The 72089-nt window shown below is 48.5% G+C and overlaps 1 long non-coding RNA gene across 1 annotated transcript; it reads left to right on the top strand.

The window, feature by feature from the left end:
- The first annotated feature begins 48085 nt into the window (after positions 1–48085).
- LOC138580692 (uncharacterized) lies at positions 48086–50940 on the top strand. The gene is made up of 3 exons (XR_011304324.1): positions 48086–48764; positions 49613–49758; positions 50639–50940. It is a non-coding gene; the product is annotated as an uncharacterized lncRNA (long non-coding RNA).
- Positions 50941–72089: the final 21149 nt, after the last annotated feature.

Raw genomic sequence — 72089 nt, 5'->3', positions numbered from 1 at the left:
TGATGAATCAGGCTCTGATGAAAGTATGGAGAATTACCGCATCAACCCCCGGTAAACCATGGAGAACCACACTCTGCTCCACACTCCGTGCAGCGCTTCTGCACTGTAATGTTGTTTTTGAAGTCTTTGTGAGGTAAGGTGCTCTGCCTCCAGTAGCAGTCAGATAGGAAAGACTATGGCAGAAATTGGCCAGCAGGTCCACAGACAACCACACTCTTCTCCACACAGTGCTTCCGCACTGTGATGCTGTTTTTACAGTCTTTGTGAGGTAAGGTGCTCCGCCTCCAATAGCAGTCAGTGAGAAAAGACTATGGCAAAAACTGGCCAGCAGGACCACGGACAACCACACTCTGTGCCACTGTCTGTGCAGTGCTTTCGCACTGTGATGCTGTTTTTACATTATTTGTGAGGTAAAGTGCTTCACCTCCAGTAGCAGTCAGGGAGGAAAGACTATAGCAAAAATTGGCCAGCAGGCCCATGAACAACCACACTCTGCTTCACACTGTGTGGATCCGCTGATTAAATTGCAGAAGCTAATTTAATCCATCCTGATTTCCAGTCCAAGCCAAACAAATTGTCCCTCTAAATCAAATCAAAGGATATTTTTAGATTGCCACAATTGATTCTGCATCAAATATGTCTCTGCAGCAGTAATGTGAACAGGATTGCCATAACATGATGCCACTGAACAATTATGGTATAAATGTGTACAGCAATACATGTAATATTGCAAGTTAATCTCCATTAGCTTAATAGTCCTTTAGCTATTTCCTTATAGTTGTTATTTTGTTATTTGCAGTTACTGTGGAATATTGGCCTACCCAGATTTTGTGTCGAAGGTCATCAGTATATTTGTTTCTAATTTGTTTCTTACAATGTTTGATGTTTTTTTCCTTTTGTTAATTATTCTTTGCCTTTATTATAAAATGTACTCTGAACAACTAAATACTTAATGCATGAATTATGGATATAGTTGTTTATTATCAGTTTAAAGGGTGCCTACATTGTGGGTCTGACAGGTAGTACTGCTCAGTGTATTTTATTCTTCTATGTATAGCTTTTTACATTTTTTTGGTATTGCCATTAATCCTTAATTTATTAGCAGTCACCTCTCGACAAGCTTTGTTCGACATTCTTGTACTTCCTACTGGACCTACTGACAATGACAGCAATTGAATTTCTCAATATTGGCTAGCTATGGAGCGATTTGAACGAACATGTATGGTTTTGTTGTGTAGTGAACATTATCCTCCAGTGACAGGAGGACATCAATGGTAATTGGAAGACATTGAACTGCATGCCTGAGAGGTCCCAACAGCTCGATTCGAATGAATCTTTGTGGAACAGGCATTATCATCAGGGCACAGGAGGACATCTTTGGTAAGACACAGAGGGCTATGTGGTGAATTGAGGTGAATACATCCATGGGAGAGCAGAGTATTAATGGCCATGTAAGAGCATCATTGTAAAGGGATGTCATCCACGAAACATGGGACCCACCCCACACCACACCTTCCCTTTCAGTGACTTCTACAAACCTTTCTAAAGTCCAGTAACACGCATACGTTTTAACTAGAAAGAGGACTGAGTCTATTCTCTTAAGCAAATTTTCAAGCCAGGCTCTACCAATCAAAGCATGACATTCTAAACTGGTTGCATCCTATGATTGCCACTGCCCACAAATTAAATTATTTTGCCATGCAGCCTTACACTGGTATGGCCTTTTCTAGCCTTGCATGCACTGTTTTGGTCATTGGTCATTAGTGGCCGTTTAACTACTGTTTCTGGTTATTAGTAGTTGCCTTAAGTCTTAAGTGGCACTGCATGCACCGTTTTTGTAGGATCTGCAATGTTCTAACACACAGGATATTTCATCACAATTTTATTTTGCATTCTAGGGGGGCAGCCCCATAACACCCATACCTGCTAACCCTGCATTCACTGACGTCCTATTCCTCTCCTCTCTTCCCCTGCACTCCTATAAAAATGCTGCAACAAAATGCAGTGAAATGACCTCTGGTGTAAAGGATGTGAACAAATTGAGGATAGCGTTTTGTTCATTAGTGAATATGGTTTTACTGTTTTTGATTTAACTGTCTTCTGGATGCTAGAAGTGTCCTTTCATTAACTGTTCTTTTGTGTCAGTGGCCTTCACACTGGTCTGGTCTTTAGTTCCCCTGCATACATTTTTTGGTCCTGCATATTGTGATGAATCAGAGGTGATCACCTGGACCCCTTCTCATGTGGCCAGGGAAAGGCAGCCGTTACCTGATCCTTAAATACAACAGATACAACAGATTCACAACTATGCTGGGCATAGACGTTAAGTTTAGATTAATGGAATATTATAATGAAAGTGAAAACAGCCGACACCTGTTTCGACCACAAGGTCTTCTTCCAGGCTTGTCTGTGTTCTGTTCTCCCACATGTGAGAACTTAAAGTGTACTGTTTTCCGTAAATTATATTAGCCGCAATTGCATAGCTCTCAACTCTGACATCGCTGACAGCTTGCGGGTGGTATTATATGGGAGGATCAAACGAGAGGCTGGTCAGGTCAGGCCAAAGCGAAGAATACTCTGAATTTTTTCCCTAATGATCATGCCATTTTAATGGCTTATTGTGAAGTTGAAGAGTCTGAGGTTAAAATGAATAAGAACATTATGGATTTTAAGTCCCATAATGCCCTGTGTAGTGTGACAAGGAAGAGGGGTTCAGAGTTGCAAAACTGAAGTGTACAGTGTAGTGGTTATAATGACCTACACCTGAGTGGGTCCTTTAAACATTTAAAGGCCTTTCAGGTGCGGTCCATTAAGGAGAAGCAGTGTGAGCAGCAGAGGCAGGAGGAAGAAGTAGAAGACGGCATCCCGGCTGTGTTGCAAGCAGGACGCTGTGTTGAGAGAGTGGGACTCCTGTAGAAGGCAGAGAACACGCAGCAGGAAGCGGTACTGAGACTAGCTGTCCCGAAGGAGAGAAAAGCTCTCCTGGTCCTGCATCCTGCTCTGGTGGGTGGCATTCACTGGAGTTTGTGTAGAGCAGAGAAAGCTCCCTTTTCAGGAGTCGTGAGCAGCAGGAGTGTTACCAGAGCTGTCAGGCACCAGGACAATCCTGACGAATGAAGAAACCGAAGCAGCAGGTCCAAAAGAGATGCAAGGAAAGAACGGCGAGTTAGTCTTTGCTAAGTAACCCCGGGGCACTCCAAAATAGACAGCTGGCTTAAAGTAAAGGTTTTGAATACCAAACTGTTGAATTAAAGCAATTTGGGTGCAACTCTAATGTTAAGATTGACGGAGAAGATGAATAGCGTGACCACCATTGCCAAACTAAAAAGGGAACAATATTCAAACAAAGTTAATGTAATCTACAAAAAGAGTGATTACCTGTAAGAGAAGGCTATAACCAGAATTGCCAAAGCCAAATAAAGGCAATCACAAATTAAAGGGGATACCATTTTCCTAATGAGGGATACCTGCAAAGGAGACATTGTAGACTACATTACCAGCAGCTAATTGGTGGTGTAGAAGAAAACCAAAGATTACAGGATAAAAGCCCTCTTTGTAGAAATCATCAATGGGAAAGAAATGTAACTTGCATTTCGTGGGGCAAACAAATCAGTCGGAGAGACGTCGTCAATGTGTACTGTATCCTTGTGGAAGAAGTTTTAAACCCCTTGTTGTTGTTGAAAGTCAAAAGATTTATCCAAGAAACAGTTTTTGATTTACTTTCCCCATTGATGATTTAAGAGTAGAAAGTTTGAAGCAAACCTCACCACAGAGAACTAGTAAGAGTAGTAGGAGGCGAGTACCCCAGGAAACTGACAAATAGTGGTTTGTCATGGCAGGCGAGTGGACCAAGAAGAAGATCATTTGAAGTACTGCAGTGTGGTAGAAGGTTATGGTAAAAGAAAGTGGCAGGTACACTTATGTTGTAAAACCATCATGACAAAATTGTGATGCTTATGAAGACGAAATGTGATTTAGTTTAGTTTACTTATTTATAAAGTGCACTTAACCCTGGGGTAACTGGGCGCATGAACTTGATACATGGTTACAAAAAACAGAGCAAGAATGATAAACATGTAAATTCAGAAACAAGCAAACTCAGAATTACAGCCTAGTCGGCGTACATGAGCTACAGATGCAGTTGAGTGCTGTGGGTTGAAGGAGGTTACAGTTGTTTGATAAGGCCGGCCGATGTACTGTTGTTGATGCAAAAGGTTGTTAATAAGCCTTGTCTATAAGCCAGTTCTTTACTTTGGTTTTGAAAGGCCAGAAAGATTGTTCAGTTCTGATCGAGAGAGGGAGATAGTCCACTTTTGGCAGCTTGAACAGGGAAGCTGGCTTCTCCAGCGGTTTTTAAGTTAAACCTGGGGATGCTAAGGCAATGGGCATACATGGATCTGGTGAGGCTGGCTGGTTGATTTCTAGTGAATTTGTCTGAAATGTATTTTGATGCAGTATTGGAGAAACATTTGTGTGTGATGGCAAGTGTGCGGAACAGAATCCTATCACCAATAGGGAGCCAGTGGGTGTCCCGTCTGAGGCTAGATATGTAGTGGGATCTGGTTATGTTTAATGCAGACCTCAGGACATTATTCTGAAGGACCTGTAGTCTATTAAGGTTGTGTTCTAAGGAGCCTAAGAATAGAGGGTTAAAAAAAGTTTAGATAGTACTCGCGCCCTAGCCAGCGTGATACAGCTGTGAGGGGACAGGTATGATTTGCAAGCATTGATGAGCTTATTTGTGTAAGCAGTCGTGGAGGCAGAAGCGCTTACTGGTCTCTTGAGTGAGAGTGTGGAATCTAGATTTACTCCAAGGGTCTTAACCGTCAATGTCAAAAGACGTGTAGTGAGAATCAAGTTTATTTAGGCGAACTTGGGTCCCAATGATCAAGAGCTCTGTCTTGTCATCATTGAGACACAAGCTGTGGGAGGTGTGATGCTGGAAATGCATCGGAGGGACAGGGCCTCCGTATCCTTGTCCTTTACTGCTTTTTATCGTGTGTTCTGTCGTGTTTTCCACGCTGGAGTTCATGTGGGACTCCTGGTGGTGCAGCTCTCTCTCTTTTGGTTTGGTGAACAGACCCGTGGGATACCCTTATGGCACCCATGGGTAGGGGTACAACCCAGTGCCCCTAGTGTATGTTTTTGGGCACCTATGTGTGACCCACAGAGCAGGGTACGGCTGGTGGCAGCTCCGTGCTGAAATGACTGGTGCCCTGAGCATCCTCCATTTTGGGATGCGCAGGCCCTGTCATTGGAATTGGTAGATTCCTGATGGAGACAAAATGGCCCCCATGGCCTCTTGCCTTCCATCACCTGTTACCTTGATCTTCCCAAAGTCCTGGGAAGCCCTGCCTCTGTCCCTTCCCCTGACTGGCTGTTGGGTTGAAGTTCTGTATATGGTAGTGTGGGGAAGTGCCGACCAGACTGGCTGGAGCCTTCTCAACGACTGTATGTTGTGGGTGGGACCTGGTTGAATAGAGTGTGTGACGAATATGCATTCTATGTTGTGGGTGTCTAGGATCTGGTGTTTGACACAATGGTTGAGACAGCCCTGCCTGAAACCGGTATGAATGCAGTTTGGAGTGTTGAATGGCTTGGTACTTGTCCCAATACACATAACTTCTTGTGAGCACCTGGAGGGAAGTGAATGGCCTGAATGCACCGTGTGCCTGATTGGCTGCCTGCCTGCATGAATGACCTTAGTCGTGATTGGATGCTTGAGTGTGACCCAGCGGAATGAATGGGAGATCAACAGTATATCTGGGGACCTTTCACTGCTAGGAATCGTGTTCAGAAGCTGAAGTCCACTACAACGAGTAACTAGAGGAACTGAAGCTTAATCTTGAACCCTGCTGGACGAGAAGAATTGCTGTTGCTCTCCTTTGGAATCTGAAAGCGGCTGTGCCTCAAGGACTGACCCAGAGAGGACCTGGTAAGGCGCCCTCTTCCCGAGCTATGAGGGACCATCATGCACAGCTGATCTTTGCCTAAGCTCCCTGGTAGACAGACCTTTGACAGGCTGCTGACCCGATACAGGGATTGCTGCGGAACTCCAAGGAGAAGCGCCCGGACTGTTGTCCGTCACTGTCGACAACCGCTGTCACCGACTGGAGCCGCCGTACTCCCGTTGCCCAAGAACTTCATTGATCCAAGGACGCTCTCATCCGCATCGTCGCCACTGCATCCTGCTGGAGAAGGCCTGACCATCGACACGCTGAGGAGCATCCACCGGTGGGTTTCCCGCCACCCAAAGACCACAGAGACGCCAATGACGTGACGCCCTTGCTGGGCCACAGTTCTTCAACTCTTTGCAGTCCAGAACTATTGACATTGTGGTGCCCCGAATGCCTCTTCCTTGCAGGACATTTACGCTTCCCCGTCAACGAGCACCGCTAGGAACGACGCGGCCACTTCACCGTCATAGCTCAACCTGTTCTTCGTCGGACGTTCGATGACCCGAGACTCCTGCCTGAAAGGGAAGACACTCAAGGAGGGCCGTCAATTCCCTACCGCGGAACTCTACAACGCCAGGTACTTTGGGGTTGCAGAACTATTGAAAAGTCTAGTGTGAACAATATATGGACTGGGCTTGTATCTTTCCTCTACAGGTTGCCCAGGTGGGGGGATCTCCACACAGAACTGTGTCTAGTGATACGGGGCAAGTATTCTGCCAATTGCTCAACCATCTTGCTTTCTGTCCTCTCTCTACTGCTGGTTTCCTCTTTATTTTGATCTGTGTGTCATTCTGACCGTATGCACTTTAATGAGATCTGATAACGTTAGTGGTACCACTGTAGAAACTGTATATATTTACCATTGTTGATTTCGGAGTACAAAGTGAATTATCGTGATCGAGTATATGACCTTGAATATTAATTATATAAAGACTGTGTTTTAACTGATACAGTGTGTGGACATTCCTTTGTGGGTGCTTGGGGACTACACTGTACTTAAGAACCAGCTTGCATCACCTCCTGAGAAGCTAGGCCTTTATTGCTCGACCACAACTACCAATACTAGAGAATCTTGGCAGGGGTCTCTGTGTCTCTCCTCTACCAAATAGAGAGCGGAAGTACAGACCCCCCATCCAGGCTTGTATTTCCTGGTAGATTTCTTTTATCCAGCTGAAATCATTCTCATAGCAACCAGTGAGCCTAATGAGGACCTGGGTGTCATCGGTGTAATTTGTATAGGTGACACCCAGGTTGTCAAGACAGTCAAAGAGAAGCTTGGTGAATATGTTATCAAGCTTTGTGGAGACACAGGAATCCTTTGGGTACTCCACAGGTGATAGGGATTGGCGTGGCTGAGGGTGTGAAGACTCTAGTGGTTCGGTTTGATAGGAAGGATTGAATCCAATTTCTTGCTTTTGTTGAGAAGGCAGCAGCTGTGGTTAGGTGTTTTGTTAGGATCTGGTGATCAACAAGATCAAATGCTGCAAAGGGATCCAGCAGCAAGAGTATGGCCAGCTTGCTTTTATCTTTGGACTCGTCCTTTTGGACATTTGAGTCCAGGTGTGCCGTTTCTGTCCTGTGTCTCGGTCTGAAGCCAGATTGACAGAGATCGAGAAGGTTATTGTCCTCCAGGTGTTTTTGAATTTGTAAATAGGCCACTCTGTCCAGAATTATTAGGAGGAACAGGACAGTAGTGATGGGCCTATAATTGGTTGTGGTGTTAGGGTTTAGAGTGGGTTTTTTTGAGGAGGGGCATGACCCACGCTTCCTTAAGGCTGGTAGGGACTGAGCCAGAATTGAAGGATGCATTGATCATGGTGGCAATTAATGTAGCCAAGTCTTTCATGCTTTCCTTAATAACTGGGGCCGGGCAGATGTCCCCCTAACATCTTGATGGATTTAAGTTCTGAATAATGTTTTCTACTTCTACTACCTTAGGAGTGACTGAGGAGAAGGAGAAAAGAGGGCAGGTAGGGGGAGGAGGATTGAGCGGGGTGTTTGAATTAGAGCTGTTGGGTAGACTAAACTTTGTTTTGCTCTATTTTGGCTTGGAGCATAGAAATTTTGTCAGAGAGGGCCTTCTGTATGTTGTCGCACCAGATTGCATCCTTGATGCGCGCTTCTGTTGGTGGATCTGGAGACTATAGCTCTCTTAGGATAGTGAAGAGTTCCTTGGTACTGGATTTGCCATTTTGGATTCTACTATTGCAGGTCTCCTTTTTAGTGTTGAGTTTGTAGGTGGCAGCATCAGAGGTGAAGTTAGTCTTATTAACATCTGTAGAGTGTTTTCAGTTCATCTGTAAAGCATTTGTTAAGATGAGCTACTGGTTGAGCTTTTTGTAATTTGATAGGAGCAACTTCGTTCATGGCAGATTTTAAGGTGACATTGTAGAGGTCAACAGGTTGTCTGAGTCTAGGTCCTTGTACTTAGGTGGGTCAAGGATAGCGTGGAGAAGCGGACGTAAGTTTTGTAGGGTAATGTTTTGGTTATTTCTGGCTAACAATGGTGGGGAGAGTATGTGGCTGATGTTGGTGGGGGCTGACTGATGTTAATGTTAAACAACATTTGTACCAAGCACTATCACCATCGGAGTGGTCGCCTGGCGCTCTGGCGGCTCTGAAACAAAGAGGGGAGAGGGAGGGTAAGTTAGCGGGAAGAAGCTGGACAAGTGCAAGAGAGCAATGATGTACTGTTGGCAGCCTCAGCCCGGTGGGTCCGTTGGCTGGGCCTGGGGTGTTTGCGACCGGTAGTCATTGTGTACTGTTGTGTGGGTCTATGTGTGTTTTTGTTTTGTTGTTGCAATGTAGTGAAGTTTGTGTGGTTTATGGTGCTGTAGGTTTGTGGTTGTGTTTGGTTTGGAGTTTGAGAGGTGTATGCAGAGGGGGAAGTTGTTAGTGGATTGGTTAGTTGTCATTTCTATCTTGAAGTGAGGCGATGGGTTAGCATACTCTTACCAGAAGGGGTGTGGGGAAATTTCAGCCCCTCTGTCTTGATCTGGGCTTGTCCGGTATTCAGTCCCTTTCCCTATTGTCCTCCACTTCCATCAACTACCTTCATAAACTTACCTGGCTTCCTTTTCCACTCATAGGGCCAGTGTACCTGCTAAGGTCCACAGCTCAGTTCGAATGTGGTGATTGCTAACATATAGAAATTCTCTAACAGTGTGGTAACTGGTAGCACTTATGGGCAGAGTGAGGATGTTGGCTGGAATTGGCTGAGACAGTTGATTCTGTCTTAATGGGTGTTGCTTGTGTTCTATTTGTCTTGGTGTTACCTGTCTAGTCGTGGTGGGAGTTTCTTGGTCAGTTCTGGGTGTTGTCAGTGTCCTCCTAAGTTAATTCATTCTTTCCTTTCTGTTGTTTCGGTTTTCAGTTTGAGTCTGTGGTGTTGAAGAGCCAGGTTTTTGGTAATTTCCTGAATTTTAGGTGATCTTTGGTGTTTCGTATTTCTTTTGGAATGTTGTTCCAGGTTTTTGCGGCTAGGTGGTAGACGGAGGTGCCTCCACGTTTTTTCTTAAGGTATGGTTTGAGTTCCAGCCGGTTATCGTTGCTTGATCTGAGGAGAGATTGTTATTTTTTTTTAAAGAATTCTGCTCCTTGACCACTGAATGCCCTGTGCGTTATGGACATTGTTTTGAATGTGATGCAATGTTTTACTGGGAGCCAGTGTCATGTTTTAGGGCAGGAGAGATGTGGGCTCTTCTGGATAATTTAAGGAGTAGTCTGGCTGCTGTATTTTGGATCTGTTGTAGTTTCTTCAGGAGGTATTCTGGTATTCCGAGGTAGAGGCTTTTTGCATAGTCGATTCTTGCCATGATGAGGGCGACGATTGTGAGTGTTTTGTGCGTAAAGGAGAGGAACGGTAGGATTCTTCTTGCCATGTGGAGGAGGAAAAGGCATTTGTTGGCTGTTGCATTTATTTGTGGTTCTAAGGTTAGGGTGTTGTCCATCAGGACTTCCAGATTTTTTACTACCTTAGATGGTGCTTGTGTGGTTCCTATTTCCGTTGACCATGGGATGGCGGTTTTGTTCTCGTTGGATATGATCATGATTTCTGTCTTTCCTGGGTGGATTTTCAGGTTGTTGGCATTTATCCAGTTGAAGACCTCTTTTAGACACTCAATTAGGGTTGAGTGATCGGCTTGGGTGTCTTCGATTTTGTAGATGATTTGAGTATCATCTTCGTAGTTGTAGCATGTAATGTTGTATTTTTTTTAATTCTGTTAATTGGGGTCTGGTAGATGTTGAAGTACAGTGGTGATAGTGAGGATCCTTGTGGCACTCCGCAGTCGTTAACTCGGGGGGTGGATTTGAAGGGTTTAACCACACGGTTTCTGTTCTGTCTGCTAGGAATGGTTTGGTCCATAGTAGTGCTGTGTCTGTTCTGCCTATGTCTTCTAGTCTTTCGGTTAGGGTGCCATGGCTAGCTGTGTCCAAGGCTGTGGTGAGGTCGAGCGGGATGAGGGCTGAGGTTGTGTTTGAGTCTGCGTTAGTTTTTAGGTCATCCCAGATGGATAGTAGTGCTGTTTCTGTTCCTCTTGCGGGTCTGAAGCCGACTTGAGCTTGGTCTAGCAGGTGGCATTTTTCTATGTGTTCTTGGGTAGTTTGTATACGTAGGTTTCTGGGAGTTTTGCTGGGTAGGGAATGTTTGAGATCAGCCTGTAGTTGGAGAGGTCTTCTACGTCGCCACTTGTGTTTTTTAAAGTGGTTTGATATATGCTGATTTGAAGGTCCGTGGTACAGTTGCTGTTGCTAGAGATAGATTTAGAATGTTTCTTTAATATTCTGCTGGCATTCCTTGTGCGAGGATTGATTTGTAGATGTCCGGGAGACAGGGATCCATGAGTGATCCTGCTTTCTTGTTGTGTTTTACCAACAAGGCGAATGTCTCTGCTGATATTTCAGGAAAGTTTTGGAGTTTGTGTTGTGCTTCTGTGTTGGGTTCGTTTGGTTGTGTGTTGTGGTTGGTTGGTCTATTTTGTATGGTTTGTCGGATGTCGCTGATTTTTTTCTTGAAGTGGTCTCCCAGGTCATTGCATAGTTTCTCTGATGGAGTTGGGATGTTGTCGCAGCCTGGTGGGTTTCTCATCTCTTTAATGATGTTGAACATTTCTTTTTGTGTGTTGGTGGCATTGGTGATTCTGTCATTATAATGCCTTCTCTTCGCCTTTAGAATTTCCTTCTTGTATGTTTTTTTTTTTCTGGGTTGTATTCTTTCCTCCAATCCAGTTCCATCTTTCTGCTTTCTTTTTTCATGGAGCTTAGTAGTGGGGTGAACCATTTTGCCATTGCTCTTTTGTTTGATGGGGTGAACAGTTTTTCCGGGGTGCTCTTGTCAATTGTATCTGCAATCCATTTGTGTAGTAGCTCTGCTTTCCCGTCTAGGTCAACTAGCTCTAGTTCTGCAGTTGAGGGTTTGGTCATCTCCAGTTCTTCGAATAGGTTGCTTTCTTTGACGTGTTTCCAGTTTCTTTTTGTGATGGCTGTGAGTTTAGGGGGTTGGATGTAGACTTGAGTTGGCAGAGTGATCACGAATGGGATGATGAGATGGTCGCTCCACAGTATTTGTATTGGGGGCGCCGTGGTGATGAGTTTTGCCTTGGTGAAGATTGCGTCGAGGGTGTGTCCTGCCGAGTGTGTTGCCCCTTTGACTAGTTGTCTTAGTTTCATGGTTGAGAGTTGTCCAATCAGTGAGTTTAGGGAGTTGGCGTGACTGTCTTCAAACCAGATGCTGAAGTCCCTGAGGATGATTAGATGCTCATGGTTGATTGCTATGTTGGTGAAGGCTTCTATGAAGTTGTCGATCGTATGTTGGGGGTCTGTATACCAGAATGAATGTGATGTTGGTTTATGGGCTCACTGTTAGGTGTATGACCATAGTTTCACAGTTGATGATGTTGAGCGGTTTGTCTGTTTTTATTTTCAAGTGTTCTTTGAATGCTATTGCAATGCCTCCTCCTTTTTTGTTTTTCCTGTTTATTTGAAGGTATTTGAAGTTGGTTGGAAGGCAGTTTTGGAGTGTGATTTTGTAGTTGTCGTCCAGCCATGTTTCTGTGATGAATAGGATATCAATGCCATTGTCGTTAAGTAGGTTGAAGATCTCTGTTGAGTGTTTTGACATGCATCTTGTGTTTATTAGATTGCGGTGGAGTTTGAGGGTGTAGTTTGGTTTGGATTTTCTTGTTGGCGTCATCTTCTGGTCGGCTTTGAGGTTTCCTTTCTGGACGATCCCTTGTTGAGGTCTTGGGGCCACAGTGTCAGTGTTATCGAAGAGTTCTTCTAGGTTCTGTCTTGGATTTTTGTTTTCATTGGGTTCGCCTTCCAGGAATTGTGGGTGTCGATTAGAAGTTCTTCTTGATTTGGTGATGTATGGTGTTCTTGCATAGATTGTGTTATTGTTGTTTCTAGTGTTGTTCATCCTTCTTCTGCGTGGTTGCGTTTGGTTGTTTGATGTTGCTGGTTCTATCGTTGGGTTGGTTTGTTCTGATGACCAGTTGTCGGTGAGGTATGGAGTTAAGCAGAGTGATTTTTCACTTCCCTCATTGTTGGTTCGATTTGTCTTCATGTCTGTGGGGGTGTGTTCTGTAGTTGTTGTTCTTTCTTGCTGTTACAGAGTGTTTGTTCTTTTCTCTTTTTATTTCCCTCGGTATGGGTCGTTTGCGCAACATTTTAAGATTGAGAGTTTTTTTTAATTATTTTTATTTGTTTGTTGATGCCGAGTTGATTTTGCTTTGGTGTGGTTGTCTTGTCGTGTAGTATTGGATGTGGGGAGTTGTCCTCTAGCAGTTTGGGCTCTATCTGTAGTTGGTCTTTTCGGCCGGTGTTGCCTACTCGCTCAGTTGCTGTCTTGAGAGGGGTAGTGGAGGTGGTTAGGGGTTATATAGTTGGGTGTTATCGGTAGCTGTCCTTACTGCCCGTCTTCCTGGACACGGTTCTCTGCGGTGAGCTATCTATGTGGGTTTAAGGATATCAACTATTTTAAGTGATTTTTTTAAGGGTGCAGCTAGGACTCACTGTGTTAGTTTTGAGGCATGCGCCCCTAATCGTAGTGTCACTCCACAGTAATACTTACAATTTAATTTGGGAACACTTAAATTTGAGAGACCTCTATAGTGGGAGAGCGGCCTATCAATGCAATCTCAATATCATAGAATGCAATTTGGGAACAGAGACCCTGCTAAATTTGAGAGACCTGTATAGTGGGAGAGAGGCCTATCAATGCAATCTCAATATCATACAATGCAGTTTGGGAACAGAACACCTGCTAAATTTGAGAGACCTGTATAGTGGGAGAGAGGCCTATCAATGCAATCTGAATATCATACAATGCAGTTTGGGAACAGAGACCCTGCTAAATTTGAGAGACCTGTATAGTGGGAGAGAGGCCTATCAATGCAATCTGAATATCAAACAATGCAGTTTGGGAACAGAACCCCTGCTAAATTTGGGAGATCTGTATAGAGGGGGAGGGCTATGCCTAGCATGTCAGGTGAGTACTGTATTAAGCAATGCTTAAATTTAATTGAGGGTGAGCGAGAGAGATGCAATGGGGGGTAATCGCCTTGTTTAATGTGGGTTTGCTAAGTGGCTAGGATTCAGGGTTGAGTGGTTGCTCTACTCCTAACCCAGGCCACTCCTACCTTACTGGTCCTTGTAGTCGATGGTTGACGGCTGGCCACTGGCTTCCCCTGCAGACACCTGCTGACACTTATTGGAGCTGCCTCTGTTGGAGCCGCCCTTGGCCTTAGCCGCAAGGGCTGCCCGAGCAGATAGCTGCCCTGGTAGGACCAATGATGAAGGCCGAGAGGACCAATGGGAGCAGGGCGGGATGGGAGGCGGGAGGGAAGGAGAAGTAGGAATAGGGCGCGGGTAGAAAGGGCTGGAGTGGGGTTTACAAGGAGCCTCAATACTCAAAATCAGCAGCAGCAGACAGGGGAAACACTCACTGTGCTCCGATGGAAATGGAAATGGAGCCAGTGATTTTAGTTCTGTTGCTACACTAGGAGCAACACAGTCCATGGACCAATGAGAGCAGGGTGGGCTGGACGGGAAGCGGGGAGGGATCGAGAAGCAGGAAGAGGGCGCGGGTGGGAGCGGGCTGGAGTGAGGTTTACAAGGGGCCTCAATACACAAAATCAGCAGCAGCAGACGGGGCAACACTCACCGTGCTCCGATGGAAATGGAGCCGATGATTTTAGTTCTGTTGCCACACTAGGAGAAACATGGTTCACAGGCCAATGAGAGCAGGGGGGGGCAGGATGGGAGGTGCAAGGGAAGGAAAAGCAGGAAGAGGGTGGGGGTGGGAGCGAGCTGGAGCAGGGTTTACAAGGGACCTCAATACACAAAATGAGCAGCAGCAGACAGGGGCAACACTCAACGTGCTCCCATGGAAAAGGACCAGTGATTTTAGTTCTGTTGCTACACTAGGAGCAACACAGTCCACTGACCAATGAGAGCAGGGGGTGTGGGACGGGAGGCGGGAGGGAAGGAGAAGCATGAAGAGGGTGCGGATAGGAGGACAGAAGGAGATACAGTGATGGTCTGACCAGGCAGTAGGTTCATTCTGTAGGATGGTGGTTGAACAGTTGACATCAGCCAGCCAATCCAGCATTCTGCCTTTGTTGGGAGTGGGCCCCATGATGCAATGTTTAAAGCCCAGCTGGGAGATGGCGTTTTCAAGTGAGGTGGCGTTTGAGTCATTAGGGTAGTTCAGTCCTAAATTGAAATCACTGAGCAAGATTATTTGGGACACTTGCTTTGTATTGTGTGTAAGCAGATCTGTGATATCTTCCTCGAAGGATAAGATTGGGCCAGGTGGGTGATAGATGAGGTGGAGTAGGAGTATTTGGGTTGCTGAGATAGGGACTTTAAGTGACAGTAGTTTGGCTGAGTGAAAGTTTACAGGGGAGACTGCTCTGAAGCCCAAGTGGGCTTTGACTATGAAGGCTAGTCCTCCACCTTTGCCTGAGTCCCTGTCTGATCTGATGATGGTGAAGTCCTCAGGGAGAGCCAGGGACAAGGCTGGTCCATCTGCTTGATGTAGCCAAGTTTCGGTAATGTTTAGGAAGTCAAGGCAGTTGGTGGTAATTAAGTCTGAGATGTCGAGAGCATGAGCGGCCAACAAGAGTGCATTGATGAGTGCTCCTTTGAGGGTAGGTGGCAGTACACTGGTGTTTTTAGTGTTAGTAATCACCATGACAATGCTAGCAGTTAACCCCAGTTTACTGCCTGGTTGAACTGTGTTCCACTGGGACATAGATCTTCCTCTGGCTCAACTGCGAGACTGGTGACTTTAAAGAAACGGTTGGTATCCTTGTAAAAATACAGGGACCTTGCCCTAGTCTTCAGAAATGTGGGATTGTCCATTTGGTACATAGAGCATTATCATCTGTCAGGGACAATTGCTCCAACAGCTTGTAGAGCAAGTTTTTATTGAAAATTACTTGGCCAGGTTGGTTTGTTTATGGAAAAGTGCACAAATGTTGCTGGCCACACAGACTGCTTGTAGAACCAATTCCACACAGTCCTCATCCTTTAGAAGCTGTCATGTGTTTTTCAGTGTTTAGCAGAGAGTGCACTACTACTACTAGAGGTTTTACACTATGGGCAAAATATATTGGAAAAATAGAGTAAGGACGTCATACCCATAGTGGTATGTTTGTGAGATAGTTGCACACCATACATTAGGTCACCCCATCCGTTACACATTTCGACATTTTAGGAGGATACTACCAGGTGCCAGACTTCAAACTGACTATTGGGGATGCTCAACTCTTGTCTGGTCATCACAAACACCCATTAAGTGCAATCTTGCATATTTCAACAGTGTCCTGTTAATGTGTGATCCTTTTCTTCACAGTCTGGAACAAAGCCACTTTCACCTTACTTTGGGGTCCAGGAAATATGGCAACACATTTTCAATCATAGATTGTCATGAATATTTGACTGAAGTGCTCTCATCAGCTGCACTGTATCTGCTGCATTAGTTGTTTCATGATTTATTTCATTTTGGACAGATTATGTATGTATTTCAATTAAAGTATCTCTCTAAGACACAGAGCTGGCTACCATGATGTGTGACAACCTTAATTGGCCATAGCACAGAACATATATTGCTCATGAGCCACCACAATGCCAGTGTAAAGACGGTCCTGATCAATGCTAGACAGTTACTGTAGTTGTACTCACTAAGAACATTGTTTTGTTCACACAGGTGGTAGAGCATAGGTAAGGGTGAATTCCAGTGGTTTGGCATAGAGATGTTCAGCTCGTAGTGTGGAGGTTTGTGTTGCATCTGCTACACATGCAAAGCGTTTTTTGCTACTGTATGAGTGGCTGAAATTAGAGCAGAGCTTGTGTGCCACTTTAAGCATTTCACAGACAAGGGCGCAATCACTCACAAAATGTGTCACAACATGTTGAACAATATGTGCAAATCATGGCTGTGAATTGTGTCCCTCAGCCTCCAGATAGACATGACATAGGGTACATTGCCATATGCCACAACGCCCAAGGATATCTGCAAGTGGCCTAGGCACTTTGCCACGGCATGCTTCACTTTATCCCAGATGTCTGTGCCTGTGTGGCTCCTGCTTTCCAAGTCTTGCATGCATTCATTTTGCTTTGGTGGATGGTATACCTCTGCTGTGATGACCCCTCTTACTCATCTCACATGTTTTCAGTATAGCAAAAGGTCACCCACATTTCCATTACTTCCATGTAGTATGTTTTCAGGCCACTTGTCCACGTTTCCTTAGCAAAGTGGAATTTCCTAACTCCTAAAATGCCCAGTGTCTTTCTCAATGCAAGAATTACCACAGTATACAACACGGCTATAGCAGCACCAGCCTTCATCTCCCTAAACCTCTTGTTCTCAAAAAGGCATATGGCAGAAAGTCTACCACTAATACTGGCATTCAGAAGCCATACTCTTGGATGGTTATGATGATTCTTGTAACTGTTCTCAAATGAATCAGTGGTGCCGGGCTAACACATGCTCATTGTTCCTCTGCCACCATTATACATTTGCCTGCTTCTACAAGCACTTTTTCTGTCAGCTTAACACATCCCACCTATGGAGTGACAGTGTGGAGCAGGGCCAGAGTGATGCCGAGTAACTGCTGATTCCCGGTTGGCAGATGCTGTAGAGGAGGAGCCAAGTACCCCCACCTCAACCACTTCACCTATATCGCCTATGTTGCCTATAGACTTTATACCGAAATATGAGACATACACAGAGCAGTTGAATTGACAAAGGGCAGAGTATGGACTCTGTGCAGGGCCAGTGAGATTACCAATACCAAAGAGAATCTGGGAGACAAGGTTCCCATTAAGAAAGCCATTCCTGCACACAGAGAAGTATGACAACGTACTAAATAGGATTCCTGAAGAAACCGAGCAGATAAAATGCAAAGATGAATGGTGACGTCCCACAGAGTCGAGCTGACGTGTATAGAAGAGATGCAGAGACCAGAGAATGTAGATATTCTACAAGGCATCAAGAAAGTATCGAGGATAAGGGACATCTTGGGATAAAGGTGCAGAAGCTTATGCCACAGAAACGTTGAAGACATCAAGTCATTTTACACGTGTTTAGAAGCAAGAAACGTAAGCAGCAAAGTAATCATGAAGCTAGCCTTATGCTTTATAGTGCATCGATTGTGATAAGCGCCAATATATACTTATATGTAATCGATCAAGTAAAGGATGGATGTTTCCACTACACATTATAGCAGTGCTGAACAGTAAAAAGAAGGCCTCATTCTATTGTGTCGCAGTTAAAAAGGAGTTGAATTAACACAATTAATCTCAGCAGACAGATTGGATGAGCCAAGAAGCCAAGGATTTATCAAACCGCAGCAGACTGGCACTGGATACAAATCATGTGAAAGAACAGAACAACGGTTCTGTAGGCATGGACAAAAATAAAATATGTCAGAGGTATATTAAGAATTAGTATTTTAAATGCACAAGAAGCTCGATTTCATGGTTTCTAGTCACTTGGAATGATGAAGTTGGACGAATGAGGTGGTCACACCTACGCACAAGGGCAGACTGTGCCTTCACTCCCTAAATTTCTCAAAGCTAAGAACACACTCAAGGACGAATTTGAAAGCCCTAATTGACACTTGACCATTGAGGTGATGATGGATTGATATGCTAATTGGTGGGAAGCTGGTGCTAAGGCGAGCTCACCAGCACCTGGATGTTCAGCCTGCCTACAACTAGATGTAAGTGGAAGGTACTGACGGAGGTTAGAAGCGAACCAATTGTAGAGGACCGCGTAATTAAGGGTCCTATAGTTTTTGTAGCCGACGTTGTACATTTAGTGACGTTCATAGTGGCCTTTTTAAGGGGAGGGCTTGGTTGCCCCACCTGATGTTAAGTACCCTATCACTTTCATTCACTGACTCATGCTATTATAGAAAATATACTTAGATACTAACTGAGAGCCTATCATTACTGTGCATAGGTTTTGTAGTTTACCACGTAGGATGACGTTGGTAGTAACACAGGTTAAACGGCATTGATGACTAATCCTGGGTACAAGAACCCAGCATTTTTAAGATGCTTTGAGTGAGAGGATCGAGCAAGTGCACTGATATTCATTGTACTCCCTGTTTTACATAATTGAAAATGAAACATTGCCAAACTACCTGAGTTGTATTGATTATTTATATGAATGAAATCTGCATCGCCATACATCTCCAAGGTATTGCTACTCGCCTAAAGGCCTGGAAGGATTATCCAGTTCACTGCTATTTGTGGTTTCCCAATTCCTGTGCATGATGTTACTTCATAGTGCCATTAACCACTGAGATTCCAACATGGGTCTTTTGTATCCCACAGAACACCATTGTTTGGCACAGTGGGGAAGGTGGTGTTGATGCTGACCAAAATAATTACACACAGACCCGGAGTAACAGTAGTAGGTGTCATTGCCTGTAAAGCAAAGGCAGGAGAAAAGGAAACATGGTGCTTAGCAATGCAAGAATCTGTCACTGGCTGTTATGATAGGCTGATACGATAGTTGCTTCTGCCATCGTTAGGCAGAATTATATGCAGTACCCTTTGGGAACACCACACATAATTAAGACTACAAGTGACAGTACAAATTCACCTTTGGTACAAGCCTGTACTACACAGTAAAATGGTAGCGATGGCTGAGCAGACAGACTTATCTCAAGAGTCAGTGAGCAGTATAAATAGTTACACAAATGACAGTAATTACTATGATTCAAACAAACACTGACTCAAGGTTTCTAAGTAAAAGAATATATATTTATTTACACATCAGTTTAAACATTTCACTATTATCAAGAAGTTGAAAAATCATGATACTAATACACTATACCGCACCCAATAGATTCTGGACAAGTTAAGCTCAAAATTAAGTGTGAGCAAAATGGCACTCCAGCAATTTTAAAGGCAGGGAAAGACAAAGTCAGACAGAAATTGAGCTGCACCAACAAGTACGTTAGCAAGGCAATCTATGAAAAAGGAACTACAGTGAGGAAATCAAATTAAAGGGGCCTGGCCCAAAGTCAGTGGACCAAAGTCTTTGCAGAGGATCACACAGTTCAGAGTAGTTCGCGGTTAAGACTTTGCCAAGAGTTCAGAATGAAGTTGGTCGGACAAAAAGTTACTTTAAAGAATAGAGAAGGACAAGCCTCGGATTGGCAAAAGATTTCACACACTGTCATCGCAGCTGGACGAAACGAACAACCGGGTTAGCACAGTACCTTTAGAGCAGAAGAATGCTGTAGCTGAGGCAGACGTTACTGGCAGGTCCTGCAGGATCACGGTTCCTGAAGCGACTTTCGGAATGACAAGAAGGAGGAAGACTGGAGGGTCCTGCACTGACCAGGGAAGAAACCAGCAGCAGAGCAAAGTGGCAAATAAAAGGTGCGCTCTTTAAAACCCAAGCAGGGTCCGATCCTCCTGGCTATCCGGTTCACTGTAGTTCTGTACAACAAATTTGACCAGAGGAGGGAGGCCTGGCTTGTGGTTTGGCAAACTGGTTGTTCCCACCACCTCAAGGGGAGGAGATTCCTTGCAGATCTTCACTGTCGTCGAAGTTTGAAGATTCGGACCCGCAGTAGGGCTTCACCAGGAGGTTCAGTCATGGTAGAGGTCCTCTTCTGTTAGATTCTCTTCAGTTCTCTCGATCCAGTGGCGACTCTGCCTTTCCAGCCCCAGAGACCTGCTTTTTATGCAGTTTTCCCCCATTCACACAGCCTGGCTGTCAATCAAACAGCAGGGTGGCTGTCCCGCTGGGACAGTCACCATAGCCAATCAAACCAGAGTGCGACATGGGTCTCCAAGGAGACCCTGTGCAGGGAGTCTCAAACCCCTCACTCACATCCTGTCCCCCTCAGACATTCAGGCACCTAAGGAGGGCTTCTGTGCAGAAGCCTGCCAAAGGTCTGCAAACAAAGGAATCAAACCTGGTTTGGCGCGCAGAGAAAAACACGACAAAGACTTTTACAAAAAGAAATGGCGAATAAACCCAGCCAGAACCATATAAAAACATATATGGTCAAGCGGCTTTAAGTTCGAGGCTACCAAGATAGCCTAAAATAATACCAAGTCTATATAAAATAACCGCGTTAGGAAAAATAGGGTAGTTACCACTGCCACCAGCCAAATCTTAATGAAAAGGGAACGATACAATGAGAACAAGGGCGACTTTACATGTTCTGGGAAACAGTAGTCAGTCCCAGAAAATGGAGTCAGAGTTGGGAAGTCTGAAAAAGACAACCCTGTGTCACTGCACTGAAGGTGCTGTGTAACACAAAGTAAAACGATGATTCCTATGGAGTAGGTGAGGCTCCACAGTCTATGAACCCAAAAATGTTAAACACACACAGCAAACCACATGTAAGAGTGGGGAAAAAAGGCTCACACTCTTACCAGGTGAAAAGAAAAATCCTAGAAATCCAGCAAAGCTGCTGAGGGACTCAGTGGGTAAGGGAAATTCGCCATTCTGGAGAATTCTCCCTAACACTCACCCCCTTCCCCCCCCAAACTAAGGGACAGGAGGATTTAATTCACTCCTGGATGAATCTCTTCACTCTAGTCTGTTAAAAACATCCTAGAGAGACCATCAGCATTTTGGTGGTGACATCCTGCTCTGTGCTCAATGGTAAAATCAAACCCTGGCAGGCAGATTGAACATCTTAGAAGTTTTGGGTTCTCCCCTTTCATTTGCATTAACCATCTCAAGGGTTGATGGTCAGTTTGATCACAAAAGTAGATCCATACAAGTATGTTCTAAACTTCTTCAAAGACCACACAATGGCAAAGCATTCATGCTCTATTGTTGCCCACCTTGTTTCTGGTTCCTTCGATTTCCTACTGATAAAGCAAATGGGGTGCTCCCTACCTTTCTCATCCAGTTGACTAAAGACTGCACCTATACCTTTATTGGATGCATCTGTTTGCACAATGAGGGGCTGGTGATAATTAGGAGCTCTTAGGACTGGAGCTTGATAAAGGGTTTTCTCCAGGCTTTCAAAGTCTTCAGTGCACTCCTCATTCCATCTAACCTTTTTATGGAATTTTGGAGAGGAGATCACATGCATGGGAAAAGCTATGGTCCCATAGTTCTCTATGAAATTCATGCAGTACCCAGTGAGACCTAGGAAGTCTCTCACTTGCGTTTGAGTAGGGGTGGCCCAGTTTTGTACAGCTTGTACTTTGCTGGGCAATGGCCTTATTTCACCTGCTCCTACCTTATGACCAAGGTAGACCACTTTGCTCTGGCCAATTCGACATTTGCATTCCTTTATGGTCAGAGGGGCCTGCTCAAGAGCCTGCAAAACATATCCTAAGTGATCAACATGTTCTTTCCAAGTAGGGCTGAACACTGCAATGTCATCCAAGTATGCCATGAAGAAATCCTCCATCCCATTCAGAACTTGATTGACCATCCTTTGGAATGTAGCAGGTGCATTCTTTAATCCAAAAGGCATAACCTTAAACTGGTAGAGGCCTGCTGGGGTTGCGAATGCAGTTTTCTCCTTGGCATGGTCTGCAGGGCTATTTGCCAAATGCCTGACGTCGGATAAAATGTACTGAGGTATTTGGCAGAACCAAGTCTATCTACCAGTTCATCTGTCCTTGGCAAAGGATGGGCATCAGTTTTAGTGACTGCATTTAGAGTTCTATAGTCCACACAGAGTCTCAACTCCTTGGATCCTGCCTTTGGTGCTAGAACAACTGGACTAGACCATGGACTTGTAGAGGGCTCTATAACCCCGAGATCAAGCATCTTGTCGACCTCTCCTTTGATATGGGATTTCACATGTTCTGACAAACTGTAACCTTTGTTTTTCACAGGTAGACAGTCACCAGTGAGAATATCATGCTGGCCCCAAGGGGTCAAGCCTGGTGAAGGTGAAAACTGGGAGGCAAACTGATTTAACAGAACTTTGCACTCCTCCTGTTGTTCAGAAGTCAGTTGAGAAGAGAGATTGATTCCGTCTATGTTCTCATCCAAAGGTTGGCCTCTGGGAAGGTCGGGTAGAGGTTCACTATCCTACTCCTTTTGAGCTGAAGCTAAAGCAAAGCTCCCACTTCTGGTCTCGAGACATATGCCTTTAAAAGGTTGGTGCGAAGGACTCTGGGAGCCTCCTTAGGTCTGCCTAAGTCCACCAAATATTTCACCTCTCCAAGTTTGCCCACAACCTTGAAGGGTTCTATCCATTTGTACTGCAAGGCCCTTTGCCTTGTTGCCACCATAACTAATACAAGCTGGTCTTGAGTAAACTCAACCATGCTGGCCTTCTGGTCATGCCAATGTTTGACCAGAGCCTGACCTGCTTTTAAGTTATCACTAGGTTCTGCCATCATGTTTGACATTCTCCTTTCGGAGACCAATCACATAGTCAGTCACTCTGACTGGCTTGGGGGAAGGAGCACTCTCCAACCCCTCCTTAATCAGGACCAAGGGGCCTCTGACTGAATGGCCATAGAGAAGTTCAAAGGGACTCTAACCAACTCCCACCTGAGGGACTTCTCTATAAGCAAAGAAAAGGCATGGCAGGAGAAGGTCCCACTTTCTCTTAAGGGGTTCCTTTAAAGCACTCATCATGCTCTTCATTGTACAATTAAACCTCTCTAACAGTCCATTTGTCTGTGGATGGTAGGCTGTAGAGAACGTGTAAGTGTCACCACAGTTATTCCACATGGCTTGCATGAAGTGGGCCATAAAATTGCATCCCCTGTCGGATATCACTTCCTTAGGAAACCCTACTCTGGTGAAAATACCAACTAGAGCCTTACCCACAGCCTGAGCAGTAACAGTCCTCATAGGTATTGTGTCAGGATACCTAGTAGCATGGTCTACTACAACCAGGACAAACCTGTTTCCTGAAGATGTGGGAGAGTCAAGGGGACCAACAATGTTGATGCCCACCCTCTCAAAAGGAACTCCCACCACTGGGAGAGGCACCAGGGGTGCAACATTCTTGGCTCCACTCTTGCCAGAGGTTTGGCAAGTGTGGCAGCTCCTACATAATTTGTCAACTTCTGAACCCATCTTAGTTAGGCCAGTAAAAGTATAAGGAAAGCCTTTCCTTGGTCTTTTTGAAACTCAAATGACCAGCCAAAGGTATCTCATGGACCAACTGTAGGAACTGGAGTCTGTTTTCTAGGGGCACTACAAGTCTTGTGCGGTCCCCAGGGATAGGATGTGTCAGTTCACTGTAAAAGAGGCCATCTTCCCAGCTCAACCTATGCTTTCCAACTTCTTGCACATCAAGTTGAGAAGCAGCCTGTTGTCGAAGACGTTCAAGAATAGGACACTCTCTTTATCCTCTGCTGAAGTCTGCCCTGTTGGGCCCACCTTCTGCCAGTAAAGACTGCAGCTCAGGATGGTCAAGATCTACAACTAAAACAATTTCTTCCTCCAGATCTGACTCTTCAGAAACTGTATCAACCACACAGGGTATGCCCAGACGTGGGTCCCTTGCTCGCTGCGCCATAGGGAACCAAGCTTCACCTCACTGAGGAGGCCCAACAAGGCCGAAACATATCTGGGGTTGCTTGTGTTTCCGTGCAGAGGGGACCTGGCCTAGCAGTTCAGGCTGGGCTGATACCATTGGTGGCAGTACCTGACTGATTTGCATATGGCTGGATCCCTTTTGCAATGGCGCAGATGGTCTAGAAAACAGTGGTGTGGAAGGTTGCCCAGAGCAATGGCAGTGGTTCAGATTCATTCAAAACCTTCCACCCATCACTTTTGTGCTTACTTAAAGTGTGACAGCTCCTACAGAATTTGTCAACTTCTGAACCCGTCTTAGGCCAGTAGAAGTATAAGGAGAGCCTTTCCTTGGTCTTTTTGAAACTCAAATGACTAGCCAAAGGTATCTCATGATCCAACTGTAGGAACTGGAGTCTTTTTGCTAGGGGCACTACAATTCTTTTGCAGTCCCCAGGGATAGACTCAGTCGGTTTATGTAGAAGAGGCCATCTTCCCAGCTCAACCTATGCTTTCCAACTTCTTGCCCATCAAGTTGAGAAGCAGCCTCTTGTCGAAGACCTTCGAGAATAGGACACTCCCTTTGTCCTCTGCTGAAGTCTGCCCTATTCGGTCCACCTTCTGCCAGTAAAGACTGCAGCTCAGGATGGTCAACAGGGTCAAGATCTCCAACCAAAACAGTGTTTTCCTCCAGATCTGACTCTTCAGAAACTGGATCAACCACACAGGGTTGTACCTCACACTCTGCCTCCGCAGGTGGAGGAATCACAGGTGTGACCTTGGACAATCTTGGGGATGTCGTCGTTGTTAGCACAGGGGTGCCATCTGTCTTTTTCTTTGAGGTCTTGGGTTTCCCCTTTGCCTCTTTCTTTCCAGAAATAGCAGTGAACAACTCCTGTGGATTGGGAGTGATAGTTTCCTCTATCAACTCCTCTGGAGAGCATCTTAAGGTCCTCTCCCTTGAAGGCCTAGTGAGCTCCTGTTTCCTCTTACTTGGAGGCCTGGGGGTACTAGACACAACTCCAAGAGTTTTCAGGTCATTACCCAACAGGACTCTCCCAGGCACTTCACTCTGCACACTAGCAGGTATATTGACAGTAATATAATTACACTGGATGAGAGCTGGTAAATGGGAAGCATTTGAACAGAGCCTCTAGCTAACTTGGTGAGGCGTTTGGGTGCCTTAGCAACATCCTCTACCTTGAAAAATGATTCATCCACCAATTATGCTGGCTCTAGTGTCTCTGATGGCAGGAGTCTCCTGGCCATTCACAAGAACACTATCTTTATAATACTCTTTAGTATTATCTGGGATGGAATTATAGACATCTAAATTATGTTGTTCCCACAAGCCCAGGGACACCAAAGAAACACTATCTGAGACTCTCATGGGTTCATCAGCCAGTAGGTGAAAGTTTCCACTTGCCATAGATACTTCTTCCTCTGGGGAGAAGGCTAAGGAGACAGTGTGGACCCCTGAAGGTTTACCCTTACATCTGGGATCCCCTTTCACATGGAAAGACAAAAATGTTAGACAGAAATTGAGCAGCACCAACAAGTAAGTAAGCAGGGTAATCTAGAAAAAGGAACTACAGTGAGGAAATCAAATTAAAAAGGCCTGGCCAAAGTCAATTGACCAAAGTCTTTGCAGAGGATCACACAGTTCAGAGTAGTTTGCGGTTAAGTCTTTGCCAAGAGTTCAGAACGAAGTTGGTCGGACAAAAAAGTTACTTTAAAGAACAGAGAAGGACAAGCCCTCGGATTGGCGAAAGATTTCACACACTTTCATCGCGGCTGGACGAAACAAACCACCGGGTTAGCACAGTACCTTTAAAGCAGAAGAATGCTGTAGCTGAGGCAGATGTCCCTGGCAGGTCCTGCAGACTCACGGTTCCTGAATCGACTGTCGGACTGACAAGAAGGAGGAAGACCGGAGGGTCCTGCACTGCCCGGGGAAGAAACCTGCAGCAGAGCAAAGCAACAAACAAAAGGTGCGCTCCTTAAACCCCTAGCAGGGTCCAATCCTCCTGGCTATCCCGCTCGCTGTAGTTCTGTACAGCAAATTCGACCAGAGGAGGGAGGCCTGGCCTGCAGTTTTGCGAACAGGTTGTTCCCACCAGCTCCGATCTTCCCTGTCGTCGAAGTTTGAAGATTCAGACCCCACAGCAGGGCTTCACCGGGAGGTTCAATCATGGTGGAAGTCCTCTTCTGTTAGCATCCCTTCGGTTCTGTTCATCCAATGGCGACTCTGCATAAAAAGCAGGTCTCTACTGCTGGAAAGGCAGTTTTCCCCCATTCACGCAGCCTGGCTTTCAATCACACAGCAGGGTGGCTGTCCCGCCGGGACAGTCACCACAGCCAATCATACCAGAGTGCTACATGGTTCTCCAAGGAGACCCTGTGCAGGGAGTCTCAAACCCCTCCCTCACATCCTGTCCCCCTCAGACATTCAGGCGCCTAAGGAGGGCTTCTGTGCATAAACCCACCAAAAGTTGGCGAACAAAGGAATCAAACCTGGTTTGGCGCGCAGAGAAAAACACGAGAAAGACTTTTACAAAAAGAAATGGCGAATAAACCCAGCTGGAACCGTATAAAAACATAGATGGTTATAAAAACATATATGGTCTAGCTGGTTTAAGTTCAAGGCTACCAAGATAGCCTAAAACAATACCAAGGCTATACAAAATAACCGCGGTAGGAAAAATAGGGTAGTTACCACTGCCACCAGACAATTCTTAATGATAAGGGAATGAAACAATGTTCCATGAGAAAAAGTCAAAAAGGGACAACTATTAACCCTTCCCAGAACTCTATGAAAGATAGTTTGTAGTGGGTCTGTGAGTTTAAAAAGAATAATAAAGTCAATGGCAAATTTACATGTTCTGGGAGACAGTGGTCAGTCCCAGAAAATGGAATCGGATTTGGGAAGTCTGAAAATGACAACCCTGTGTCACTGCCCTGAAGGTGCTGTGTGACACACAGTAAAAGGATTATGCCTATGGAGTAGATGAGGCTCCACAATCTTTGAACACAAATATGTTAAACACACACAGCAAAACACATGTAAGAGTGGGAATAAAAGGCTCACACTGTTACCAGGTGAAAAAATAAATCCTAGAAATCCAGCAAAGCTGATGAGGGACTTAGTAGGTATGGGAAATGCGCCATTCTGGGTAATTCTCCCTAACAGCCATTGCTGGACAATGATATCTAACCCACTTACACTTATAGGTCTCCTACCAGGTACAGCAAAAGAGTGAGTTTTGTGGAATATCTGCTATTAGAACTCATGTGGGTGTTTCACTGGACATTGCCAATTATGTGTTTGCTTGCTCCTCCATCAATACCGCTATACCTCTGCTGGAGCTGTGGTAGGCCTAACTGCTAGTGTTCTCAGATATATCGCTCGACTTTCTTGAGTAAGTAGGTGAGCTATTGTCAATGTTGTGGTCATCACCCAAACCAGATTCATCCCTATCATTATTTACATAATTGGATTAATTGACCAAATGAGAGGAAGGGTAGTGGAATGTGCATTGAGTGTGCCAGGCATAGAACCATTCGGCACTTCTAACATGGGAGATTGCCCATGGGTCTGCTGACACTAGCCTACTGTTGAGACATGTAACTCGAAACACTCTTCAATCAGAAGTTGATTAGACTCAGTGGGCAGTTCCTCTGCTGACACATGTGCAGCCTAATGCTAAAGCTTTTCTGTTTCAGCATACAGGTCTGTTCTACATTATTATTAATGCCAGACTCATATATTTGGTAAGGTTAGCTGGGGGCGTAAGTACTAATGTGTCAGACAAAGCCAAGCCAGTGATGACATTGAAACAACTAATTCACTGCTTCAATGCCTCAATTACTTGTAGCTGTGTAATTGTTACATTTCTGGTTGCTACCTGCTACTTTATTATGCTGACACCCATGAATCATACAAACCTAACCATTTCAATATCAGTGGTTTCAGCTGTAAATCATGTGTTCCACTTCCTCCCATTATTTGTCTGCTAGCCTTGAGGATATCTTCTTTGTTTTTGATTATTACCGCAAAAAACCTACAGTTCAGATAGCTTTTTTAAAACTTGTTAGAGCTGTGTTTTATAATCTTGTGCCTCACCTCAACTGCAAGACCCTGTAAACACAGAGGCCGATTCATGGAATAATTAGCGCGGCGCAAGTGGGCAAAAACGTGCGATTCGCAGTGGAATAGCGAAAATCGCAGTGCAATCGCGAAAATCGCACGAAAAGCAGCGCACGTCGATTCATGGAAGGCCGTGCGCGAGAAAACCAGCGGATGTGCGATAAAAAAGTGCGCGGCGCACGTTGGCGCACAGGCCATCTAACAGCGTGCGCCAGGTCACAGCGAAAATCGCACAGGCCACAGCGAAATTCGCACATAGCGCGGCGCACGCAACAAAAGTAGGCGGAACACGGGCGTAACACTCGGAATGGGGAACAACTTGCCAAAACGTGGGCGTCACGGGGGAAGTACAGGGCACAAGTGCGCGGAACGCCCACACGCTCGCCTACAACACGTATTCATGGAATAGAATAGGGGAAAAAAGCGCACGCTCAAACCAGCGCACAGGCACAAACACGATCGCCACAAGAAAGCAGGCGGTAGCGTCTCTGCGGCTGTAAGAAATGTGCGCCAAAAGGTGCGCCAACAAATAGCACCTATATACTGCCATGATGAATGTCCCATACTGTGGCCCTCCAGGAAAAATGACGTGCAAAGGGGTACCCACAAACACGGACACCCGCTGACAAAAAATACGTGTGCGTGTATACCAGGGTGCGCGGGAAGTCTAACACGCGATTTCAGCAGGGTACGTGCATCACAGGGGTTCGCGTGAAGTTTCACACGCGATCGGGCCTGGGGGAGCGGGCTACGTGTATATCAGGGGTTCGCGTGAAGTTTCACACGCGATCGGGCCTGGGGGAGCGGGCTACGTGTATATCAGGGGTGCGCGGGAAGTTCCACACGCGAATAGCCTGGGCGCGTGTATTTCAGGGGTGCGCGGGAAGTTCCACACGCGAATAGCCTGGGGGCGCGTGTATTTCAGGGGTGCGCGGGAAGTTCCACACGCGAATAGCCTGGGGGCGCGTGTATTACAGGGGTGCGCGGGAAGTTCCACACGCGAATAGCCTGTGCGCGTGTATTTCAGGGGTGCGCGGGAAGTTCCACACGCGAATAGCCTGGGCGCGTGTATTTCAGGGGTGCGCGGGAAGTTCCACACGCGAATAGCCTGGGCGCGTGTATTTCAGGGGTGCGCGGGAAGTTCCACACGCGAATAGCCTGGGCGCGTGTATTTCAGGGGTGCGCGGGAAGTTCCACACGCGAATAGCCTGGGCGCGTGTATTTCAGGGGTGCGCGGGAAGTTCCACACGCGAATAGCCTGGGCGCGTGTATTTCAGGGGTGCGCGGGAAGTTCCACACGCGAATAGCCTGGGGGCGCGTGTATTTCAGGGGTGCGCGGGAAGTTCCACACGCGAATAGCCTGGGGGCGCGTGTATTACAGGGGTGCGCGGGAAGTTCCACACGCGAATAGCCTGGGCGCGTGTATTTCAGGGGTGCGCGGGAAGTTCCACACGCGAATAGCCTGGGCGCGTGTATTTCAGGGGTGCGCGGGAAGTTCCACACGCGAATAGCCTGGGCGCGTGTATTTCAGGGGTGCGCGGGAAGTTCCACACGCGAATAGCCTGGGCGCGTGTATTTCAGGGGTGCGCGGGAAGTTCCACACGCGAATAGCCTGGGCGCGTGTATATCAGGGGTGCGCGGGAAGTTCCACATGTGATTTGACAGTGTGGGTCCTCCCAGGTGTACCCTGTACACCCTCCACGGCCCCTGCAGGCAGCCCACACCACAGGGGACTACCCTGCATCCCTGGTCATGTCCCGCAGGCAGCCCACCCACCATGGGCATGCCCCCCAGCAAAGGCACATGTCTCCTTGAACTAATGAACACCAACTCATGTCCCCTTGCACCCCCACCCCCCAGCACTGTGGGGCACCTGCCAGCAGGCCCCCACCCATGTCCAACTCATGTCCCGCACCACCCCCACCCCCCAGCCACCAGGGTCATCCTCCACCAGGCCCCCACTCATGTCTCCCACCACCCCCACCCCCCAGCCACCAGGGGCACCCTCCACCAGGCCCCCACTCATGTCTCCCATCACCCCCACACCCCAGCAGTGCAGGGTCACCCTCCACCAGGCCCCCACTCATGTCACCCACCACCCCCACACCCCAGCAGTGCAGGGTCACCCTCCACCAGGCCCCGACTCATGTCACCCGCCACCCCCACCCCCACCCCCCAGCCACCAGGGGCACCCTCCACCAGGCCCCCACTCATGTCTCCCACCACCCCCAAACCCCAGCAGTGCAGGGTCACCCTCCACCAGGCCCCCACTCATGTCTCCCACCACCCCCACCCCCCAGCCACCAGGAGCACCCTCCACCAGGCCCCCACTCATGTCTCCCACCACCCCCAAACCCCAGCCACCAGGGGCACCCTCCACCAGGCCCCCACTCATGTCACCCACCACCCCCACACCCCAGCAGTGCAGGGTCACCCTCCACCAGGCCCCGACTCATGTCACCCACCACCCCCACCCCCCAGCCACCAGGGGCACCCTCCACCAGGCCCCCACTCATGTCTCCCACCACCCCCACACCCCAGCAGTGCAGGGTCACCCTCCACCAGGCCCCCACTCATGTCACCCACCACCCCCACCCCCCAGCCACCAGGGGCACCCTCCACCAGGCCCCCACTCATGTCTCCCACCACCCCCACCCCCCAGCCACCAGGGGCACCCTCCACCAGGCCCCCACTCATGTCTCCCACCACCCCCAAACCCCAGCCACCAGGGGCACCCTCCACCAGGCCCCCACTCATGTCACCCACCACCCCCACACCCCAGCAGTGCAGGGTCACCCTCCACCAGGCCCCCACTCATGTCACCCACCACCCCCACCCCCCAGCCACCAGGGGCACCCTCCACCAGGCCCCCACTCATGTCTACCACCACCCCCACCCCCCAGCCACCAGGGTCAGCCTCCACCAGGCCCCCACTCATGTCTCCCACCACCCCCACCCCCCAGCCACCAGGGGCACCCTCCACCAGGCCCCCACTCATGTCTACCACCACCCCCAACCCTCAGCCACCAGGGTCAGCCTCCACCAGGCCCCCACTCATGTCTCCCACCACCCCCACACCCCAGCAGTGCAGGGTCACCCTCCACCAGGCCCCCACTCATGTCACCCACCACCCCCACACCCCAGCAGTGCAGGGTCACCCTCCACCAGGCCCCCACTCATGTCTCCCACCACCCCCACCCCCCCAGCACTGTGGGGCACCTGCCAGCAGGCCCCCACCCATGTCCAATCCATGCCCCCCTGCACCTGGGTCCCAACATTCCCCAATCATGTCCGTAATGCCCATCCTCCCCTGCCAAAAGGCCCAACCAACTATCACACCCACCCACATATCAAAGGCAATTACATGTTACACCCCCAATTTAAATAATGCAATAGAACACATGTCTGTCACACACAATGGCTGCAAGTGAATGACAAAACACCCAACATGACATGCCTGAAAGCAATGAGATGATACGACACATTGAAGATTAAAAAAATAATATGTATTTAACAGCAAGTAGAATGGAAATGAAATAAGAAAAAACACAAAGCAAATCAAACAAAACAAGATGAATGTCCAAGAAAATAACCTGAAAAATTAAAATAAGCCAATGAAGAAGATCATCCTGGGTCCATGAGCCCTACCAAATTAAACCTAACTATGACTACTAACTAAAAAGTGAACTATATACAAAAAAGTGGTGCATTGTCCAATCGCAACCAAAAAATAATCAAAAAAACAAAGGAAACCTAACCCTAACTATACAACTATATACAAAGGCAGCGGGCTATTCGGACGGCTCACTGGTTGTTGTCATGGGCCAGGGCATCATCGAACTCCTGGTCAATGGCTTGGAGGCGGGCATGTTCCCTGGCCCCGAGGTCCCGCAGGGATAACGCAGTGTCAAGCTCAAACTCCCTGCGAAGACCGTCGAGGCACTCAGCCCGCCTTAGCGCCCTCCGCATGGAGTCCTCCGCCCTGACCATCGTGAGCCGTTCCTCCTCTGCCCGCTGCCGCTCCGCACCTATCCGCTGGCACAACCGCTCCCACACGGAAGCCACTCCCATTCCAGGGTTCTCCTGCCCTCCGGCCGATGCCTGCACCCCTGATGTTGATGGCCCCGAGCCATGATGCCTCCCACGTTGAGCCTGCTGCTGCCTCCGACGCAACTGCCTGTGCCAGCATGACGGCATCCAGGCTGATGGAAACCATCGACGCCGTCGTGCACGTGCCCTGCCCGATGATGCCGTCACATCCTCCATCTGCTGGGGTCCAGTTGCTCTGGTGTCCACCCCTGCTGGATCTCTGACTCCCGACTGTGGCAGGGATGGGATCCCCACTGAGCTGGCTGCATTGGTCGGGGCTGGTGGCATCTGGGCTGGAAGACGGCAAGGAGAACGACTGGTGGATAGCCTGCACAGAGGAGGAGAGGGCCGCCACATTGGCCAACACATGCAGGAAACCCCCGAACATGGCCGATCCCAATTGGGCCACGTCGGCACGGTGCACTTCGTGATGACGTGCGTGCTCCTCCCGGGAAGCACGCACGGCATCACGAATCACAGCCGTGCGCATCGCGACCCCAATCAGGACCTTCTCCGCACGGCCAGGGGTTCCCACGTCCGCAGGTGGAGGGGAGTCAGGTGACATGGACATCCCCTCTACCTGCGGACAGGCCTGGGACGGGGCATCCCTGCTGGTGCATGGTGGTGCACTCACAGGGTCAGGGACAGCGACATGCACAGGCCCCTCCACGGTGACCTGTGCTGCCTCCTGCCCCTGGCCCTGGACTGCACCACTTGCACCAGCAGGGATGCCCCCACCAGGCCCCATGTGTGCCCCAGTGGCGGCCTCCTCCTCCTCTGTGCAAACCACCAACCTGGATGGCTCCTCACCGTCTCCCACCGTAGCAGGCCCCTGTGGGGGCTCACCCACCCCTTCCGCTGCAGCCGTGGGGGCATCCCCGCCGCCTTGCTCCACAGCGCCGTCTCCGCCCTCTTCTTCACTAGCCGCTGCATAGAGGGAGACAAAGAACACAAGCATCAGGGCACTGTACAATGGTCCCCTAGACAGGAAGCAATAGCAGATGAGCACCACTGTCAAAGTACACTTCCATCATGTCCCTCCACAACACATGGGTCAGTCCAGGCAAAACACACACAGTAACAGGCATGGTGCATGCCATGGACATTTCAATGCATGTCCAATGGACTCTTGAAACATTCAATGATATGTAACTCACATGCATCATGGCTCATGCCCATCACATGCACACACTTCACCTCAGTCACATCCATCTGGCCCCAAACACACCAAACACAGCGGATACAAGGGTAATTTGGCTGCTTTACTGAATCTCTGCATTGTCACACACATGTGTCATGCATCCATGGCATGCACAAGTCACAGACACGCAGGTCAGGCACACAGACATGGCTACCATATATGTACCTGGCATCAGCACCCATCCCTCACCCCCACCCATGTCCAGGTTCAGAGACTGGCATGCTCTCATGTTCAAAATCTGAATAGGGCTCCCCATGCGGCATTTCAACACATGCAACAACCATGTGCATCACACATCACTGGTCGCACATGCATTACCATGATGTCCCTGCACACATACATGCATACATGGCCTATGGCACACATACAGGCAAGTAACATAGAACCAGCACACCGCAACATGCCCTGTCTCACACAGTAATGCATGGACACTTACCGCTCAACTCCAGACGGGCCTCCCTCTCAAGGATCTGGGCGTGGAGCGCTGGGCGTACGCGTTCCAGGACCCTCATCTGGATGGAACTCATGCGGCCCCGGCCCCCCTCCACGAGGCGCCGGGCCTTCACAAGGGTCCTGGACCTCAAGTCCTCCCAGCGCTTCTTGATCTTCAGGACGTCGCGGGTAGCCACCCCCTCCGCGTTGATGGCAACCACACAGTCGGCCCAGATCCTCTGCCGTCCTTCCTTGCTGTCGCGGGACGATCCAAAGAGGGCATCATACTGCCCCAGGACATGCTCCACCAGGACACCAACTTCGGTGACAGTGAAGCTGGTGCCCCTCTGCCCCTCTGGCCTGGGGTTGCCACTGGTGCCAGATGTGGAAGTGCCCGACATGGCAACCCCAGAGGCAGGTGTGGGTGGGCAACTTGGTCCTGGGGCTGGGCTGTGGAGCGATGTAATCCCAGTCGGGAGTCTTCAGTTCCAGCAGGGGTGGACACAGCAACTGGACCCCTGCAGATGGCTGATGTGCAGGCACCAAATGGCAGGGCACGGTGGCAGCAGGCAGGCAGGCAGGCAGCAGCAGATGGCACGTGGGAGGCTGCTCGGGGCACTGGGGGGCAGTAACTCGGCCTTCTGGGCAGGAGCGTGGTCTTCCGTGTGTTTTCGCGTGGCCAGCTTGATACGGAGTGATTTGGCACGTGAAAATCCTGCACGTCAGCGTGAAATCCGAGGAAAGGCCCTTAGCGCGTAAGCGCGTCTGTGACGTGACCCGCACGGGTGTTCCCCACTCAGCACGTGATGACGGGGCACACGTGGAGATACTGCACGTCAGAGTGTCATCGCGTGTAATTGGACAAAAGTGCGCGTACACGCGATTGGCCTATGTACGTGTATTTAATGGGTGCGCGGCCACTTACACACGCAAGTACGTCAGCGAACCTGTATCCCGTGGTGCGTGTGAATTTCCACACGCTATTGGACTGGGAACTGGATTCCAGGGGTGCGCGGGTCACACGCTGTATCCCGTGGTGCGTGTGAATTTCCACACGCTATTGGACTGGGAACTGGATTCCAGGGGTGCGCGGGTCACACGCTGTATCCCGTGGTGCGTGTGAATTTCCACACGCTATTGGACTGGGAACTGGATTCCAGGGGTGCGCGGGTCACACGCTGTATCCCGTGGTGCGTGTGAATTTCCACACGCTATTGGACTGGGAACTGGATTCCAGGGGTGCGCGGGTCACACGCTGTATCCCGTGGTGCGTGTGAATTTCCACACGCTATTGGACTGGGAACTGGATTCCAGGGGTGCGCGGGTCACACGCTCGCCTAGAACACGCGCAAAGCATAAAATTGCGGACTTTAACAATAACAAGCTCAGACGCCAGGATGAACATACCGTTCCTAGCAGCAGTGGCAGTGGGCTACCAAAGGAGGAGGAGGAGGATAGTCAGGGCCAGAATATTCACACCCAGAACCAGCCTTTTCGGGATGCCTGATGACCAGGTGTATGGGAGGTACAGGTTTCCACCACACATCATACTGGACCTGGTGAGTGAGTGGGAGGATGATCTCACATCACCCACCCTGTGCTCCCAAGCACTCAGCCCCCTGGAGAAGGTCCTCAATGTACTGCACTTCTTAGCCACTGGATCATTTCAGCGGACAAGTGCCATAGTGGGTGGGGTGTCACAGGCCACCCAGTCACGCTGCCTACACCAGGTCTTGAACATCATGACTGCACGCCCATCAGTCCGCAGGCACATATACCTGCCCAGAACACCTGCAGAAAGGCATGCTGCCGCCCTGGATTTTTACGCTGTGGCACGATTCCCCAAAGTGCTAGGTGCCATCGACTGCACCCATGTGGCTCTACGTCCCCCCAGGGCATCTGAGCACATCTATAGGAACCGCAAGCACTGGCATTCCATCAACGTGCAGGTAGCATGTAATGCCAAGGGAATCATCACCTCAGTATATGCCAACTATCCCGGCTCCACCCACGACAGCTGCATTTACCGAATGTCCACCCTAAGCCGGGACCTAGAAGCTGGGCGGCATGGCGATACATGGCTGCTTGGTGAGTATGTATGCCACTGCACATGCATGCATGTTGGATACTGAGCAAGGTCACAACCCCACCAATGATACCAATCACCACCTCCACAGGGGACAGTGCCTACCCTCTCAGCCCCCACATGATGACGCCAATTCGGAACCCCACCACGCCACCCCAGGTAAGATATAACACAGCCCACATTACAACCAGGGGCATAGTGGAGCGCCCATTCGGAGTGCTAAAGTCACGCTTTCGCTCCCTTGACCGTTCTCGGAGGGCAGCGGTTATACGTTCCCCCAGTGGTGTGCAGGATCATAGTGGCAGCATGTGTCCTGCACAACGTTGCAACACGCCGGGGCCTGGCCGTGGACATGGTGGTGGCCCCACATCCCCAACCACATGCACAGCCGCTGCGCATGGGAGGGGAAAGGGCACGGGGGAGGCAGCCCGTACACAGCTAGTGGCTAATTACTTCACATAGAAATCACACCCCTGTGGAGTGCACACTGCCCTGGCACATTCCATCTGACAATCAATGATGACTCAACCTGACACTGATCCTGAATGTCTGGAGAATGAACCGGGAATACCATGTCAGCCTGAGATTGTTCACCTGGAAGTGTCACAATGTGTGCATCCCTACCCACACAGACACCACCAATGCAGTTTTGTGAAGTTACACATTGAAGCAGCTAAAATGAATACCCACTTGCAAAATGCAACAAGAGGACAGTGCCATGTCAGCCAACCCAACCCCAGCACTGCCACACGACACACCGTGCCATGTCATGCTAATTGCAGGTAAACAAAGTAATCCCCACAACATGACATCAGTCTCACTATGTACAGTGGCACTATTAGAAACCTGCAACACCTGAAATGCTCACAGCAATGCCGGACCAACAACATACTTGAGCACGTAGTACCATTAACATGACATCACAAATGTTACCTATTAGTAGTCTCACCACCTGGAAATGCCTGCACTCCCACCACTACCAACTGTGCAGTGTTGTCGCCATGTAGAGTTGTAGGTGCACTGCTGCCAACATGGTCCCCATCTCCAGACTAGAGGTCCTTGTGTGGACATGAGGAAGGGACCTGCAAATTGGGAGGTAGACACAGAAGAAGAGTTACACATCAATGCAACATGCAGTGTACAACACAACAGCAATATGCACTATGAATGTATACACAGTATTGACTACAGACTGGCCACACAGCTCATGGGAGTCCAACGTCACTGTGTAATTCACTGTCACTTGGTCACACCCTTTGCAAGCCCATGGAAACGGGAAGCAGGAGGGGTGTGTGTGACTCAAACCCAAGCATCTGAACCAAATACATTACAAGCCTGCATGTGCCCAGCCACAATGCAGCGTATGCCCACAGGAACCACGGAAGCCAACAGATCGTCCCAAAAAAATTGGGAATAAAAGAAATCAAAATAAAAATAAAAATAAGAAACAATCAAAAATGGCCATTGATGGGCCCGGGGGGGTTGGGGAGGCCACCCAGGAGGTCCGAGGACAGGATGCACACCAGAACCCACCTGCGTGGATCCTGGGAAGATAAAACACCTCCATGGGCTCATGGCCCACACGGCTACCCTATTGTGGGAGTATCACTGCTGTCGCTATTATCACCCTGTGCAGCTGCATCCGGAGGTGGTTGCACTATGGGAGGCAGCCCACGCAAGGCCCTAGTCTGCTCCTCCATGGCTGCAAGCATGCGGGTGTGGTAGGTCTGGTTCTGGAGGATGAGTGTGCGGAGGTCCCCATGCAACAACTCACGGGATGCCCGGACCTCCGCCCTCGTTGCCTGCATCTCAGCTGAGAGCGTACGGGTGAGACGCTCCAGCTGCTGTTCTGTCCTTTGGTGTGTTGAAGCCTCAAGCTCAACAAGAGTCGTCCTGAGGTGAAGGAGATCCTGCCTCAGGGCTTCCCTGTGGCCCTGGGACTCAATGGAGATGGCCTCCTGCAGAGTCGCCAGTGCCGCCCGCCTGTTGGACCCCAACATGTCCTCCCTGTGTGACTGGCAGATGGAGTCGGTTGCCTGCTCTAGTCGCTCCATCAGCCTTTCTGGGGGGACAATGGAAGTGGCCACCCTATCCATGGCCTGAGCCATCATCTCGGATGATGCAGCCTGTTGGGTAGCCATACCGTAAATGGATTGCTCCCATGCGGTATTGCCGGGTGGCGTACGGCCACCACGTCAGCGGGCACCACACCTGTCTGGGGCAAGGCGAACTGCGCCTTGCTGTGCCGGCACTGCCTGAGGCTGCAGGACTGCATTCCCCCTCTGATCTGCTGGCCCAGGAACAGGATCAGATGTCGCGGAGTGTGACCCTGCATCCGTAACCACCGAAGGCGTAGCTGCCAACACTGACATCCCCATGGAGGGTACTGACCCTGGTGCAGGTGGGTGAGACAGAACAGAATCCCTCCCTGGAACACTCACCTGCGACGGCACGTAGGTCTCATCCGAATCAACACCTGAGTACAGCTCGGGGGAGGTGCAGCCAGAGACACCCCTTGAGAGCACGACCTGCAGCACTTGTGGGTTCTCCCCCACCACCACACCACGTCCCTCACTGGTGGTTGGTCGGCCCTGGGACACCTCCTGGGTCTGCACCATCTCCACAACCCCAGCAGTATCAGGTGCGTCTTCCCCTGCAAAGACATGAAAACAAAGAAATGGAAACAGGCATTAGCACCATGGCACACATTGAGGGCTGAGAAGCAAGAGAACCAGTACTTGATTGACACATGTCCCACATGACTAAAACCCTCCCATGCATGCACCCTCACTGCGTATGAAGTGCAGGCAAATGGCACACACTGATGACACCAAGATGGAAGATGAACACATATTCTGCATGCTGCCTGGCAGTGGCATCACACATTGGCCTGTGATTGGCAGGTGAAACACACATGCCATCACACAGATGGCATGTACCATTGCTATTGAGTGAAGATGGAGAGGAGGGCAGCACCTATTCATTCAGTCCAGTTCCCGCATGCAATTGCTTTTCTAATTCTAACAGGTCAGATTTTTCACCTGGAGCTGCCAGTCTGAAATGGTCAAATTGCACAGGGACATGTGTGTACAAATGATATCCAGGTAACAAAGTCACTCCACTTTACCATACACATGTCAGACATGTGACTAGTGGACAGCGACATGCCTAGTGAAAGTGGTGGAATGCAAACAAACTGACTGAATGAACAGTGAAAAATAAGCAAATATGTTGTGTCAAGGTGACACTTCAAGGGCAACTGGCGTGCAGTTGTGCTAGATGTCTACTGTTGGCAGAAGGGATACTGCTATGGCCAAATGCAGCTGCGCAGGAAGGATTGCATGATGCACATGGCTGACCCATACGACTCAGGCGCACACACTCTCACCTGGCACCCGAACAGAAGCCCTCCCACACACACCATGCACATGGATGACACACACATGCATGTGCACTCACCGGACAAAGCCTCGTAATCAGCCAGATCTCCCACGCCTTGGATCTGTTCCTCCGTGACGTAGGTCCCAGCGACTGACTCATGTGGAGTGAGTTCCATGTCTACTACTGGAGACCCACCTCCAGTCACTAGAGTTGCGGCATGACTTGAGGCCAGCTTACTCTTTGCCCTGCGCTTTAGGTCATTCCAGCGCTTATAGCAATCATTGGCTGTGCGCCTCACGATTCCAAGGGCACTTACGATGTCCGCAACGGTCTGCCAGTGTGCCTGGCGTTGTGCAGGTGTTGTCTTGGATCCTGCAACAATGACCATCTCGTTGTCATGTCCGGACACATACTCGACAAGTGCATTCAGTTCGTCATCCGTGAAGCTGGGCTTCCTGGACGGGCCGGACTGTGTAGCCGTGTCTGGGGCATCAGCCTGTGCCGGACGAGCACTCTTCCTCTTCCGCTTGGAAGGTGGTGGTGATCCTGAGTGTCCTGCGCCGCTCTGGACACTAGGGGCAGGAGCCCTGGTGGACTCTGTATCAGGAGTGTGGGATTGCACACTCAGCATAGGAGTTGGTGCAGGCATTGGCTCTAGTGTGATGGTGTCAGGGGGAATGTCAGCAGCATGGACTAGGACCGACACTGTCCTGGCTGGGTGTGTGAGGGCTGGGGTGGATGGAGCCGCAGCTGCCCCTGCAGCCTCTCCGCCCTGCCTCCTTGGTGCAGCAGATGACCTTGCTGCCCCAGATCCACGTGGCATGATGGCATCAATGTGCACCAGCGCACGTGTCGTAGCCCTGCTGACCTGGAAGTCAGCCATGGAGTCAGCCAGGTCTGGTGCCACAATGGGCTGGTCCAACAAGGGCTGAGCATGGATGGTGTCAGCCACATCAGCCTCAATGGGAGGGGGAAAGGGGGGGGATTGTGGGTGCCCGTGACTGGTCCTCCACACATGGGGGGACAGGCTCACCCTGCAAGTTACGACCACGTCCCCTACCGGATCCACCACGGCCACCACTTATGGCTCTTCCACCTTTGCCACCCTTACGGAATCCTCTCCTCCCAGCCATGGCACTGATGTTAATGTGCGTATGGGAGTGGATGTAGACTATTGTCCTGGGCAATTGGGGGTCAAAGGGGTTGGGTACCAGATGGTAATTGTACCCTAGTGCTCTAGCAAGGCTGAATGTAACCCCTGGGGAAAGATGACGGGTCACGCAACGCACAGGAGGCCCAAAAAAGGGAGATGACGTGCACGCAACCCCTCCTAGACCACGTGTGCAGAAAGAAAAACCTGCACTACGCTGTGGCACCCAGTAACACAAGAATGAACGTATGCGTGTCACACGCAGCCTAGAATGACCTCTGAAGGGGTAGGCTACACACGAGGCAAGCACAGATGTTAGATACGTGCGTGACTCACCGTCTGCCTGGTAAACGAGCGTGTAAAAGGAGCACGTTTGATTGGCAACACCCCCGCCAAAAGAAGATTTGTCCGCTGTCTGAGGAGACAGGACAACAGTAGAAGGGAACACTGTTTGAGGGAACAGGCCCAGGTAAACCAGTAAAAGAGAAAAAAGAGAAAAAGCTGTCAGAGGTAACAGGGAATACGAACTTGAAACGCCGTGAAGTAAATCGCGTGTGAAACGACAAGAAGTACAGAATTCACCCACTCGCTCTCCACGAAAAGCACGTACAAGGAAAACGTGTTCTACACGTACCTTTTATACAGGCCCACACATCCAGCGTCACTTACGCGGCGTGTACGCGCTAGGGCCATTTCCACCTATTCCATGCTTTGTCACTTCTGCGTGTAGGGCCATTTCCACCAATTACACGCTTTGTCACTTCTGAGTGTAGGGCCATTTCCACCAATCACACGCTTTGTCACTTCTGCGTGTAGGGCCATTTCCACCAATCACACGCTTTGTCACTTTTGCGTGTAGGGCCATTTCCACCAATCACACGCAATTACACTCTGACGTGCAGTCTTTCCACGTGTGCTCTGTCATCACGTGCTGTGTGGGAAACACCTGTGCGGGTCACGTCACAGACGCGCTTACGCGCTGAGGGCCTTTCATCAGTTTTCACGCTGACGTGCAGGATTTTCACGTGCAAAATCACTCCCTACCAAGCTGGCCACGCGTACGCACACGGAATACCACGCTCCTGCCCGGAAGGCCGAACTACTGCCCCCCAGAGCCCGAGCACTCCCACCTGCTGCTGCCTGACTGCCTGCTGCCCCTGCACTGCTGGGGGGTGGGGGTGGTGGGTGACATGAGTGGGGGCCTGGTGGAGGGTGACCCTGGTGACTGGCGGGTTGGGGGTGGTGGGAGACATGGGTGGGTGCCTGGTGGAGGCTGCCCCTGGTGGCTGGGGGGTGGGGGTGGTGGGAGACATGAGTGGGGGCCTGGTGGAGGGTGCCCCTGGTGGCTGGGGGGTGGGGGTGGTGGGTGACATGAGTGGGGGCCTGGTGGAGGGTGACCCTGCACTGCTGGGGTTTGGGGGTGGTGGGAGACATGAGTGGGGGCCTGGTGGGGGCTGCCCCTGGTGACTGGGGGGGTGGGGTGATAGGGGACATGAGTGGGGGCCTGGTGGGGGCTGCCCCTGCACTGCTGCGGGGTGGGGGTGGTGGGAGACATGGGTGGGGGCCTGGTGGAGGCTGCCCCTGGTGGCTGGGGGGTGGGGGTGGTGGGAGACATGAGTGGGGGCCTGGTGGAGGCTGCCCCTGGTGGCTGGGGGGTGGGGGTGGTGGGAGACATGGGTGGGGGCCTGGTGGAGGCTGCCCCTGCACTGCTGGGGGGTGGGGGTGGTGGGAGACATGAGTGGGGGCCTGGTGGAGGGTGACCCTGGTTGCTGGGGGTGGGGGTGGTGGGAGACATGAGTGGGGGCCTGGTGGAGGGTGCCCCTGGTGGCTGGGGGGTGGGGGTGGTGGGTGACATGAGTGGGGGCCTGGTGGAGGGTGACCCTGCACTGCTGGGGTTTGGGGGTGGTGGGAGACATGAGTGGGGGCCTGGTGGGGGCTGCCCCTGGTGACTGGGGGGGTGGGGGTGATAGGGGACATGAGTGGGGGCCTGGTGGGGGCTGCCCCTGCACTGCTGCGGGGTGGGGGTGGTGGGAGACATGGGTGGGGGCCTGGTGGAGGCTGCCCCTGGTGGCTGGGGGTTGGGGGTGGTGGGAGACATGAGTGGGGGCCTGGTGGAGGCTGCCCCTGGTGGCTGGGGGGTGGGGGTGGTGGGAGACATGGGTGGGGGCCTGGTGGAGGCTGCCCCTGCACTGCTGGGGGGTGGGGGTGGTGGGAGACATGAGTGGGGGCCTGGTGGAGGGTGACCCTGGTGGCTGGGGGGTGGGGGTGGTGGGAGATATGAGTGGGGGCCTGGTGGAGGGTGCCCCTGGTGGCTGGGGGGTGGGGTGGTGGGTGACATGAGTGGGGGCCTGGTGGAGGGTGACCCTGCACTGCTGGGGTTTGGGGGTGGTGGGAGACATGAGTGGGGGCCTGGTGGGGGCTGCCCCTGGTGACTGGGGGGGTGGGGGTGATAGGGGACATGAGTGGGGGCCTGGTGGGGGCTGCCCCTGCACTGCTGCGGGGTGGGGGTGGTGGGAGACATGGGTGGGGGCCTGGTGGAGGCTGCCCCTGGTGGCTGGGGGGTGGGGGTGGTGGGAGACATGAGTGGGGGCCTGGTGGAGGCTGCCCCTGGTGGCTGGGGGGTGGGGGTGGTGGGAGACATGAGTTGGGGCCTGGTGGAGGGTGCCCCTGCACTGCTGGGGGGTGGGGGTGGTTGGAGACATGAGTGGGGGCCTGGTGGAGGGTGACCCTGCTGGCTGGGGGGTGGGGGTGGTGGGAGACATGAGTGGGGGCCTGGTGGAGGGTGCCCCTGGTGGCTGGGGGGTGGGGTGATAGGTGACATGAGTGGGGGCCTGGTGGAGGGTGACCCTGCACTGCTGGGGTTTGGGGGTGGTGGGAGACATGAGTGGGGGCCTGGTGGGGGCTGCCCCTGGTGACTGGGGGGTGGGGGTGATAGGGTACATGAGTGGGGGCCTGGTGGGGGCTGCCCCTGCACTGCTGCGGGGTGGGGGTGCTGCGCGACATGGGTGGGGGCCTGGTGGAGGCTGCACCTGGTGGCTGGGGGGTGGGGGCGGTGGGAGACATGAGTGTGGGCCTGGTGGAGGCTGCCCCTGGTGGCTGGGGGGTGGGGGTGGTGGGAGACATGGGTGGGGGCCTGGTGGAGGCTGCCCATGCACTGCTGGGGGGTGGGGGTGGTGGGAGACATGAGTGGGGGCCTGGTGGAGGGTGACCCTGGTGGCTGGGGGGTGGGGGTGGTGGGAGACATGAGTGGGGGCCTGGTGGAGGGTGCCCCTGGTGGCTGGGGGGTGGGGTGGTGGGTGACATGAGTGGGGGCCTGGTGGAGGGTGACCCTGCACTGCTGGGGTTTGGGGGTGGTGGGAGACATGAGTGGGGGCCTGGTGGGGGCTGCCCCTGGTGACTGGGGGGGTGGGGGTGATAGGGGACATGAGTGGGGGCCTGGTGGGGGCTGCCCCTGCACTGCTGCGGGGTGGGGGTGGTGGGAGACATGGGTGGGGGCCTGGTGGAGGCTGCCCCTGGTGGCTGGGGGGTGGGGGTGGTGGGTGACATGAGTGGGGGCCTGGTGGAGGGTGACCCTGCACTGCTGGGGTGTGGGGGTGGTGGGTGACATGAGTGGGGGCCTGGTGGAGGGTGACCCTGCACTGCTGGGGTGTGGGGGTGGTGGGTGACATGAGTGGGGGCCTGGTGGAGGGTGACCCTGCACTGCTGGGGGGTGGGGGTGGAGGGAGACATGAGTGGGGGCCTGGTGGAGGCTGCCCCTGGTGGCTGGGGGGTGGGGGTGGTGGGAGACATGAGTGGGGGCCTGGTGGAGGCTGCCCCTGGTGGCTGGGGGGTGGGGGTGGTGGGAGACATGGGTGGGGGCCTGGTGGAGGCTGCCCCTGCACTGCTGGGGGGTGGGGGTGGTGGGAGACATGAGTGGGGGCCTGGTGGAGGCTGCCCCTGGTGGCTGGGGGGTGGGGGTGGTGGGAGACATGAGTGGGGGCCTGGTGGAGGCTGCCCCTGGTGGCTGGGGGGTGGGGGTGGTGGGAGACATGAGTGGGGGCCTGGTGGAGGCTGCCCCTGGTGGCTGGGGTATGGGGGTGCAGGGAGACATGAGTGGGGGCCTGGTGGAGGCTGCCCCTGGTGGCTGGGGGGTGGGGTGGTGGGAGACATGAGTGGGGGCCTGGTGGAGGGTGCCCCTGGTGGCTGGGGGGTGGGGGTGCAGGGGGACATGAGCAGGTGTGCAGGGTAGTCCCCTGTTTTGTGGGCTGCCTGCAGGGGCCGTGGAGGGTGTACAGGGAACACCTGTGAGGACCCACCCAGCCTAATCGCGTGTGTAACTTCCCACGCACCCCTGTAATACACGTACCCAGCCAAATCGCGTGTGATAATTCCCGCGCACCCCTGTAATACACGTACCCAGCCAAATCGCGTGTGATAATTCCCGCGCACCCCTGTAATACACGTACCAGGCCAAATCGCGTGTGATAATTCCAGCGCACCCCTGTAATACACGTAACCAGCCAAATCGCGTGTAAAACTTCCCGTGTACCCCTGTAATACACCTACCCAGCCAAATCGCGTGTGATAATTCCCGCGTACCCCTGTAATACACGTGCCCTGGCTAATCGCGTGTAAAACTTCACGCGTACCCCTCTAATACACGTACCCTGGCCAATCGCGTGTTAAACTTCCCGCGTACCCCTGTAATACACGTACCCTGGCTAATCGCGTGTAAAACTTCCCGCGTACCCCTGATATGAACGTTACCCGCTTTGCGTTCCTTGTTTGGCAGCCCTGTAAACTGGTCCAGGGTTAGCGCAGCCCTTTGCGATGATTTAGCGATTTTGATGGCTTTTCCTTGCGCGAGGGCGTTCTTGGGGGCGTTACTGGCGCTGCTGCAGGGTCGCTGCGATACTCTGCGCCACGGCTGGTTTGGGAGCCTAAAATCCATGAATACGCTGTGCGCGGAAATCGGTTTTAGCGCACGTGCCTGGTGCAGTCAATCGCACGCGGAAACTCTGCGCCAGCCGCTTGCGACACTTTTCTGCGAAATTCTATGAATTACCCTGACAGTATTTTCAGTAACGTTTTCCTTTCTACAAGGTGTGGTAATATAATTGAAATGAAATTCAAAAGCTTGTGCTTTTCATCTATTGTGCCCAACAAACTCATCCATAGACATGGACACCAAAGACATTTCACCTTTGCACAAAGTGTGCTAATAAATTTGACAAGAAATTCAACTGCTTATGTAAGTTATTGCACTCAACCAAGTTGTGCATGAGTGTGAATTTCATCAGCCAGAACTACCTAAAGAAGCTTGCCGTTCCCTTAAAATGTGCTAATCAACTTTACAGGACCTTCATGTGTTCATGTATGTCAGTTATTGTGCTCAGACAAGTTTCATGTGCACTTGCAATCATTAAAACCACAATCGCCAAAGACATTTCCCCTTCGCTCAAATTCTTGTGTCATTTGGGGGATGGGGAAATCGCAAGCAGCACCAAGATGGCCGCTTTCATGTGAGCTCACGTTTGGCCCACCAAAAATCCGTAAATAATCCTGTTCCTTTCTGGGCATCCCAGGTCAAAAAGGATGACTTTAGAGACCATCCTGGAGTCATCCGATGATCATCGAACTACATTAGAAGTCATTCCCACATCATCAGAAGTCATCATGCTGTTAAAGTCATCAGCAAATGTCTCAGAATGGTGGGTGATGATTTGGGGATGAGCTTAGGATGACTTGCTGATGATGCTAACATCATCCCTATTTTAGAAAACTCTTTGTTCCTGATGATTTTAGGATGACTTGCCGATTACTTCAAGAGCATCACCATGATGATTTGGGGATGATTCTGGGATGACCTGCCGATTACTTCAAGAGCATCGACAGGTTTGCCCCGGTGATTCTGGGATGACCTGCTGATTACTTGACAAGCATGTTTGTCCCTGATGATTTGGGGATGATTCTGGGATGACCTACTGTCAAGAGCATCGTCATGAAACATGTTTGTTCTTGATGATTTGGGGATGGCTTACTGATTAATCACAGAGTTTGTAGGATGATTTGCGGTCTAATACGGATAGTCTTTCAGCTTTTGCTTAATTGCACTTGTGCTGAATGATTTTTTAATGCTTTGCTAAGCACATCTGTTTGGCATTAGTTTTAATTGCATGTAAAAAGCATAATATGGATAAGATCATTTAAATTGCAACACCCAATGTAAAAGTGCTGAACCATTGACCAGGAATCACACTTAAAAAGCATACATGCCACAGAAATAGTTTTCTTGCAGTAATAAGTGACTAACGCATAAGTATGGGAATTCACCGCTAAGTACATTCTATAGTCGAAAATAGTCATTTTAATTAGTCATCATGCACCCTTCCAAACCAAATCCATGTGATTCAAGACACATATTGGTAGAACTTGCCATGGAGCCCAAATTAAGCCACAATTATCCAACCTTAACATTTGTTAGACAGTAATCAGTGCACTCATTTTACATTGGTGCCTATCACGCAATGACTACTGTTCTGCATGAGTACAGCGAGGAGTACGGTCTAAAATGATTACTCAGGCCCCACACTACTACAAACTTGGAGTGATCCCAATCATATGTTTGAATAAGGCTTCGACTGGCAGTCTATACACTTCCCGCACAGATGGGGGGGCATCCTTGGGGCCAGGTGTATAGTGAGGGGGTTGATTATCTATTGTCTGTCCCTTTTCTGTAAAATTTGCAAACTTTTGCAACTTATGTAAATCTGTAATTTCGTATTTCTTTAGCGGGCATTTTCTTTTTCTTCTTTTTTCAAATGTAAATGCAAAGCAATGAATGTTTATCTTTTTTTTTACTATTTTGTTTTTAATTATAAAGTTTGTTCTATTTGTAAAGGTTTTTTGTAAACCATATACAATAAAAAAAAAAAAAATATATAGTGAGGGGGCATCCTTGGGGCTGATTGTGGTGATGGGGGGTGTCCTTGGGCCGAGTGTAGTGTTGGGGGGTGTCCTTGGGCCGAGTGTAGTGATGGTGGGCATCCTTGGGGTACAGTGTAGTGATGGGGGCATCCTTGGGGCCAAGTGTAGCGAGGGGGCAACCGTCCTTTGGGCTGGGTGGGGTGGTTGGGGGTGCACCTGAGGCTGAGTGTGGGGAAACAGACCTTGGGTATGGGGTTAAGGTGGTAAGTCCAAGGGCGGTTCTTTTAAAGGGGAGTGAATTCTTTGACTAAGGGATAAGGGGGTGAGGGGAGACCTTGGGGTGATGGTTATGAGTGGGTAGAAGTGCTTGGTGTGGGGTATTAAGAGTTTGGTGTAAGTCTTTGGTGGGGACATGAGTTAAGTTCAGTGGAAATCTTTGGGGTCTGGGGCATAAGAGCTGGGTGGAAGTCTTTGGAGCGGAGAGGGTTAAACATGGGGAGGGTGTCTTTTGGGTTGCGGGTTAAGAGTTTGGAAGAATTGTGACAGGATTAAGAGGGGGTTCACGGGTAGAACGGGTATAACAAAACGTGGGTGGTGGGGGAGTCTTGGGGTTAAGGGCACAGGAGTAGTTTGGGTGTGGATAGGGGCAGGCGTGCGTTTGGGGATGTTTAAGGGCAGGAGAGACATGGGGGGGCGTTAAGGTTTGGGGTGTCATTGGAGGGTAGGTGGGTTAATGCAGTCAAAGTCTTTTGAGAAAAGAGGCTGGGCAGAGGCTTTAGGGGAAGGAGGGCTAAGTGTGGGGAGTCCTTGAGGGGGAGGGCTATTCAATTTGAACTTCCATCTTAGGTCAACTAGTGTGGAGTAAAACCGCTCAAATAAACAAGCCAATATGTAGTACACACACAGGCTTGATGCTTTTATTGTTGCTGGGAATGAGTGCAGCACTTAAATATTTTAATACATATTTTAATACAGTTACTCATTCACCACACAAAGGGGGGGGGGCGTATGGTGCTAAAATACACTTATACACTGATTAAAAACATTTTCTTGGCAAAGGACATCTCTTTTAATGGTGTTACGAGCACAAGAAGATTGTCCTAGTGGCTTTTTCGGGGGATTGCTCATTCCTCAGGGCTGTCTGTCCTTAACAGGAAGGCACCGAAAAGCGGAAGTTTTACTTTGGTCTCGAGGGATTAGAATGTCTGATCACTGTTTTCAAAACTGAAGATTACTGTTTTTCTGAATCTGGGTCATTCAGTTTAAGAACTACAGCCATGAGATGGATGTTCAAAGGGCCCCAAAGAAAAAGCAAGAGGCCAAGGCGACGACGAGAGAAAGGCACTCTGCACTGAACGTCCGGCTCTTTCTCGAGAAACTTTTCTTCAACCTCCTGGAAAACTGCTACAATCATCTCATATATATTGTGAAGGTGAGTTGGGCCTGTTGGGATTGGAGTACTGTGAGCGTAATGGCAAGGGCAGGAACGGTGAGAGCGCACTGACACATGGGGGTTCACTCTTGCCAACTGAGACTAGCAAGACATAAGCGAAGAGCCCAGTGTTGGAGCTCTGTTCCGCACTACACTGGTCACAGCACTGGCTATTCACCTCACAACTTGTCTCAGTGTGAACTAGCTGAAGCAGCAAGTTTGCTGCACCAGTTCTAAATCGAGTGGCTGAAGGCAGACCTGGTTAAGACATTTCTATTACACCAGTAGTGGGTTTACTACTCCAATTAAGTTATTAACGCTCAGAAGACTGCTTTGAAAAAAAATGCACCGTTTGTTGGGATGGCTTGATTAATACGAGCTCAAAGAGTTCCCATGAGAAGGTATTTTGGGGCAAGCGCAGGATCTGGGTGTAAATGGCTATGGGGATTAGCATGGCCATGGCCAGTCAATAAGTGGGCAAATAACCAAACATCTGCATGCTTTGTGTCCCTCCTTTTATGACATTCCCCCCTAGCTGTACTCTATTCCAATAGTTTCAGTGACACCCGATAGCCCTCAACTGACTCTCTGGGCAGGGTCAGGGCGCCCATCCGACTTCCTGGCTGGTTCTCAGGTTCTCCTTCCCTGTTACTCCCTGGGCTGGATCTCCACCTGACACCATTGCTCACTGGTAGGGGCAGTGGACCAAGTTGTAATTGTGTCTTCTCCCACTGTTACCGCAGTGTGATATCCTGCGCAATTTGCCTAATTGTTCTTGTCTACGCTGTTAGTTAGTATGATGGCCAGAAAGTAGGTGCCTTTAACTTTAGTTTTTTTTTAAATTGTAGAACAGTTACAAGCCACACAAAGACACAATCAGTTGGCAATACATCATTTGCAGGCATCACTGGCGGCACTTACCAGGACCGATTCATTACCAGAATCAGTGGAGAAGTCGTTGGGAATGGACACTGGATCATCCACACAACAGAAGGTGATATTCCCCTCATAACAGAACCATTCCCAATTTAAAAACTGTAGTTAACTTATTTTTGAGAGTACCTTTTCCGCATTGAATGGACACCATATATAGATGGTGGCCGTTACGCGAGAGCTGTTGGTGTATCAATTCGCTACTGCATGAACAAATTCTATTCTAGACTTATAAGTCATTTGTTTCTAATACATTTTAAAACCTGTCCCTCACATTCATTGCACATTGCCCATTCCTGGTTTCCACGCATAATAGGGGTAATTAAAGGCAGGGAGTGGGTATTATCTTTGGAGAGTTGTATATTTGTTAGTCCATTCGAGTATGTAACAAATCAGTGATGCATGGTTTTCAGGCAGGAGGCGTTGGGTCACCCATGTAAGCAAGGTGTGCTTTGGTATATCTGGGGTCATGTGTTTCCGGACCTTCTAGTTATGTTAATTAGCAAAGGGTTTAAACGACTATTTCCCCACATCCACTTATGCTTTCTATTTCTAACTGTGTGATAGTTTCTAATTTAAAAGTCAAACTGTTGTATCTACACAATGAATCTGTCAATCTTGTTTCTGCATGATTGTCCTGTCTCCCATCCCCACCGACTCAGTGCCTGGCTCAACATCTCCTCAAAGACATATTAACCCCTTTGACCATTAAAGACCATAAATCTTCTGAATGCAGCCATAGAAAACCATGATTCATTTTCAGTTCAAATCTCTTTTAAGCCTGTTTCAACCGTTGTGTACAAATGCATTTAAATGTAGTGACACATTTGTAGGTTGACATTTTAACATTTGTTAATCCTGTATTTATTCTACAATAAGTAATTTAACAATGCCTCTTCTGATGTCCATTTATATTCATATATCCTTTCTTGTTTTTGTAGAATTTTTGAGATCTGTCTGCAAGGCTAACAGTTGGCCTACTATGGACGGCCAGGTGATGAGAAGGAAGCTTGCCACCAAAATCTGCAATGCCAGAAGAGGCCTAAAGAAGACACCGCCTTTCGAAATGCAGGATCAATGATTAATCGTTTGTATTTTTGCAAACTGATTTATTCTTATAGAATACAGCTATGACGTTAAACTGCATTTGTTAAATAAAACATTTTTTGAACACTTTCTGAGCCTATGTTTGATTGAAGACATCTTATAGCCACAGCAATACTATAATAAAATATCAACAATGTATAGCTGCAGTATTTTACTATCATAATAATGTTGGCTGCTCTCAGTGATATTGGGTGAAGTGACTGGCGGCAGTCTGCCATGCAGGTAGACCTTTAACAGATTCTGTTTAGGTCACTGGAAGTGTGTGTTTCAATGCAGTGCTTTGTAATTTTGGGTGTGAGGCCCTGTTGGCTAGAGGTGAGAATTGAAATTAGGGAGTTTACAGGTTGGTTCGTGACATGGGAGGGGGCGGTTGTAGTTTTGTGCACTAAATCGGTGAACTTGGTTAACAACATTTGGGTGCTCTAGCAAAGATGGACAGTGACAGCTGCAAAATTCATTAGATTTATTTCCAGTAAACTATCCATAAGTCTAACGAGTCATTCTAAAGTAATGCCACCAATCTTACTCAAAAGGAATACATCCTTGGGTAATCAAACCCCTTTTCCTAAATGTTTTGGAAGCATCTTGAAATCTTTTAAACTCATCATGGAGTGGTCTGCAAGAATCATTCACAATTCAAAACCCATCCTAAAGTTCTCATGCAACCATCCTGAAGTAATCCCCACCCATCCTGAAGTTGTCATGGAGTCATCCTAGAGTAATCCAAAATCATCGTGGAGTAATCCCCACCCATCCTGAAGATCCCCACCCATCCTGAAGTTGTCATGGAGTCATCCTAGAGTAATCGTAAGTCATCCTGGAGTAATCCCAACTCATCCTGAAGTTGTCATGGAGTCATCCTAGAGTCATCCAAAGTCATCCAGGAGTAATCCCCACTCATCCTGAAGTTGTCATGGAGTCATCCTGGAGTAATCCAAGATCATCACTGGAAGTAATCCAAACTCATCCTGTAGTAGTTTCTGTGATAACTCTAGAGTCATCATCTCATTACATATTTTGGCCTGTTGGAATACTTCGGATGATCTTCCTGAACTATCCATGGATGACTCTAGAATGGAGTCATCGGATGACTCCAGAATGATTCCAGGATGATCTTCCTTTTTGACTTGGGATCGCACCCCCTCTGTGATCTTCTGCCAAGCTGGTGATGCAATTGTGGTGCCCACAGGGCATCTATCACTGAGCCCTGAAGGTGGGCCGCGTTGGACATGAGGGCCGGGACTTTTACCCCAATATGGGTAATGACTGCAGCAGTGTCTGCATGCAAGCAGGCCCCCCTGTAACTGAGAAGGCATTGTGGAGGTGGTGCCATGAATGCCTGGTACCTTGCCAGGTGACAGGGAGTGCCCTGCAGGTGGTGGTACACAGCCACGCACAAGTTAAGACCTCGGGGAACCGGCGTGTGCCGTATTTGGCGCCTTGCTGGGCAAGCTGAGTAAGGCAGGCCCCAGAGCTCCCGCCTGTGTAGCGTTGCTCGCACCTACCAGGGGGCGCGGCTTTGCGCTCACACCACTGGTGGGCTGAAGTGGTGACCAGACCGGTGAGGGGCGAAGTGGGACTCAACATTGTTGTCAGGCTGGCGGGGTGTGCCAGCCAATTGATAATCCAGTGTGGAGAGTGCCAGCCTAAGGCTCCCTAGTGATGGTGTGGCGAGCTGCTTGCGGAGGCGGAGGCGGGGTGAAGTGCCCTGCAATGGAGTCTGAACCTCTGGCCTACGTCTGCTACGGACTGTCGGCTGCAGCGTGGCTCGCAAGAGCCGGTCGGGCAGCGATAAGCTGAGCTGCAACATTGATAGGCTGGACTGCCGCTGAGAAAGCGATCATGGCGCTGCTTGCCTGTACTATCAAGGATTCAATGAACTCGTGGGCACGACATACAGTATTCTTGTTGGAGTTGCAGCAAGCTGTCTCCCCTTGGTTGCAACTGTATCTCACAGGAGGAGAGACCCTGACAGCGTTTACTTTCTAAGCATTGCAGCGCCTCTTTAAGCTGTGGGAGACCATGTTCTGGAGGTGGTCCATTGCTATTAGGGTGGCCAGCACGAGTTAACTCAGCATTCAATCACAAGTCTTCAGCACCAGCTGTCTCTCCTTGGAAGTCCCTGACTGGCACTGTCGGAGCAGCGTTTGGCCGCTCGGGTGTGCACCACATACAATTCAGGAGCCATTACACACATGGACAAGACAGCAATTTTCCTAGCTGCAGTTTGAGGGTGCTATTCTTTTCTGTCCCGAACTGTGTCTGTATGCAGGGGGCCCCTAACAACATCTGTGATATACGCACAGCAGTGCTCTCTCCTACTGGGAGAGCTGATGTCCTGGTGGGGGTCCGCTCCCACTAGGGGGGCTGGTGTGGGCTAATAGGGCACTGTTGGAGCAGTGAGCCACAGCACTCGAAAATACATTCTCAACAACTGGTGACTCCCCCTGGCTGCCTTGGTTGGGTGCTGCCGGAAGAGAGACCGGCCGGCTACACCTAAAACAGGTCACTGATCTCTTGCTTCAATGGTGGGTAACAACTCATAGGGTGTCACAATGGGGAAACATGACAATTCTTAATCCAAGCTACCATTCGGTACTCCTTCACAGACATGGAACATTGTGTGGAGAACCCTTGAAGATTCTGAGGCAGGGAAGGCAAGGGATGATACCCCTCCGGACACACTTTAGGAAATCAAATGTATTCTCACCCAGCTGCAGTCCGGTATTAGCTCACTGGATAACAATATGGATATGCTCACCTGCAAGGTCGATCATATGCAGGTCTGACTCAACAGGCACAGAGACAGATTGGATGAAGCTGAGCAGCGCATCGCTGAGATGGAGGATGTTTCCATCTACTCCTCCAGAGAGGTAAATCAGCTGAGGAAGGCTGTCAAGGAGAGAAGCAAGATGACTCGCAACAATCTAAGGATGGTGTGTGGCAGAGTCGGCAGATGGGGGGCCCATGGAGTGACTGGTGGAGAGTCTACAACGTGAGGTCCTGGGAGAATCCTGCTTTTCCATGGCCTTTGTCATAGATAGGGCCCACCAGGTGCCGGGGGGGAACACTCGCATGTCGGGGGCCCCTCCAATTACCAGAGTTGCTTGGCTCCTTAATTACCTGGACACAGACCATGCTCTGCAGAGGTCAAGATAGCTGGGCTTCCTTCAATATCATCGAGCCCAGATCTTTTTCCTGACTTCTCCAACAAAGTACAGACCTCGAAGAATAGTAACATTGAAGTTAAAAGGTAGCTCAAGTCAAAGAATTTCAAATATATGATTCTTTACCCGGCACGCCTATGGGTTAAGCACAATGGAAAAGCCCTGTTCTTTCACTCCCGCAAAGATGCTAGAGACTTCCTGGACACTGTGGACAGCAGGGCTGGGCCATCTAGAAGCAGGAATGGCCAGGATACAAGATCACCCAGGGACCCAGATTGAAGAGCCGGATTATCAGTTTTCTGTATGACATGGGGGTGTTGGCCCTCAAGCTCTTCTCCCTTTTTCTTTAACCCTTTGGTGGAAATGACGGGTCAGGGTGGCTAAGCCTCTATTAGCTCCCATGCTTCGGCCTTTGGATATGGCTGAGGTTTCATCTGGCAGATTGAGGTTGTCGGTGGGGGTGGTTTGGTTTGGTGTTTTAGTGTTGGTTCGGCTTCGGGGTTGTTGGTTCATACATCACAGGGTTCTCTGACCCCCATTGGCTTCTGCGGCATAGTACTATGGAAGGGTCTTCACTATATCTACACATTTTGCCTGGTTTAATAGCTGGGGTACGGGTCAGCAGTTGCCTCCCAGTGTGGAGGCCAAAGGCAGGTTAGAATTGTGCGCGGCTGGTTATGGCCATGCTTGCTTGCTGAATGCTTACGTCAATTGAACAATGACAGGTAGGGGTGTTACGTGCATGACCTGGAATGTCTGGGGCCTGAACTGCCCCTCCAAGTCTAGGAGTGTTATTCTTTACATGTAGCAGCAACAAATGGATGTCGCTTTTCTTCAAGGAACACACCTATCGAACATGGAGGAGGCTGCATTTGCCAAATCCTGGGTGTGCCACAGATACTTCTAATCTTATTCCAGGTACTCCCAAGGGGTGGGCATCCTTATCAGGGGCATGATGGGGTTCCAATGAATGAAGGTGGTGAGGGATGTAGAGGGCAGAGTCCTAATCCTTACATGCACGGTACAAGGACGTAACTTTTGTGAACTACTAAAGCCCAAACACAGACTCACTGGAGATGTTACAGTTTATAGAGGAAATCCGCGGTCATATTCCAGAGGGTGGGGTATGCTGAGCGGGGACTTTAATGTGGTCATGTTGGACTCCCTGGATAGGTCACAGGTAGCAGCAGGGTTGCATGTAAAGCCACTCAGAAACTACAGCAAATCTATGCTAAAGCGGGCTGTTGGATATACTGAGGGAGCGCCATGGAGCAGAAAGTGGGTATACATTTAGGTCATCAGTTCATGGGACATCCTTCAGGCGGGACTTTATTTTGATGTCTGCCGACTGCTCGGGCAGGCTGCTAAGATGTGAGATTTTGGCACCCACAATGTCGGATCACGCCCGGGTTGTAATGGTTATATCAGTCCCTGGGAATGGGCAGGGAGGAAGGAGCTAGTATTTCAAGAATGAGATTCTGTGAGACTTGATATTTCGGGAGGCAATTCGGGATGGAATTCTCCATTACTTTCATGAAAACGAGGACTCAGTCTCATCTTATTCAATCCTTTGAGGAGTCTTTAAGTGTGTAATCGGAGGCCTATGTATTGCTAAAGAGGCTGGTGTCTTAAAGGTCATCAGAATGGAGTTATTGGCCTGCAAGACCAGGTTGTGTAAGCTTTAATGTGGGGAGGGGTTTGCCACAGGCCCTGAGATTCAAGCAAGATTCTGGGAGTTGCTGAGAGAGTTTAGGGAGACGACTGAACCTGTGGTTAGGTTCCTGCACAGGAGTGCGGTGGTGAGAAGGTACGTGGAAGGCCAGCAAACCGAATCACTACTTTCCTGTTTTCTGAGAGCTGAAGCTCCCAGATCTCATATAGCGACAGTTGGGAACCAGGCGGGAGAGCTTCTATTCACAGATGACGGGATAATGGGGGTGTTCGTTGAATTCTATAAATCCCGATACTCCTCTAAATTTACTGCAAAATGGGAAGATATTATAGAGTACTTTGAGCAAGACGGGTTGTATTGGGTGCTAAGGAGTGGCTTGGTAGGCAGCTAACAGAACAGAAGGTCGATTTTTATGAGTCGTATACTGGTCTCTTGGTTCCTCACATGCTGCGGGTGTATGAGCAGTCTATACGAGATGGCGTGCTGCCCAGGACAATGAGAGAAGTGGTGGTCACCTTGCTCCTTAAGCCAGGGAAGGACACTGATAGCTGCTCTGCCTATTGCCAGATCTCATTGATAAATCTAGACAACACCATCTTTACCAGGTTGCTAGCGAATAGGCTCTCTCCGTTTATGTCTAGATGTGTGTTTTCGTAGCAAGCCAGGTTAATTCCCGGACGGTCCACATTTTAAGGGTTTCCCAGAATCTTCTGCCTTATGTCAATCCTTGATCAGCATTCGCCAGTGGTGGTGGCCCTTTTCAACACTGAAAAGGCATTTCATTCCATAGAATGGTCTTTCCTTTTTACAGTTTTGAGTCGAATGGGATTGGGGGAGGACTTTGTAAGAATGGTGTCCCTGTTGTACGAACGTCCAGTGGCTCGTCTCTGTGTAAATGGCAGACGCTCTGATCCCATTGTAATGGAGAGGGGTACGCGGCAGGGATGCCTGTTGTCCCCCCTGCTGTTCGCTCTTGCAGTCAAACCCTTGGCTGAACTTATTTGCCCCAGACACATAGACAGAGGCGTGTGGCTGTTCACGGATAACTTGTTCATTTCGCTTGACGCTGATGATTTAATTCTATTCCTCACGGATCCTGAGATTAATCTGGCAAACGTAATGAGAGATGTCATTGTATTTGGCCACTTTTCTGGGCTCCATGTGAACCCCTCCAAATCCGTACTGTTCCCCTTGATGAGCGGTACTACGCGGTTCCAGGAGGAATCTGATTTTCAATGGCATGCAGAGTCTACTCGTTATCATGGGGTGATCATGGCCAGATCGTCGGAGGAGCTTTATCATCACTGAAGTCTGCCGTTACTGGTTTTGTCTGACTGGGGAAACAGGCTTCAGTGCATTGGATAAACTTGTTGCTCCCTTGGAGCGGAGAGGTCTGCCCTTACCAGACTTCAAAGTCTGCTGGCTCACAGCACATCTTTTTTACTGCACTTGTATGACTTGATCCCGGGCAGGGCACATATGCAGTTTGAACGAGCACTAGTTCCTCCTGCATGCCGTCATTCTCACCTCACTGCAGCAAATATATAGGCAGCGGAATATGGTTGAACTCACATATAACGCCTGGAGAAAAAATGAGGGCACACACATTGCTATATTCTCCAACTCCAACTGGTTAATCACGTCACTGGGATCCCACTCATGGGAGAAAAGGTCTTTGTCAATTGTATGGAAAAGCTGGGTTTTAATTGCTGGTGGGATCTGTTTCCCAATTAACATTTCCTATCACTGGAGGACTTCAAGGCTAAGGGGGAAGTTTCTGCACTGGATGTGTTTGTGTATTTCAGACTGAGGGTAACACTAAAGGATAAACTCAAAGTTATTTCTCCGGGAACCCAACACGGCGCCTGTACTGCATGTGCTGATCAGTTCAGGGTGAACTCTAGGTTAGTCTCCAGGATGTAAACTGCAATTGAAGATCAGGATGTGGGTTGGGTTGGGTATTCCCAGACTAAATGGGAGGATTGTTTGGGCGTCACCCTGTCAGACGAAACCTGGAAATACTGTTTGTATGCAAACACCATAGATACAACAGTAACTGCATATTGATTCAGTTTACATTTTTGCATCAATTTTATCTTACCCCGACAGATATTCACATATTCTTCCCCGATGCTCTGGACTCATGTTGCAGGTGTGGCTTGGCTCAGGCTTCTTTTATTCATCTGGCTTTGGACTGCCCTACAAGTCTGCTCCTTTTGGCAGCAAGTGTTTGAGCTGCTTGAAGATATAGCCAGGGAACAAATTGACCCCTCTCCAACAAGCTAACCAGAAAGTTGCTGATCCTCTTGCTGCGGCTCGCTAGGTGGAGAGTGGCCATGGTGTGGGATAGGAGCCACTCTCTGTCAGTTGAGCAGTGGAGGTCAGACATTGTATACTGTTATGAAACTGAATAGGAATATAGACATTATGTGCACCTGACCTCAAGGCGAAAGGATATCTGGGTCCCGTATGTAGCATACTTACTTTCGGTAGGCACTGGAACTCCGGTGGCGTCTGCTCATCATTCACCCTGTTGGCACTATGTGCACGTATGTCTATCTGCGCGTTTTTTTCTTTAAAAGTATATAAAAAACTGTTTAATAAAATGCTCTTATCAGCTTCTGTGCTCAACCAAGTAATGTAGGAGTAAACCTTCAAAAAAAATGTTCCCCAAAGACATATGTCCTTCCATCAAAGGGTACTAATTTATTTGACAAGAAATTAAATTGCTCTACTGCATTCAATATGTTATGCTGATGCTGTAATGCACATTGATTGTCCTGCATTCCGGAAAAATGTGTTTCGATATAGGCAAGATGCCGGTGATTGTATAAAGCTTTATAGAGTTATCTGCTGTGAGGAATTGCCATCTGGCAAGTGTGCAAACCCCTGTCTTTTTGGTTTTTATTAGCAAATTATGAGGTCAATATGCCAACTAGGTTCCCCTTTTCCATCGACTCCATGCCAAAAGCATAGTGCACTTGTGCCCTGCCACATCAGTAGCCTGATCTGCAGCACCTGCTCTACTCGTGGCACAGAGCAGGTTTGCAGGTCACTAGATGACCTTTTGGCAGCCACAGACAGCCAATTCCCTGTGGTGCAAAGGAAACATTTGAGATATGACTGTGGAAACAGAAAAATTGATATGAGGCCGGGAAGCCCAAAGGAAACACACCAACACAGGTTACAAAGGACATACAAAGCGCTTTATTCAAAGTTACAAAATTACCAAAAGTCAATTGACATACGGATAGCTATACGGCCCTCAGAGTAACAGGACGAACCATCAACGGTAGTTCGCCGTGTTAGTGTGAGAGAGAGAACATCGGGATACTTGGGTTTTTATACTTTTTAACCAACCTTGGCCAACCCCCTCGCGGGTTAACCATTCTCTGAACCAAACCTAGGGTTCGTAGCCAGGTCAATCCCATAATATATGCAATTTGATCAGTTCCGCTGATATAGTTGTTCATTTACACATGGGTCAGGGAGAGGACAAGGTCTTAGTTCGCGACCCTAACAAGTGGCCTGCGGACATATTATTTATACGTGTGCGGAGGTCACAACGGCCAGAATCCCACTCGAAATGTCATTCGGCCTCCATTTTGTTGTTCAGGGTGACTTCCACACTGCAAGAGTACCTAAAATGGCGGCTTAATCCAAGATGGCGATTTGCACAATACATTAAGGTCAAGACCTTGCCGCGGAATCTATGTACACAATGTTTTTAGACAGCTTGGCGTAGGCCAACATACATTCAAACAATGCGATAGGAGGTACAATATTATTTCGATTTCCACAGACCCTCCTTTTGGCCTATGCCAAATGCTAAACATCATCTCTAATACTTTCGAAAATGACTCCAGGTATTATCATCCATGGGTTCCGCATCATTGTCTGTAATGTCTATAGCCATAAGGTCGTTCATAAGAACCTCCTGCAACATAAATTCTTTAGACGCTGTATCTGGGGTATATATTTTATGCCTTATTGCGCTCACTGCTTGAGCACAACACCCCCATAACATTCCACACATACTTGGGAGGCATTGAAAACAACAACAAAGAAATAACAGAATCCCTAAAATAACCAAAATGACGGAAAGCACCTTCCAACCCCAAGATCGCAAAGAATCCCAAAACAAAGTACTAAGGTTCCAGTCTCCTACAGGGATATGGACTTCAAAACTGAGAGTATGCAAGTTCTGAATTGCTTTAAAAATTGTTGTTGAGGAGTCTGGTATGAAAACACAACAAGCGGACCCCACTAATTTGCATACTCCACCTCGTTCTGCCAAGATGACATCTAATGCCATCCGATTTTGAAGTGCTACCAATCTTATCGCCTTTTGCTCTAAGGTCATATTGTAGAGTATGTCCGTGGTCCGGTTGATCGTTCTCTCCAGTACCCTTGCCAATCCCCTAATGTTCTCTGAGTTTGCTATTTGTCCCAAAAAGGGCACAACTGATTTGGCTATGTCCCCAAATACTTGCCCAGGGGTATCTCCATTGTTGTCTCGTCGCGGGCGAGCCTTAGAAACCTCCAAGGTACTAGCTACAAATACCCGGGTAACAATATTCCTAAATAACAGGTCCCCTGCCAATCCTTGGGCAACCAGGGAAATGCTAAACTACCACAAACAAAATAAACAGGCCCCCCTACATACAGAGGCCTGTTTTCCCCAGTCAAATTTACAATATTTTTACAAGTTTCAAAATCTCCCATTGGCGTAGTGCCATTTCTCTGTACACAGAAGGGAACCGAGTCAGGACTATGATTTACAGAATAAGAAGGAGGCATGGCGTCCTTATTGCCTATCGGAGCCATTTTAAAGGAAATCAGAGTTTGAAAAGGAAGAGATAGTTTGTCAGACGGCCTAATAGAAGCAACGTTAGGTTTACTTCTATTTGCGAAAAGCGAGCATCCCAGGGGAGTCAATTCACGTTTCTCGAAATCATTCAAATTAGTTCCATCAAAGTTCCCTGAGATACTATCATTCCATCGGCCAAAGAATAGTGCTCTAAGAGAGGCATAGCAAGAAGTCGTTAAAGGTAATGGATGTATATACCATCCCAATCCCTTGTTCCCATGTTGCGGTAAGTGAGTACAAATCCAACAATTGTTCTTATTAAAAATGGCATGAGTAGCATTCATCACTATCATCAAAGTGTTATTATAATACTTTTGTCTATGTTGGGAGTCTCTAGGGGACAGAGTGTGAAGGTGTACAGAGGGAGTCAAAACAGTTAGTACGATCTTGGTCGGTAATAAAGGTTTCAAAGGATAGACTTCTTCGAAATACCAAAGTCCTACAGCAGCAGTTGCAAAAATAACAATAATCAAAATCAAAACACAACATTACGTTTTCGGGGCCCAGGCACATTGTTCACTGTTCGATTTGGTCACCCCCTTATCTAAAAGTCCAGAGCGGGGAGCAGCGGTGAAGGTGGCAAGCATCGTAGTTCCTTGATCGACGGCCCCAATGTTCGTTGCTGGCGACACTACGGTCGCGTGAATTCTTAGTCCTTCCCAACCCTAGCCAGCAGAATCCCTTTTTGTTCATCAAAACAAAACGATTTTCCGATCACTTCCTTTTCCAGATGCACGACACTCGTGCCGTAGTTCTATTTCCGTGGTCAAAGGTTGTACCTGATAGTACCCAAATTTGTCTGATCCAGAAGCAAAGTATCGTCACTTCCTGAGGGAAGCGATGTGTCGGTGGCGACGGAAGTCTCAGAGCTCGAAACAGTGTTTTCCAGAAGTGATTTATCAAGAGAGTGCGGAGACGAAATGGACTGTTCCCCAAGCTCCACAGGCTCAGAGAAATTCTCCGACACACTCGCAGCGCTGTTTGCTACTCCAAGATCAGAGACTGTAGCATCAGCAAGGGGTTCTGCTTCTTCTGTAGCGTGTGGCGTCGGGTGAGGAAGTTTCTTGACGTGCGTCGCGTGAATCCAGTTCTTCTTTCCAGCCACCCGCACTGCTGTCCTGGTGACCAACAAAACCTGGTGGGGTTCCCGCCAGCGAGGCGCGAGACAGGAAGACCTCTCGTAGGCCTTCACGAGGACCCAACTCCCAGGCTGTATATCGTGTCCTGGACCTGTGAACCGTACAGGCAAAGCAGCATGCACCTGGTGGTAGATGAAATACAGATTTTTAGTTAACTGGTTACAGTAGTCTACAAGCAATACATTCTCCACCTCCCTCAGGGCTTTAGGTTTTGGTAGACCCCAGATATTAGCAGGTCTCCCCATTACTACTTCAAATGGAGAAAGCCCAGTTCTAGTCTGAGGTGTGGTACACATAGCTAATAACACAGTAGGCAAAGCAGCTGGCCATTTCAGTTTGGTATCAGCACATGTTTTCGCAAGTTTATTCTTTAGAATACCGTTGTGTCTTTCTACCAACCCAGCACTTTGAGGATGTCTAGCTGAATGAAATCGTTTCTCAATACCTAGGGCTGTACAAATTTGCAAAATTACTGCTGCGATAAAGTGAGGACCATTGTCCGACCAGATTATCCTCGGGAGCCCAAATCGAGGAAAGATTTCTTTTACCATAATCTTTGCAGTGGTCATGGCGGTAGCATCTTTGATGGGGAAAACCTCGACCCATTTACTAAAGGCACAAATAATGACAAGAACATATTTCAGATTATTACATCGCTCCATTTCAATAAAATCGAAGTGAATGACCTCAAAAGGGACAGAGGGGGGCCCGAAACTTCCCCTTGGAGTCACTGTCCCTTTACCCACATTGTGCTGTAGGCAAATCATGCAGTTCTGGACGTGCCTCTTTGCAGTTTCCAGAATTTTGTCATTTACCCAAACCTGTTCTAACATTTTCGTGATCTGCTGGGCACACACATGCGTAGAACCGTGTGCCATCGAAACCATCGCCAATACATAAGAATCAGGAAGCAACCATTTCCCTTCGGATGTATCCACCCAACACCCTTCATCATCCATTTTCCCCATTCCTTCAGCCCACTTTCTAGATTCTTCCATCGAGGCATCAGTCTGAATATCTCGCACAGACCCAATACCTTCATCCATTATGCAAACATCTCTCATTTCCCTCGAGGTATACATGTCCGTGCTAAGGTCTGTGGCCGTTTGTCTGGCTATCAAATCTGCAAAAGCGTTCCCTTTGCCCACATCATCTATGACCTTGCGATGTGCTGCACATTTCATGATCGCTAACCGTTTAGGGAGTGAGAGGGCCGAAAGTAATTGCACTATCAAAGGGCCATGCTGAATCTTGGTCCCATGTGAGGTCAGGAACCCTCTTTCCGACCAAAGTTTTCCGAAGTTGTGAGCCACCCCAAATGTGTACTGGCTATCGGTATATATATTTACTCTTCGCCCTTGGGAAAGTTCACAAGCTCGGGTCAACGCTATAATCTCTGCGGCCTGCGCGGAGTTATGCGAGATTCTCTTCGTTTCAACAATCTTGTTTAATGTAGTAACTGCATAAGCAGCTGTAAATGTACCATTCGAAAGTTTGAAGCAGGAGCCATCACAAAACAGCTCCCCTTCTGCATTATCCAAAGGAGTATCTATGAGATCTATCCTGCCCTTCGTTTCTTGTTCGGTGGTATACAGGCAGTCATGTGATTCGCCATCACCGCAAACAGTGTTTTGCGGGAAAGGTAAGAGTTCAGCCGGATTGAGAACACAACACCTCTTAATTTGGATATGAGGGGCAAACAGAATCAGTTCATACCTTGTTAACCGTGCAGAGGTGAGGTGTTGCGTTTGGGTTTTGTTCAATAGGATATCAACAGAGTGAGGTACCATCAAAATCAAATCATGACCTAGGACCATTCCCTCACTCTGTTTTACAGACGCGGCAGCAGCAGCAACAGCGCGCAAACATCTTGGCAAAGCGCATACGACAGGATCAAGGGCGGAGGGGTAGTAGCCGTATGGCCTATTCTTCCCTCCGTGTTCCTGTGTTAACACAGCCAAAGCACATCCATCACATTCATGCACAAACAACACAAAGGCCTTGTCATAATTTGGAGTACCCAGAACCGAAGCCGAACATAGCGCGGTTTTGAGAAGCTCAAATGATCGTTGATGTTCCGATTCCCATGGCAGTGGCAGAGAAATGCCCTTCTTCGTCAAAGCCAACATCGGTTTTACCACTAGTGCGAAATTCGGGATCCACAACCTACAGTAGGACGCCATCCCTATCAGGGCTCTGACTTCCTTCTGCGTCTTTGGAACAGACATGCCAGAAATGTGTTTTATTCTTTCAGGTGTCAATCTTCTCCCCTCCTTTGACAGGAGGTAGCCTAGATAGGCAACCTCCTGACAACAATATTGAAATTTTTTAAGCGAAGCTTTGTGACCATTTTTAGCTAGATGAACAAGCAACAGTATAGTGCTTTCTTTACAGGCCTTCTCAGAATCTGCAGCCAAAAGTAAATCGTCAACATATTGAAGCAGCGTGCAAGTAGGTGGCAATTCGAGAGTGTCGAGCTGCACTTTTAAAGCTCTACTATAAATACTGGGACTTTCAGTATACCCCTGAGGTGCCCTTGTAAATGTAAATGAGCGTCCCCCCAAGGTGAACGCAAACAGATATCTGCTTTCTTTATGTATAGGGGTACTAAAGAAGGCGTTTTTCAGATCCACAATGCTGACGTGCGTAGCCGTAGCAGAGATCATTGTCAATATCGTCGTCACATCAGGCACAATTGGAAATTGTGGGGCGACCACTCGGTTAATAGCACCAAGATCGATTATAAACCGGTATGGAATTGCATTGTCGCCTTTCTTATATACGGGTAAGATCGGACTGTTACACAAACTACCTGTAATCTCTTCGATCACCCCACGATGTACAAAATCGGAGACAATGCATTTCAAAGCACGTTCGCCTTCAGCTGATATTTTATACTGCGGAATGCGTGGCAGTTTCACCCCATGTTTCAGGACTATTTTAACGGGCTCAATATGTAATACTCCGACATCATTGTCGTCCACCGCCCACAAACATTCCGGAACAATGCTAAACTCGGGAGGTAAAGGTCGAATCAAAAACTGAGAATTAGGAAGTTGCTGTGGTGAAACCGTTAGCCGTATTCCATCCGAAGAACAATGAATTACTGCGTTCAATTTCTTTAACAAATTCAACCCCAGCAAATTCTCTCCACAGTTTGAAGTGAGAAGAAAAGGGCAATGGTCCGTGAAGGGACCCAAAGAAACGGATACCGGCGCAGAAACCAGACAGACGGTTGGTATACCAGAAAACCCTACGGAAACATTTGTTTGCCCTGACAGTGGGATGTTTGGAACCCTGGAATGATCAATGGAGCACTTCTGTGCTCCAGTGTCAATCAAAAACTGGTGTTTCCTATTCCCAACTAATAATTCAACGAAGGGGCCTTTTTGATTAACGGGAATAGGCAAAGGTTCCAAACCCTGCTTCGGGCAATCCTAATAAAATAGAGCCTCGTCAGAAGGAAGCTCTTCAGAAAGGTAGGCAGCAGAAGGGTGATCAAATATGTTTCTCGAGTCCATACCCGAGGTCTGATTTTCCCGTGAAAAAAGTTGCTGGGAATCTTGCAAAAGCTGACCTCTGTCAGGGCCCCCTGCTCCAGGGCGGCCCCTAGGTCATCTACCCATACCCCCAAACGCACTGCTTGACCTCTGGCGAAGGACAGGGCACTGTGCTCGCCAATGACCTTCCTGGTGGCAATAAGCACATTGATTAATATTTATAGGACTCAGAGGATCATTTCCTTTTGGAATGTACTGACCTCTAGTCTGCGTCGTACCTCCTCTGGGGTTTCTAACAATTTGCTGCAACAATACTTTGGTTTTCAAATCACCCTTTCTCTTTTCGATTTTCTCCTTTTCATTATTAACACGGTTCTCATAATACTGAGCCATGTGCAAAACCTCAGATTGAGATTTTGCCTGCCAGGCGCTCTCAGAGGACATAATTTGTGACTGGATGTCAGGTAACAATCCACGTACAAATTTGTCCACGAACAACCTCTTCCCCGACTCTGTACCTAAATCCTGTCCACTGAAGTCAGAAAATACCTGCTCGAATCTATTGAAAAATTCAGTGGCACCTTCAGTTTCCCCTTGAACACAGGCCGTAAGCCTGTCCCAAATAATCCTCTTTTCTGGAATTATAGTTTTTAGTTTAGTGACAATCCTATCAGGTAAAGTAAGTTTTACCTGTGGCGGTTTCTCACCAGCTGGTCTTTCTCCATCAATTCTAATCATTTTTGCCCACGTATCTCCCAGCCCTGGCACATCGTCTATTGTCCGAACCTGTTTCCATACATCTACGGGTAGGAGCACAGGAAATAACAAGTCAATGTCACTCAAGGTGAACACAGAGGACTGTAGAACGGACTCTATTTCTTTGTTAAACCCCATCGGGTTTTTCCTAATATCGGGAACTGAATGTCTAATTGTGTTCACTTCCTGTCGTGAAAACGGGACGTGAACGAATTGCGATACATAATGTGCAGGGATATCCACTGCGGGGGCACCAGTCGCAGCGTTGGCGGGGATCTCAACTTTCAGGACAAAGGTAGGAGGAACCTCTCTCATAGGCAGCTGAGATATAGGTACCTCCGTCCGCTTACTAAGCAATAGAGCCAGGTTGAGCGCTAATGCAGGTGTAGAAGTGTCGGGCGAAAAAGCCCTTTTACAAATCCCCAATAATTCTATGGGCCAACTAACCTTCTTCCTTACACATTCCTCTTGCAGGTGCTGTACCATCACCTGAATTACTTTTCTTTGCATCTCTACTGTATACTGACTATACGTGTCATATACTTCATCTGGCGGTATCGATGAATCTGAGATCCATCGAACCGCATCTTTGGTACAAATTCGTACTTCCTCAGGTGCTGTTCTTCGGCACGGAAGGAACCGTTTCTGTACATATATTCTATCATCCTCATCATCCTCATCTTGTGATTTTTCAAAGTCTTTCCTAAATTCAAACAATCTTTCAACATGTCCATATACTTTCTGCTCTGTGTCCCTCGAAAGTGCCAAAGCATTCAGATCTCTCACCCCCTGTGGAAGATCCGAATTTTGTAATCTACCCCACATCACACACAAATGAGTCCCCAAACCTTCGATAAAAACATTTTTCTCGGGAAAACTATTCAAATTAGATAATTTAGGAAAAACATTAGCTTGATCACCTTTCTCCATGCAATGCTTAGCCCATGCAAACAATTCCTGTTTCCTATCTGCAGAAACAGTACTACGAGTCACAATCTTTGACCCTGCACCTGGATCGACTCCAATCAATGCGGGGCCACTCGGGAGCAGAGGTATAGGTAAATTTAACAAAGGTGCAGGTGCAGGGGGGAGGGACGGTGCGATAGGCGGAGGAACGACAACCAGAGGACTAGGAACAATAGGCTGTACAGGGGGAACAGGAATAACAACAGGAAAAACAGCAGGAATGGGCAGAGTGCCCAAGACAGGAGCATACGGAGGTGGCGCTGAGGCATCGGGCCTGTGTTCATTTAATAACTTTTCAATAAATTCCTCAGAAACATGGAAATCTTTAGAGGGGTAAATTTTCTGGACCCCGAGTGAAAAGGCTCTATCCATATTTCTAACTAATTCTGACCGCTTTTCTTTATCATATAATAATGCTTTTTCAGCGTTTGTTTTATGACGACGTGCATGTTTATCCCTACTTTTAAGCTGCTGCAATGCTTCTTTCTTCCAATTTTGTAACACATCAAAGGCTGCTGGTCTAGCCTTTTTCTTTAACAAGATCGATTCTAAATATTCAATACAGGGGATCTCAAAACTACCATTGATTGGCCACTGAAATTCGGAGGCATGTCTGGTCTGTCTGTGCCAAATGTCATTAAATACGATACTACCAATGCCATACTTACAGTACATAGTACACGCCGGCGACCCCTCCTGTGGTGCCGGACGGCTAAATTCCAAGGATTGTCGATCGTTGCGGAACAGAGCCCTAAACCAGCTAGACAATTTCCTAGACATTTCTCAAAAAATTGGTGTTACCTAGTCCAATAATTGTGTCTGCAGATACAATACGCCAAATTCAAATTGTCAGGGTTAAATTAAGAGCCGGGTCACGACTGCACCTGACCAAACCCAAGGAGGACCGTACGGTTTACAAAGGACTTACCTAACCAATTTTACCTTGCGTTTGGTGGTTTCGGCAAATCTGCCCGCCTCAAAATTGGACCCTCGCCAAGATGCCGTGTCAGACCACACGACTATCGTCCAAGGATCGGATCGTGCAGCGCTGCCGAGGTATTGCGTCTCGATCGGTCGGGCCCGCAGAATCACACCGTCCGATCCCGGTTCGATAGTCTGCGTCAACCTTCAATGATCCGGCATCAATCTTGATGGTCCCTATTCGGGCGCCAACCGTGGAAACAGAAAAATTGATATGAGGCCGGGAAGCCCAAACGAAACACACCAACACAGGTTACAAAGGACATACAAAGCGCTTTATTCAAAGTTACAAAATTACCAAAAGTCAATTGACATACGGATAGCTATACGGCCCTCAGAGTAACAGGACGAACCATCAACGGTAGTTCGCCGTGTTAGTGTGAGAGAGAGAACATCGGGATACTTGGGTTTTTATACTTTTTAACCAACCTTGGCCAACCCCCTCGCGGGTTAACCATTCTCTGAACCAAACCTAGGGTTCGTAGCCAGGTCAATCCCATAATATATGCAATTTGATCAGTTCCGCTGATATAGTTGTTCATTTACACATGGGTCAGGGAGAGGACAAGGTCTCAGTTCACGACCCTAACAAGTGGCCTGCGGACATATTATTTATACGTGTGTGGAGGTCACAACGGCCAGAATCCCACTCGAAATGTCATTCGGCCTCCATTTTGTTGTTCAGGGTGACTTCCACACTGCAAGAGTACCTAAAATGGCGGCTTAATCCAAGATGGCGATTTGCACAATACATTAAGGTCAAGACCTTGCTGCGGAATCTATGTACACAAAGTTTTTAGACAGCTTGGCGTAGGCCAACATACATTCAAACAATGCGATAGGAGGTACAATATTATTTCGATTTCCACATGACCATCTGTACTCAAAACTAAGATGATCATGAGTAGTCCATGCTGGTGGCAGGGTAAACTCTAAATAAAAGCTATGCCTACATTTATTCATAGTGCATAGTGCTACTTATGATCGTGACAGCCACTTTCCGATTGATATTGAATATGTGTCAGCTCCTTTGGGTCAGCTCCTCTGTGTAAGGCAATGTGTACTCTTGTCAGATGGGTGTAACCCACCAAATGACAGGACAAGAACCTGGAGGGCTGGGCCTCCTCTTTGACCTTTTTTTGAGGGCAGCTAACACCCTCTGTCAGAGACAGCCACACAGCAGTTAGTTATCTTAGGCCCGGGCCCCAAGGGAGCATACCCATTCAAAAGAAGTAGCCTGACAACAAGGTGGTGCATGTCTAAAGACCTTTGTTTTTAAGTAGTTCAGAATAAGTAATTAGATATTCATTCTAATTCTTGAATAAAGTTTAGACATTACATTTCTTGAGTAAAATTTAGACATAACGTAGTCTGATCATTAGGTATATTAACAATGACTTATTCATTTTGCACTTATGTACAAAAAACAACTTATAACTTGTTCTTTAGTTTGTTCAGGATTTATTGGTCCAAACAAAATCGCCCAACGCGTTTCAAGATTGGTTCTCTTCTTCAGGGGCTGTGTTATGTAAGTCAAACTTTAAATCTAGTAAAGAAAATTAAACAATATTCTAGATTAGATCCAGGGTACAAACTTAATTGTTTTACAAGATTTCTAACATTTGTTGCTAGAGCAAAAAAATAATAGTAACATAATTTTGACATTATCAAAGTTTGACCAAAATTGTCATCATGTGAGAGGATAAAGGACCAAATGTTCAAATCATACACAATATGATAAGGTAAATCGGTGTCAAAACACAACAAGGATTCGGACTATATCTCTTTATATCTGATATTTATGGTTGTTAACAATGGTGAAATAACTCAATGGATTAGTGGTGTTATTCCCTATTGAGCAAAATATCTCAACAGTGAATTGTTCTCCTATACCCTTTGTTAACCTTCAAAAAAGGTATAAAACCTAGAGGTGATAATAACTGGAGATGTGCTTACCCTGTTTCTTTTTCTTTAAAAATGGGTAGAAGGACGTTCTTCCCTCCATGATAATTACATGATCGATAATGGTTATGTTCTTAGGCTCTCCAGGAGTATTTAGGGCATATTAGTCTAACCTGTGTAAAGAAATGTGACCAATTCAGAATCTATATCACCCCCGACTCCAACCACTGGAGCGTCACTCATCAACCCCTCACAGCAGTTAAATCCTGACTCGTCCTGGCCAACTGCAATGCGCCACTGGAACCACCCTGAACTGCATCTTTGAAAGCCACCCTTCTACCACAGAACATACACATTTGCACCTTCCGGATGCCCCCTTGCTTCCGGGCCTCCACAATCCTACATGCCCGAACTAATCCTGATCAGCCTTTATTGTTGTTCGATGCCGGGTCTGACTGTCCACACAGAACTGTATCCAGGTACGGTTGACTCTGAACTGCCCCCTCGGTCTACTTGGAACCTAGAGATGGGTTAGGTCACGATTGTTCCTGCTTTCTACCAGGATATTCTTTTTATTATAGCGTGCCAAATTCTTCAGTTTGTCACCTCTTCTCTGTTCTTCCTACGGGGTAGGTTTTTTATAGCATTCAATTTTTATTCTGTGTGCAGATGGTGTGTTTGATTAAAGTGCTTATATTTTTTATTCAAACTTGATTGGACATTCCCTTAATTTTGGACTGTGATAATGTGTTGTTGGGTCACTACTGGTTCACCTTCCCGCTCCTCTTGAGAGTACAGCCTTCTTCGGCCGACATTACCAGAAAATGCAAAAGACGTATATCTCTTAACTGTGCCTGTTTTACATTTCACTTTTATGATTGCGTTGTGTTTTGGTTTGTAGAAGGGTGAGGGCGGTTTAGGCCATTTTACCGCCACTCCTCCTTGTATTCCTGCAGAGCAGAATCCAATTTGTCACATCTGCAAATTATAAAATTACAAATTATCATTTTCTTTAAGGTGTGCGAATAAATTTAAAAAGAAAGTCAAGATTTTGTGTCTGCTACTGTGTCAGCTACTGTCCACGGCCAAGTCGTGTGTGAGCATTCATTCAATCATTCAGCCCTCCCTCAATGTGAGCTAATACATTTGGAAAGAAATTCAAGTGCTCATGTGTGTCTGGTATTGCGTGCAACTAAGTCAATCAAGCCACACACCCCAACGACATTGTTCCTTTAAGAATGTGTGTCACTAAATTTGACAAGAAATGTGCATGCTCTTGATAGCTACTTCACTCAACCACTTCCTCTGTGAGCCCACGTTCAATCAACCAGTGCTCAAAAGATGTTTGCTCTTCCCTCAAAGTGTACTAATAAATTTGACAAGAAGTTTGTGTCAGCTATGCACTGAACCAAGTCATGTATGTAAGTGAATTCAATAAAACCACAAACTCCAAAGTCTTTTCCCCTTCACTGATGGGTGCTATGCAATTTGAGAAGAAATGCAATTGCTTATGTGTGTCGGATACTGTGCTCCAAAAATGAATGTGTGAGTGTGCATTCAATCAACAATCATTCCCCAAAGATATTTCCCTTTCCCTCAAAGAGTGAAAATACCTGTAAAAAGAAATTGTATACGTGTGTCATCTAGTGTGCATCGCTCTACCCAGTCATGTGTGAGTAAGCATTCAATTAAACCAATCCTGTGCAAATTCCATCTCAGTTCAGGCAATTGGTGTGTAGCGCCACACACCAAGTCACCTTGTTACCAATGTCACAGAGTCATCAGAATGTTTTTCAAAAATGTTTTTCCATCATGCAAAGGACTTTTCCCGTTCACTCAAAGTGCCCAAATATATTTTAAGGAAAATTAAAATGCATGTGTCATCTAGTGTGCTCAACCAATTCATGTGTAAGTGTGCGTACAATCAAGCAATGTGCCCCAGCGAGGCTTGCTTGGCCTCAGTTTTGAATTGGAATACAGATAATCTTTTAGTGATGTGTAGTGTGCAAAAAGAAATGTGTATCCCATTCAGTAATACTTAAAAGCTCTACCTAAGTAAAATGTACCTGCTGTCAAATGAACTGGAAACAAATTCACCTGTCCCTCTCAGAATCTCAGACTTTGAAGTAGTATAAAGGCAAGTTGCTCAAATAAGGAGAGAAATCTGGCTGCACAAACGTAAGTAATTGAAAATCCATGAAGTTCAGCGGATCACAAGTTTAGCAGCCATTGAGGTGATTTAGGATTCAGCTGAATGCATTCATACATGCTTAATATATACATGACAGGAAAATGTGTCCATTTGACTACCTTAAGAGAACCTAATCAGATC

This window comes from Ambystoma mexicanum, chromosome 3p (assembly GCF_040938575.1).
Source record: "Ambystoma mexicanum isolate Mex_15411 chromosome 3p, UKY_AmexF1_1, whole genome shotgun sequence".
Classification (NCBI taxonomy): Eukaryota; Metazoa; Chordata; class Amphibia; order Caudata; family Ambystomatidae; genus Ambystoma; species Ambystoma mexicanum.
The sequence above is the reverse complement of the archived record's forward strand: the minus strand, read 5'-3'. Positions and strand labels throughout refer to the sequence as shown.